Source organism: Trematomus bernacchii, unplaced genomic scaffold (genome assembly GCF_902827165.1).
Source record: "Trematomus bernacchii unplaced genomic scaffold, fTreBer1.1, whole genome shotgun sequence".
NCBI classification, from domain to species: Eukaryota; Metazoa; Chordata; class Actinopteri; order Perciformes; family Nototheniidae; genus Trematomus; species Trematomus bernacchii.
The window spans coordinates 514,433-567,589 of NW_022987733.1; the positions used below are offsets into that span (position 1 = coordinate 514,433).

Genomic DNA, 53,157 nt, shown 5'->3' on the forward strand with positions numbered 1-53,157 from the left:
AAAAATAAATATAGGCGGAGCTTAGGGTTCCAAGAGGATTATTTGTAGAGCAGGTCCACCCGGATATGTGTGCAAAATTTCAGGTCATTGGGAGTTACGGTGCGACTTTGTAAATGTATTCCGAAATGGGATTTTGATAGGTGGCGCTAGTGAGCAGGTTGGAATATTTAACCCATTGACTCCAGAATATTGTAGTTTTCACCAGTCCTGGCGTCCGTGCAAAATTATACAACTTTGTAAGCGTCCTAAAGGCCTCAAAAACACGAAACGCCAGCAGAAAAATAAGAATTCCTCCAATAACAGTAGGTTCCTCGCACGCTCCGTGCTCGGGCCCTAATAAGTTACATTCATTTGTTATTGGCTATGGTAGGTTATTGGTTATGTTCACTTATTTGATTATTAAAATGTAAACCGAACTTTTTCATATGGGTGTTTAGAGTTGTACCCCCTAGATCTAGTCTCTAGTAATGTGTGCTTAAAGTGCACCAGATTGAAGCATTTTACTTTACATTTTCAAACATTTCTTCCCGGGGGGGCATACCCCTGGACCCCCCTAGAGGATGTGACGTCCACACCCCAATTAAAACATGTTCATACAATACTGAATACATTTGAAGCCTTTTTGATGTATATTACCTATGTCAATAAGTTTCTGTTTTTGTAGTGTAGGCTATTGGTCTTTTGTAGAGATTTTTCATTTATTTTTTATATATTCTATTGTGTATTCCTTGGATACTTTTATCTTTTCTACTGAACGAGGGGGGGGGGGGGGCGCCAGCTAAAATCTCGCCCTGGGGCAGCAAATTGGTTAGAACCGGCCCTGATTGTGTAGGAAACGGGCTCCGTGTACAAGACGGGTCGGGGGTTTGGCAGGACCGCTGCAGACTCTCTGCACACACACACACACACACACACACACACACACACACACACACACACACACACACACACACACACACACACACACACACACACACACACACACACACACACACACACACACACACACACACACACACACACACACACACACACACACACACACACACACACACACACACACACACACACACAAAAAAGTCCGACATTATACAATCAAACAAATAAATAAACACAAGGATAATTGTGTCTTATTGTTGAGTAAATAACAGTGTGTGGTTTAGAAAAGAATACAAAATTAGAAGGAAAAAATGATGAAACAATACAGATTTCAGTATTCTGAGCCCCTACTTTCCCCCTAACTGACGGCAACAAAAGTCCTACATTATTCAATTAAAATAAAGAAGTAAACACAATAAGTGTGTCTTGATATTGAGTTAGAAAAAGGTTGATAAACGCTGTGAGAATGGATCTGCGGAGAGCATTTCGCCGCGATCCCAACTCGTCTATTACCAACGTTCAGGGAGCTCGATGCAAGTCAATGGGACTCCTTGATAGTTGAAACTCGACGCTAAAGGGCCCCCCCTTGCGTTGGAAAGTGACGATAGGGACCCTGACATAACGTCAACATAGGCCGAGTTGGGAGTGAGAATGTGTTGGTAGAGTCAATGCAAAGATCCAGATCCGTGCCTGGCAACACGAATAAAGTGAAGATGTGAAATTCATGTCATCTGCATATTCGTGCACCGTTAAAAATGTCAACTTGAAAGTAAAGTTTGTGTGAGGCTCTGTTACAAAAACCTGTCAGGGATGCAATCCTGCTACTGTCATTACTGATGATCTGACGAAATTCAGAATGGAAAACATCAGCACCCAGAGCCCTACAGTACCTCATATTAAATCAGTGTTATAAATGTATGTGTATAAACCATGAGACTCTCTACTAACAATATAGTCACTGATGATCTTATGACTTGAGGAAGTTATTTTGAGGGTTCGTGGAGCAGCTACAATGGTAGCCTAGCTTTAATCAAACCAATCTCCATTCAGAAAACACATTTTTTTAAATGTTGGCTTGTTGGAAACAGACCTGACAAAGCATTAACTCAGGCTTTTTACAAATCACTATCATTATGTTGTTATTTCGGCATAATTTCCATATGTGTCAAAGACACTTTACAAGAAGGAAGAGAAAATAACAACAACAAAAAGTGCAAAGCCAGGTTGAATATATGGGCAGCTGAGGTGTGTCTTAGTAGATACAGTGAACATGCTGTGTGCTCCTCTGGGTGATGAATCCAGACAGGATGCTTTTAGGTTTTATAATAATGAGAATTTTAACTATCTACCTTATCACGAAGATATCAGGTATATATTAGACAGAGATTTATGTTTAATATAATGTTTTTAAATATCACACAATAATTTGCCACCTTGGATTGTACCATTGGTGAAAATGATCCACCAGTATTGCAGTGTGCTATAAAGGATGTGTTCATCTCCACAGAGGGAAGAGGGAAAGTCCAGTTCCTGTGGAGGAGCAGCTGTCCAGCTGTGCTCTGTGTCAAGACGTCCTAAAGGATCCAGTCTCTACCAGCTGTGGACACTGGTTCTGCAGACAGTGCATCACCTCATACTGGGAGCAGCAAACTCCATCAGGAGACTCCTCATGTCCCCAGTGTGGAGAAAGATCCAGAACCAGAGGTGAGAGTCAGATCAGCACTGTACGAAGTAAGAGGCCGAACACATGCAGCGCCATTAGCGCCGTCTGGGATCTGGGTCTCTTCTCTTGTATCAACTTTCATTGCCGCACTATATCATCTGATGTTCTTCCAGGCAATGTTTTTGAAGTGTGTATTAAAAGAGACAGCAGTGTTTTCATTAATACATTTTACACGCACGTGGAGCAACTGGATTGAACCCACAAAGCAAATCACTGAGGATGGAAACTGTAACTATCAAAAGGCTTTATTGCGAAACGGGTTGGGTAAAGGAGTAGCGGCCGTTGCTGGGGAATGGGCAGGCGGGAAAACCAGGAAACAGAGCTGAGGGAATAAAGGGGGAGCCAGGACAAAAAACGCAGAAGAAAGACAGGGAGGTAGTACTGTGGATCCTCACAGTAGAAACACTGGACACATCTCAAGCCCGGGGAAGGTTAGGCCTGCAAATCAAATCAAATCAAATCAAATCAGGTTTTATTTATATAGCACATTTAAAAGCGATTTTTGGTCGAGCCAAAGTGCTGTACATGTAATAAAAACACATTACTACAATCACAATAAAAGACAATAAATTACAACAGATATATATAAAAAATAAAATAAAAAAAACACAAGGAAAAGTCAGGAGTCGTGCTCCGCTCTAACTAGAAAGCCAGAGAGAAGAAGTGTGTTTTTAGTGTAGTGCAAAGACATTTGACAGAAGATAGTAAAGATGTTTGATGGCTATCCTTCTTGTCTTCAGATCCAGGATTCTTGCTGGTGTATTTGCTTTCAATTAGGTATACTGTTGTGTATTTGTGTTTGTTTTATTGCTAGAATTAGATTCTCAGAAGCGTTTTCATTATTCTCACGTTTCCTTCTCTTTCAGCAGAACGTGGTCTGCAGGAGGTTTTAGATGAACATAGGCTCAGTCTGAGGAGGAGATGTGAACGTGTGACTGAAGGAACTGATGAAAGTGAAACCCTCCTCAACAGGATCTTCACTGAGCTCTACATCACACAAGGACAGAGTGAAGAGGTTAATACCCAACATGAGGTAAGGCAGCTTGAGACAGCTTCCAAGAAAAATACCCTCCATTACACTCCAATCAAGTGCCAGGACATCTTCAAAGCCTTACCTGACCAACAGACTCACATCAGAGCGGTCCTGACTAACGGAGTCGCTGGCAGTGGAAAAACCTTCTCAGTGCAGAAGTTCACTCTGGACTGGGCCGAGGGTTTGGAAAACCAAGATGTCAGTCTGGTGATCCCGCTCTCCTTCAGGGAGCTGAACCTGATCAAAGGTGAGCAGTACAGTCTTCTCAGGCTGCTCCATGTTTTCCATCCAACCTTACAGAAGGTCACAGCAGAGCAGCTGCTCTGCTGTGCAGCTGTCTGTAAAGTGCTGCTCATCTTTGACGGCCTGGATGAAAGCAGACTTTCTCTGGACTTCAGAAACAATGAGGTTGTGTCTGATGTCTCACAGCAGTCCTCAGTCAACGTGCTGCTGACAAACCTCATCAGGGGGAAGCTGCTTCCCTCGGCTCTCGTCTGGATAACTTCCCGACCTGCAGCGGCCAATCAGATCCCTCCTGAGTGTGTGGACAAGGTAACAGAAGTACGAGGCTTCACAGACGCCCAGAAGGAGGAGTACTTCAGGAGGAGATTCATCAGTGATGAAGACCTGTCCAGCAGAATCATCTCTCACATCAAGAGCTCCAGGAGCCTCCACATCATGTGTCTGATCCCAGTCTTCTGCTGGATCACTGCTGCAGTTCTGGACCGCATGTTGACTACAGACCAGAGAGGAGAGCTGCCCAAGACCCTCACTGACATGTACTCACACTTCCTGCTGGTCCAGACCAAGAGGAAGAAGCAGAAGTATGAAGAGGGACATGAGACGAGTCCACAGCAGCTGACGGAGGCTGACAAGGAGCTTCTTCTGAAGCTGGGGAGGCTGGCGTTTGAACATCTGGAGAAAGGAGACATCATGTTCTACCAAGAAGACCTGCAGCGCTGTGGTCTTGATGTCACAGAGGCCTTGGTGCACTCAGGAGTTTGCACAGAGATCTTCAGAAGAGAGAGTGTGATCTTCCAGAATATAGTGTACTGCTTTGTTCATCTGAGCGTCCAGGAGTTTCTGGCTGCAGTCTACATGTTCCACTGTTACACCAACAGGAACACAGAGGTAGTGAAGGACTTCCTGCAGAGTGACTATAACAACAGTGATAGCAGTGATCAGGATTACCCATCCCTGGATGTCTTCCTAAAGGGAGCCATGGAGAAATCCCTCAAAAGTAAAAATGGCCACTTGGACCTGTTTATCCGCTTTCTCCACGGCCTCTCTCTGGAGTCCAACCAGAGACTCTTAGGAGGCCTGCTGGGTCGCACAGACAACCGTCCAGAAATCATCCAGATAGCCATCAACAACCTGAAGGAGATGAGAAGTGATGAAGTCCCTCCTGACAGGAGCCTCAACATCTTCCACTGTCTGACAGAGATGAACGACCACTCAGTTCATCAGGAGATCACAGAGTTCCTGAAGTCAGAGAACAGATCAGAGAAGAGACTCTCTGTGACACGCTGCTCAGCTCACGCCTACATGCTGCAGATGTCAGAGGGACGACGGAGACTGACTCCAGCTGTGAACAGGGAGGCTGTGTGAGTCCAGATTAACTTTATAGATTAATGTAGATAAGGATTTTAGTTTTTCACATAAACACTATACAACTTTTTGCTGTTTCACATACTGTGAGAGCAAAATGTAATTAATACAGTTATTCTAATAATTTAAAAATGTTACTGTTTTTTCTTCTCTTCATTTTCCTTGTCAAAAGAAATGAAGGATGTTTTATCACGGCAACATGAGATCGCAACATGCAGAATAATTGCACATATTAAATGGAGTAAAGTTATTATGAAATGATTGCAGTTCTTTAACGTTAAATTAACAAAGAGTAATATCTGATTTAAGTTGACTCTAGTCTTCTCTAGTCTAGAAGGTAGCTAGCAAAGAGGTGACAGATATGGGATCAGATCACACTCAACCAAATATTAAATGGACTAACATCCAGTGGTAATCAGATCATGATATTCAAAATGTTTCTCCTCAAATGCATGAAGTAAATGTATTGTTTCCCCTTTTTTTATATTAACAAATTCTGTAATATGTGTTATAACAGAATTCCTGACTGTGGATTCTTAGACTGGGAAGTCGTGGCCTCAGCTCTGAAGTCCGACCCCTCCGATCTGAGAGAGCTGGAGCTGAAAGACGATCTGCAGGATTCAGTGGTGGAGCTGCTGAGTTCTGGACTAAAGAGTCCAAACTGCAGACTGGAGACCCTGAGGTCAGATCTCTGGCTGTAGTTCATGTGGTTTTGTACTGTATTTATAATTGATATATTAATAATTCCATAATTTGCCTGAGTACAAAGGTATTTTAATTAGTTTGCATTTATTTCTAAATTGCTGAATATTTTACAACAATAACAGAAAGCATAGAAAGTTAATGTGTGACGGGACAGTGTTTCAGCTTCCACAGACTCTCACTGTGCTCCATGAGTCAGTGAAGATGCTGTCAGTACTGATGAGCTGTGAAGGATATGAGTGAGGTTGTGCATTATCAATGAATTTATAGTTATCTACTATTACATTTATAAAAGTATCTAACATCATTATTGACATGGCATCTGGACCTTCTCCAGGTCTGAAAAGAAGATGAAACTTTCTCAAGCAGGAACATTGTTCTCTGAACTTACATTATGTGTTATTTATTCAGACTCTGGTGCTGCTGCTTTTTAAACTTTGTGATCTTGAGTTGAATCAGTTTCTGTGGGTTTTGATTTGTCTGGCAGCACATCATGAGTTAGTGTAGATGGAGCAGAGGTTCAGATGTGAAGTCACCACTTTTTATTGAAGGTGAAGCACATTGTCTTTAATATTAATGAGAGCTCTTTTGTATCTTACAGTTTTTAACTTGTTGACTTCTACATTCTCTACTTCTCCAGCTATAAACAGATTATTAAACCTTGAATATTTTAAGCTGAATATTATTGTTTCTAAACGTACATCATGTGTTCTTTATTCAGACTGAGTAACTGCAGGTTGTCAGAGATCAGCTGTTCTGCTCTGGCCTCAGCTCTGAAGTCCAACATCCATCTGAGAGATCTGAACCTGAGGAACAACTATCTGAAGGATTCAGGAGTGAAGCTGCTGAGAGATCTTCTGGAGAGTCCAGACTGCAGACTGGAGAAACTCGGGTCAGTTCTCCATCTTTTACTTCTGTGCTGAGATTAATATGTGAGAGTTGTGTTGACTCTGAGCTGCAGACATCACGCTGATATTATCCTGATCCACACTGAGTATCTTAATGCTAAAGTCTATTTTCTTCTTCTGTGGTTTAGTTATTTGACTGTGGCAGACTAATGTTGATCTTTACATTTAAATATGACAACAACATTCTACACTGCATAATTCACTGTGAACCTATAACACCTGAAATTCATCTTTCTTTATCATGATTTATTTTTAATAAATGATATAAAGAACAAATGAATACATATTGCTATTAAAACTGTGAAACCTTAAAATTATATTCAGTATTCGCCTTTTCCACATTTGTTATGAAGCAACTTGATGCTTAAACTCAGGGGTGCACATAACTGGTACGCATGCGCGGCAAATATCTGAATTGCGTTGCCATGGTTGCCCTTCTGTTTATTCTCCGCTGTGGCTCTTTTTCTCCCTCCCCGAGGCAAGCGTTTGCTCCTGCTGCTTTAATTCAATGCAATCCCTCCCCGTCGAGGCAAGCGCTGTAATTCTCTCCGGTTAGTCCACCAGCAGATGACAAACACCCACCTCTCCACCTCTTCTAAGGAACGAGGGGACCGTGCGGCAGAGTTTCAGTTTCAGTTACTTTCGCCGGTCAAGATATCCGTTAAAGTTTAAATCTTCCGGACAAAATTAGAAAAGTGCCGGTCAAAGGTCTTCTTTGTTATTTATTGAGCTTTAAAACAAATGAATGATGACTCTATATAATCATATAAGAATAAAACACGGAGGACGGAGATCTCTTTTTCTCCCCCTCTTCTGACAGCCCAGCAGCTGATCTCAAAGCACGCTCCCCTCTCCTGCAGGGGGGCGTGGTCAGCTGCAGCTCACAGAATCAGCCCCCTGCAAAAACAGGGCGGGAAAGAGCAAATAGAGCGAAATGAGGCATGGCTAAAATGCAGGATCTGTTTGGTATTTTGAAAAAAAAACTATATTTATATACTTTATATAGGTATGGCCCTACAATATATTGTTCAAATATAGCATGATAGATCCACTTTAAGGTTCTCTATTTCTCCAGTTTTTAACAAATGATTAAACCTTTTATAAGAGGAACATTGTTTTCTAAACTAACATCATGTGTTCTTTATTCAGACTGAGGGAGTGCAGGTTGTCAGAGATCAGCTGTTCTGCTCTGGCCTCAGCTCTGAAGTCCAACATCCATCTGAGAGATCTGGACCTTGGTCACAACGATCTGAAGGATTCAGGAGTGAAGCTGCTCTGTGGTCTTCTAGAGAGTCCAGACTGCAGACTGGAGACTCTCAGGTCAGTTCTCCATCTTTTACTTCTGTGCTGAGATTAATATGTGAGAGTTGTGTTGACTCTGAGCTGCAGACATCAGGCTGATATTATCCTGATCCTCACTGAGTATCTTAATGCTAAAGTCTATTTTCTTCTTCTCTGGTTTTGTTCATTGACTGTGGCAGAGCAATGTTAAGGAAAAATCAAACTGCGTAATTCACTCTGAACCTCTTAAAAACCTGAAATTCATATTTCTTTATCATGATTTATTTTTAATAAATGATATAAAGAACACATTAATGAAATTAATACATATATTTAACACTTCAAATTAGATTCAGTATTCGCCTTTCCAAACATTTGTATGAAGCAACTTGATGCTTAAACTGACTGAATAGTCTAAACATATTTTTGACTCCATTATACCTATGTTTTGTATCTTACAGTTTTAAACCTGTTAGGAATTTCCACTTTTTTTACTTTTACGTTCTCTATTGCTCCAGTTCTGAACAGATTATCAAACCTTTTATAACAGGAACATTGTTTTCTAAACTTACATCATGTGTTCTTTATTCAGTCTGAGGTACTGCAGTTTGTCAGAGATCAGCTGTGCTGCTCTGGTCTCAGCTCTGAAGTCCAACCTCTCCCATCTGAGAGATCTGGACCTGAATTACAACACTCTAAAGGATTCAGGAGTGAAGCTGCTGAGAGATCTTCTGGAGAGTCCAGACTGCAGACTGGAGACTCTCAGGTCAGTAAGGGTTCACTCAGTCTCTGCTGGCTGAGCAGTATTAAACACAGGGAGGTGGATGTGTTTCTCACAAAACAAAACAGTGATGTTACCCACTGCAGTTTCTTTCTTACTTGCATTCTTCCATAAACTATATAAGGCAAGCTCAACATGCAAAGCCAAACTTTAGTAAGTAATCAATCAATCAATCAATGTTTATTTATATAGCCCAATATCACACATGTTACATTTGTCTCAGTGGACTTCACAGTTTGTACAGAATATCAGTATGACAATACGACACCCTCTGTCCTTAGACCCTCACATCGTACAAGGAAACACTTCCAGAGAAAAACCCACAGTTTAAAGGGGAACATGGGAGAAACCTCAGGGAGAGCATCAGAGGAGGGATCCCTCTCCCAGGACGGACAGACGTGCAATAGATGCCGTGTGTAAATCAAAGAGATAATACATTTACAACATAGGTAGACCAAATGTTTGGAAATGCATGTGTCTATAATAAGAAGATTAATCCACAAGGATGTCAATAATCCTGTGGGAGCCATCAGGGAAGTAGTATGATGAGAGTCAGGCAGGACCGCAGAGATATGTTCAGCCACGACTCGAAGTCCAGGAATCAAATCCAGAACTCAGGATAGAGGATCCAGGACACAGGACCGCAGCAACAGGATCAGCCTCGACTCAGGATCCCGGCGTAGATATAGACACAAAAAAGAAATTTGGGGGAAGCTGGGTTATTCGGAACATGAGAGTACACAGGTACAGACAGACAGAAGGAAGAAGTAAGGTGTCCCCCGACAGTCCAAGCCTATAGCAGCTAAACTAACATGTCTACGTACATGCACTCCCTTAGGATAGGTTGAGGGATAAGGGGTAGCAAGTAAGAAGTAAGGAACAGAGGTGGAGAGGCACAACGTGTCTACGTACATGCACTCCCTTAGGATAGGTTGAGAAGAAGTAAGGAACAGAGGTGGAGAGGCACAACGTATCTACGTACATGCACTCCCTTAGGATAGGTTGAGGGAAAAGAGTAGTAGGTAAGAAGTAGGGAACAGAGGTGGAGAGGCACAACGTATCTACGTACATGCACTCCCTTAGGATAGGTTGAGGGAAAAGGGTAGCAAGTAAGAAGTAGGGAACAGAGGTGGAGAGGCACACGCAGGGAGAAAGGTCCCCACTGGAACCTTAATTGGAATTGGTGAGAGGTAAGGAGGTACGCTGTGAATACGGTCTAAACACTCCCTGGCCGGAATAGGCCTCTCTGCAACCTGTTACCCTCTGATAGAACCTCGAGAGGTCAGAGAGGGGAAAGGTTTTGGATAAAGAGAAAATAGAATAAATAGATTACAGAAGTAGAGAGTATGAGAAGTAGAGAGAGAATAGATTTAGAAGAATGAGAAGTAGTAATAACCTTAGTTTTAAATATAAGATCTAAGTTTTTAGGATTTAAGTGAAAGAGTAAGAACTAAAATGTATAGGTGAAGAGGCACAACGTGTCTACGTCAATGCACTCTTATTAGATTATTTTATTTGATCAACTATAAGCTTTATCAAAAAGGAAGGTCTTAAGCGTACTCTTAAAAATGGATAGGCTGTCCGCCCGAACACAAACTGGAAGCTGATTCCACAAAAGTGGAGCTTGATAAGAAAAGGCTCCCATTGTACTTTTAGAGACTCTAGGAACAACCAACAACCCTGCATTCTTGGAAGGCAATGCCCTAGTAGGACAGTAGGGTATAATGAGTTCTTTAAGGTAAGATGGTGCCTGCCCATTAAGGGCTTTGTAGGCGAGAAGAAGGATTTTAAATTCTCTCCTGTGTTCTATAGGGAGCCAGTGTAAGGCAGCCAGAACAGGAGTAATGTGGTCCCTTTTCCGAACTCTGGTTAGTACACGTGCTGCAGCATTTTGAATCAGCTGAAGCGACTTAACTGACTTCTTGGTACACCCTGATAATAAAGAGTTACAATAATCCAGCCTAGAAGTAACAAATGCATGGACTAGTTTCTCTGCATCGTTTTGAGGCAAGATATGCCATATATCAACTTTCTAACAGACATATGGGATTTTATGGAAAAGAATGGAAAAGGTAGTCTGTTTTTACATGTTAGGTTTTTCCTTTCTAGACTAATGCCTATATGCAGCTGAGAGCTGTGGGCAAACAGTCAGTGTTTGCAGAGAAGATATGATGTGATGTAAAGCATTAGATCAGTTGGCTCTTGTCAGGACTCTGAAGCTGACTAACTCAAAGAACAGATACTTATTTTAAACTTGATCCAAAACTGTTGGATTGTGTTCATCCATACAGGATCAATGGCGAGACGATCACAGCCAAGATGCTGAAGAAATGTGAGTATTGAAACCATATCAAGCTATTCATCAAGCTATTAAACTGATCTTTAAAGAAGCATGTCCTCATAGTAAAACAAAAACATTTTATTATTGTTATTGTGTGTGACAGGTTAAGCGGCACACATACTTTTATCCTGCATCATTAGTCATCTTATTCTTCATCTTCCCCCTAGAAATCTGGACCGCTTCTAGTCCTGGAGCGTTGCCTCGTCATGCCCAAAAAAAGTCCTCAAAATGTGCGGAATGATCGGGAATTGTGAACATTGGCAAATTGCGATAAACCAAACACTTTTTGAACATAAGTGTGTTGCATCGAGTGCTTTGATCTCAAAACAGAGTGGAGGACAGTTCGAAATGTGTATAACATTTTTTTTAGAACTACAATAATTCCCAAAACGAAGACTCCTACAGTAGGACATAATTGTTGGTGTAAAATTGAGGAATCTTTTGTCTAAACTTATGTTTTGGGGGCCTAGAAATCCATTGGACTTCTTCCAAATTGCAATAATATGATTACAATTTTTTTAATCCAATATTTTGGTACGCCAGTTCCTTATAATGGCATTAGCCCCTTATTACTCATCCCAGTCAAGCAATTTTGGTGGAGTTAGGGTATTTTAAGGAATTTTCGGCCATTTTGGACGCCATCTGGAAAATTACACATTTCTGATCGTCAGATTTTGGTTGACTTTTAGTATGTTATTAGCGACTCCTAATACTGCACGAAACTGTAACGAAATCTTTTGTTGCAATTGTTTTGGGGTAATGTGTTTTCTTTCATATTTGCAGCTGCAAATATGGTTTGACCCCCAACAAATTGCAACAAAAGGTTTCTCAATGGATTATTGTAGTATCAGGTGAATTTAACATACTAAAAGTCTCCCAAAATCTGACCACTACAAAGGTCTAATTTTTGAGATGGCGTCCAAGATGGCCGAACATTCCTTAAAATACCCTAACTCCTAGACAAGTAATTTTTTATTCTAAACTTGTGTTTTGGGGGTATTTCTTTGGGGTAATGTGTTTTTTTTTCCGTATATGCAGCCGCCTATTAACTATTTGTCGTAAAATCTTACGAGAGATATCGTTTCACTCAAATGGACACTCCAGTGCAAGGGCCGGTTTAACACTGCTCACAGCTTTATATTTTCATTTAATAACACACGATCTTAACCAATTCCATACTTTCTGTTTAAAAAATGTATTCATAGATAGTAACAGTATCACTATCGGTATCTGCTTATCTATTGTATCAGACGCAATGTTTGCTTCCGTGCCAATCACTCACTCAAAATGACCTCGGAGTGGGATATTCTAATTATTCCTGCTCTCTCACCTTCTCCTCTCAGGTGTGGAACAGGATGTGGAGACAGACTGAGAGGTGAGAGGAGCAGTTGTACAATGTTGAGGATAATCTGCAAGCTCAGGTTTTATTTGTTGTCAGTTTATTTATTACATGGTGTGTTTGAGACGTAAAGAGGAGCGTTGAGGCATTTCTGAAAATGATCAAGATGGCTGCAGCTGATTAGGAACTTTCTGTTAAAGCAGCTATCAATATGAAATGAACTGACAGTATATCTTTCATTAAAAAAAACAATCAATTGTACTTCAAGCTTTTCTTAAGATGAAAGATTTGTTACCATAATTACTATATAACAAAAGTATTTTCCCTGTTTATCTTTCAGGTCCAAGACGGTTAACTGTTGACCCGTGTTCATCTCAACAAGTGTCCATCTCAACAAGTGTCCATCTCAACAAGTGTCCATCTCAACAAGTGTCCATCTCAACAAGTGTGAAGGTTTTTGGTAGAGCGTTACTTTATGACAGGGAAGTTATTTAATACTTAAGTTTCATATAAGCATGCTTATGAATCTGTCATCCCACCCAGAACATACAATATGCAATGCAGCCAACCAATACTGTAATGTAAAGTGTCTTTGAGCACTCGGAAAAGCGCTATATAAAATAAATGCAGGATTACCTTAATACTGGGATGAGCGGAAGCATGCATGCATCCAAATCCATTTTTCCCTCGTTTGTCACGCTTTGTTTCTGTTCACCCGGTTTGCAACTTTTTCTCATGAGAATCCATTTTTTCTCTACAAACAGTTGCTAACTAGCATGAAATGGAGAAGCTATTCGATCGTAGCCAAGCTAGCGAAAGTAAAAAGTGCCAGGTTGGTCGTAGTATCCTCCAATTTAAATGCTCCAATTTAGCGATTTTAAATACATTTTAAAGTAGATGTCCGTATTCATGAGCATGCACATGATTACATATTTTTAATGACCTTAAGTTTATTTTTTCTATACTATCCCACCATGTATCTACCCGTCCAAGAGCACATTCGCCATGTAGTGCTGGATAGACCACCAGAACTGGCAACTCGGCAGTGAGTCAGTGTCGGAGGGGGAAGTTTAAATATCTTGTTTCTTGTATATTTTTGCATCTTTTATCAACTATTATTGTATATTATTTGTATTATTTGTAGGCTAATAGAGCGAACACGTTCTGTGTTTTAATGGGTTATATGTAAAAGCCCTGCTTGTTTTGAATGTTTTTATGTTTATGCACATAATCATATCTATCACCCCTTTATTTAGCCTACTGCCACGCGAGCCACCACCGGTTCGCTCATCTCAGAGCCAATGGGATCTCTCCATAGGATTTTGGAAAATAGCTGGAAATAAGGTCTGTGGTTGAGACACATTGAAGAGACGGATCACGTTTTGTTCTACGACATTAAATCCATCAGCAGTGACCCCACTGGTGATTTCTGAAGAGTTTACGTGTCTGAAAAACGATGGTTGTTACCAAGTGGCTGAATAGGACTACAGAAGTTGTCGAGGACGTTGTACGTCATTACACCGAACACGTAAACACTCCTCTAAGTTTGTTTGCCGTGTTCTGCTTGAAAGCAAGTACCTGCCTCCTGCAAACTGTTCAAACAAACGCTTCAACTTGTACCATTTTCAATCTGTATTTTTGAATATGGATCTTAAGTTGGCGTGACGTCGAAGTCGTGCTGCTGTACACGGCTGTAGTTCGTTTATAGCATAACGTTAATATTTTGCTTCTGGCGATTAGATTTATGATTCGAAAATTATAAAAGTAGGGTAGACATGTGGAGATTATCCGGCTGAACAAAACGTGCATTTATCAAACAGGTTCGTTTTCCACAGACTTTATTTCCAGCTATTTTCCAAAATCCTATGGAGAGATCCCATTGCTTTTTTGCTGCACCCACTCTATGAGGAACCCTGATTTACAGGATAAAACGTCCAGTTTTAAAAATGTTGAGCACCAAACATTTCTCAGTAATAGTCAACAGAGTGAGAATATATGATGTCCTGAGTGCAAAGTTGATATTTGTCCTTAAGGGTTGAAAATGGAAATGTATATCCTTTCAATGGGTATAATGAATAGCCCATGTTTAAATGTATGTTATATACAGTATACATACATATATATATATATATATATATATATATATATATAAAGCCTATATATGATTGAATATGTATGATATTGTCCAGTATCGAAGTGAGATTTTTCATAAGAAGGTGGTTGAAATAGCAAAGGTCAGAGAGGTCAGTAAACGCGTTCGGCTTCATCGTCAGGAGAGTGTGTGTGTGTGTGTGTGTGTGTGTGTGTGAGCTGCAGTGTTTTAATGCAGCCGCTGGTTGCAGGAAGTGTATCTGTAGCAGAGAGGAGGTCAAGAGGTGAGTTTGACCCGTGATGTTGGATGAAAGGTCAACACACTGCGTGGCAGACTGCCAGACGTTGTTCACGTTTCTGGACCAAAGTGTTGAACTGACTAAACAGATGAACCACTTCTGCCATAAAAGGCGACTTAATCAACAAAAAATAATGTAAAATGTTTAAATTGCTTTGAATTAATATAAACATCCAGTGTCATCCTCTTATTTGTATTTTGGCTATTTCCCCTGACATTTGGAACAAATTGTTTATTTTATTATAATGTATTATACTTTCCTACTGCATATTTATACTTTACATTATTTGAAATGAGTCTTGCTACTGTAGAGTACATACGTTCATACACCAATTTAGGGTCTGTAATCATTTGAGACAAACCTAATATTGTTCATAATACAACCTTTAATATGCATATTTTTTTTATTTTTGAACCGTGTGGACCAGATATCTGATTTTTATTCAAAAGCTTTCAAAATGTGTATGCCATCACTTATCAGAGGGGGAACATGTATGTTTCATATTTGTTTTTCTGTTATGTTGTTTATTTCTGGAATATGTGATGCACTATGAGACTGAAACTGTACCTTTTCTTGAAATGATAAAGTGCAGCATGCTTTATTTATGATTAAAGGGGACCTATCAGCGTCTAACAAGTGACATGTAATGTATTAAAATAAAGCTTCGTGTGGGGTGAGTACCAAACGATGTCTCCTGGTACTCATCTGAGTAACTAATTAAAAAGTTATGTGCACCCCTGGTTATAATTGAATAGTCAGCAAATATTTTTGACTATTCAATTATACATATACCTATGTTTTTGTATCTTACAGTTTTAAACCTGTTTAGAATTTCCACTTTTTTAACATTAAAGGGGACCTATCATGCAAAATGCACTTTTGTACGTCTTTTATACATGAATATGTGTCCCCGGTGTTCCAGGGAACTCACCAAGTGTCAGAAAACACAACCCTCTCTATTTTCCTCCATACCCAAATCTCTAAAAAAGGGGCTGCAACGGATCTGATAAAAACTGATCCAGATTTGAACACTGTCCTGACGTCAGGACGGTGGCGCTACGGCTATTGGGCCAACTCCACCAATCAGGAGGAGACAGCCACGGCCATTGCCGTTCAAAAGCGCTGGAGACGCTGTAGTACATATGCCAGGCCAGTAGATGGTCCTGTTCTCACTGAATCTGCCCTTGCAGAGCAGAGCTAAAAAAAAGTGCAAATATAGCGAAATGAGGCATGGCTAAAATGCATGATCTGTTTGGTATTTTGAAAACAGAAACGTATAAATATACCTTATATAGGTATGGCCCTACAATATATCATTTAAATATACCATGATAGGTCCACTTTAAATCAAAGTACTGTTGTGTGCACTAATCTGTTATTACAGAGGTCTCAGTGTATTATAAATATGTTATCTATCTGCTGAATGGATTAGCAACGTACTGTCAGATTACAACAAATAAATGAAGCTCACTTAAAATAATGTTAAGCTGTAGATTGCTATCTAGCTTTGTAAAACGTGCAATGCTTGTATTTTTCAGTCTCTTTGTATCAGCATAAGGAATCCAAACAATGCATTCAACTTCAAAATGAAACCTTTATTCATAGAAAACATCAGTTTACAGTTTGATCTTTAGAAAGGTGCTGAAGAGAACAACAACAAAAACAAAAGTAAAGTTTGTAACGAGTATAAAGGAACCGACTCCCATCGCCCAGCAATGTTTCGTCTCTGTTTAGTTCTCACATGAACTGTAATTAAAATGTAAGGACTAAGACTGTCAAATACTACCAGACTTCTGTATTGGAAGTGCCTGGTGTGTTTGAAGATTTCATTTGGCAGAAATCCAACATGTGTTAGGGTTCCTAACACGATGCCCTGAGGTACTAAATCTGATTGGAGGTCTGCTGGTTTGAAGATAAAACTAAAGGGGGTTCAAAGTGCTTCAAATGAGATAACCAAATCTCCTCAATAAATGATTTTAAGGACATTTGGATCCAAGACTTCACACAACATTTAGCCCTTTTTATCACTGGAAGTGAACATTTTGTATGAATCGAAAGTGTGTTTAAAAACCCACATAAACATGGACATCTTCTGTTATTCGTTTGTAGTGGTTGTGGACATGTTGGGCTAATCTCCTGCTTACATTTTCAAGTGTGTTTGTGTGTGTAGTGGTCTCCGATTCGTCCTCTTCACATGACGGGGTAGCTGGCAAGGTTGGCGATGCCACAGAGGTTATCGCGGTTTCGTGCCATCAAGATGTAGCCCTGCTTTCCCCAGGTATCGCTCCAGCTGTCAGGATAAAAAAGAAAAGATGACGTTTAGAAGTGGAAGGAAAGACATATGAGAGTCGTAAACATCGCCAGTAGTCATTTCAGATCATCAGTTTGTCACCAACTCGGACGGACGACAGGAGGCGTCAAATCAGCGCTAAGGAAAAATGGTTTCATTTTGGCGCCTTTATGAGCCACCTGATGCCGTTGTGTCCCACCTGTTCTTCACGATCCAGAATTTCCTCCCCTTGCTGTTCACTCCGAAGCCCACTGCCAGCACGGCGTGATTGACGTCGTCTTTGTTACAGTTGCGGTCGTAGTAAATTCCTGGGAACATGTCGGAGAGGAAGAGTAAAGAGGGATGAGAGGTGAGCTGGAAGGGCATCGGTGAAAATACATACATACATTAATCTCAAGTCGTAATGTTTAAAATGTCATGAAAGGGAATATTTAATGCTGCTTAAGATCTGCATTTTTTTTCTGCAAAAGCCATTTAATGTAGGTTTACTGCATACTAAGAAGTTAGTTATCTCGTAAATACAAATCTTTATTGGCAGTATCCACAATTTCCACTCTGGTTTAATATTTGTTGAGACATGACCATCATCGTCCATCAGAAATACGTCCATCAATCAACACAACAACGGTCATGTTAGTTTCTTCTCTTCGTTGCATCATTTTGAAACCTGTCAGGGAGTGATGGAGGAAGAAGGAGCAGCTACAGCGATCTGTTAGAGGAAGAGCTGCAGGCGACCAGCTGCACACCTCCTCCATCCATCATCCATAACACCATTTTCCAAAACACACTTATTTAAAACAGGGTAAAGCATTGTGATTCTTACACCATAACCTCTATGTGTAAAACACCATAACCTCTATGTGTATAAAACACCATAACCTCTATGTGTATAAAACACCATAACCTCTATGTGTATAAAACACCATAATAACCTCTATGTGTAAAACACCATAACCTCTATGTGTATACAACACCATAATAACCTCTATGTGTATAAAACACCATAACCTCTATGTGTATAAAACACCATAACCTCTATGTGTATAAAACACCATAACCTCTATGTGTATAAAACACCATAACCTCTATGTGTATAAAACACCATAACCTCTATGTGTAAAACACCATAACCTCTATGTGTATACAACACCATAATAACCTCTATGTGTATAAAACACCATAACCCAGGGGTGTCCAAACTTTTTTCACCGAGGGCCACATACATAAAAACATATGAAGAGCTGGGCCCCTCACTCGAGGTGAGGTATATCGCCTCATAAGTTAAGTTATAAGTTAGCAAAATTAATCAAATGTAGGTAAATTATGCTTAATACTTGAATAAACTTTAAGAAAACAAACAGCCTACATCCCAGCAATCCAGAGGGTTTCATTTATCTTGTTAGCAGCTCATTCCTTAAAACAGAAGCCTCAGATTGATTATCATAAGAAGAAATATGAAGGGTTTATTTCAAGCGCGTTATGAAAATAAGTTATTGGACGTTTTTCTTATCAACTTAGATTTTATAGAAACATTTTTCAACTTTAATTGACTGAATTTGTTTGAAAAGTGGGCTTCTTAACACATGAATACTACTGAGTAATATCTGTTTTCATCTATATTTAAGAAGTACAACACAAGACCAGCACAAGTTTCATCTGTGGGCCGTTCTCCATTATACTTTTTTAATTTGCTGAGGGCCGATTCAAAATGGCCCCCGGGCCGTAGTTTGGACGCCCCTGCCATAACCTCTATGTGTATAAAACACCATAACCTCTATGTGTATAAAACAAAACAATGGTTGGATAATTGAACGTCTGTTGACAGAAAGCAGCTGTCAGAGCCGCTTACTGACCTCTCTGGTAGAACTGGAAGGTTCCGAGTCCGGCGTCGATGCCCACAGAGATGGGTCCGGCTTTAAAGAGAGCCACAGCCAGCGCCCGCTCATCGCCCACAGGAACCTCCTTATAACCTTTAATCTGAGCGGCCATACCGGAGGAATTGTAACGGCAAGGCTGGTCCTAAAGGCAAGAAAAGGAGGAGGAAAGACCCAGAAAATATTATATTTAGATATCTGTGTTCTCTTTGGAAAAACAGCAGTCAAATATAAATGTATTTTGGACTTTTGCATGGTCAAAACAAGACATGTGATGGTAAAACATTTGGGAATTCTCCTCTGTTTTGTTGTGGAGAAGCAAGTAATTATTTTTTGGCAGCGTGTGCATCGTACCTTGTGACTTTACTGTCACATGACGTGCCAGATCACAGGTGCAGTGTTCAGTAGCCAAACAATGAGGAACCAGTTGTCTTCAACAAGCCGCTGAACTTCCTTATAAAAACAATAAATGACTTAAGAGGAAACTTTGTTTGCTCAGTGAGACACAGGGAGAGTTTGTTCTAATTTCTGCTACACCACATCCCTTCAGTCAAATGTTTGTGGTGCATAGAGGTCAAAATGAAAAAGGGAATGATGTTTTTTTTGTATTGTTCCTTGATTGCTAAACGTGACAGCCAGCAGAGGAACTGTTGACCAGTTTGGTTTCAGTTTGTCTGGAGGATTTCCAAAAGTTGAAGTTGAAACTTCAACCTTTGAGAAAATTAAACTGGATTATCCCAAACTGTTTATTTGAAAGCAGACAAATTATAAAGTACATCCGATTCATATACATTTTGTTAAGCTGACTTGTTTAGCTAATTAATTTGCCTTCTACCAATTGAATTAATTCACTTAAGTTGGTCCAGCTATTTTCATTTCCATTTTTCTCTGTAGGATAAAAAAATAAATGCCATTCTCATGTGTGTACATTAAATACAAAGGTGTATAAAAACATGTATATATCTATATATACACGATCAGCAGACACCTCTCTTATTATTATTATTATTTTCTTACCTCTCCGACGTACGGGTAGGCCTCCTCGGAGTCGATGCCTCCGTTATCCTCCACGTACGTGAAGGCGTTGGTCATGTATCCTCCTCCACAGCCGGAGTTCTCTTTGACGCAGTCCACCAGGTTTTGGGGACTCAGGTCCATCAGCTTCCCTGTGGTTTTGGCCAGCTGACCCTCGAGGGCCCCGGCCGAGCTGAAGGCCCAGCAGGATCCACAGGAACCCTGTCCGGAGAGAAGGGGGGGTTTTTAGTTTTAATCGATAATTACAATATATACAAAGCCCTCTATTAGAGGTCCCCTATTATGCAAAATCCACTTGTTCATGTCTTTTCTAATGAACACAGCATTTTAAAACGGTATTAATATCTCATCAGCCTGAGGGGAAATCAGACTTAAATGACATGAAAATCAAACGCTTGTTTTCTGCAGTCCGTCCACTGGGAGGCAGACTGTGACAACTTGAATTCAAACAGTGTTTCTGTTCTGACAGCTAGAGTGATACATAACATTGTGTTTAATTGACTCAGCCATTAATAACGCTATGGAGCTGCTGTCTCACTCTTTATCTCATGAAGTAGACACTCTTAAAATCACTATCTGACTATAAACTCTTGCCTGCATCAAGGCTTCCAGTTTAAAAACACCTCTGCGTTTTCTCCTCAAGGAAAACAAAAGCTCTAATTAAAAACCTTGTGAATGTGTTTCCACATCATTTTACTGGAGGATGTTCTGAAAAGCTGCTTTGTGAAATGTGCTTGGAACAAACAGAACATCCAAACACAATGCAGTCATCTCGAGAGGAAGTGAGGAGGAAGCAGCAGAGGTGTTAGTATGCACAGAGTGAAGCCAGTGTGCTGAATTATTCATGAAGGAGAGAAGAAGACGAGCAGCTCAATAAATCCTGTTTATAGCTGCAGTGTCACCTCCATCCACCAGAGGGCGACGACATCATAGACATTGTATTTACACAGGTTATAATAATAATAATAATACTAATAATAATAGTAATAATAATAATAATAATAATAATAATAATGATAATAATTTAAAAAAAGTCACGTTTCATTGATTTTGGCTATGAAATCATCTGAAAATAGTGTTTTTCAAATGTTTTTTTTTTATCTTATGTGTGTATTTTTATAATTTAGATAAGCTATTATTTATTGTTCCCAATTTGGGACTTCTATTTTGTCCAATCAGCATGTAGTAAGTCATTGCACATAAATTAAAGATAATAAAATAGGCAACAAACAACAGTAAATGTATACATCTCAACAGTGTATCTAATAACTACTATATTCATATTATTATTGTTATTATCGTATTTATATTATAATAATTAATTTGTATTTTTATTTGTATTTATTATTAATGATATGGAACTGCTACCTCCGCGACCCGACCACGGATAAGCGGGAGAAGATGGATGGATTAATTATATTTTTTTAATTTCTCATCTTTTTTCTTTATGATAATAATAATAATACATTTCCAGACGTAGCCTATTGGTCCTTATTTGAATGAACTAAATGTGCAAAAGAATGCATGTATTTGCATAACTATGAACTTAAAACACTAAAACTACACCTCAAAGTCAATAAATCCAAATCAAAACAACTTTATGTGGGTAAGAACAAAATGAAAAATAAAATGAAATATTAACCCGGTGCTTCAGTTCACGGCTTCGTTAGATCACATCACTCCGCTGCTAATCTGCCGCTAGCCGAAAGAGCAGATGTACGCCATATTGTCAATCCATCCACTTCCTGTTCGGCTCACCCCTTGTTTACATAAATAATATCCGGCTGTCCCATCCACTCATAATGACTAATTACATGTAATAAGCCATTCTTGTGTTTGTGTGTCCATTAGCAGTAAGAACAGGCTGCAGGTCATGTGATCGCACACTAACCGCGATTGTTTGCTTTGATTTCTTTTCACCAGGTTATTTTCGGAGAGTCTTTATTGAGGAACACTTTTTTTCACCACATACTAAACATCTCATTGTTTTTGAGGTCACATGAGAGCCTCTGGAGAGTGCCTCTGCTCCAGATGTTGGAGGATGTTTTTGTATTCATATTAGAGCTAAATCAAATGGGGTTTCACTGAACTCATCTTATTACATTTGTAAAGGTTTTTGTAAGCCAGAAGAATAAACACTCTGAAGATGAAGGCAGAACATGTGGCGCTCCAATGTCTCAATTCAACATATTTATAGATTCTTAACAATTTTGCATAATTGTTTTAATATGTTCTCCAATTGATATGCAGATGTGTCATATATTGAGGTACATACTTGCTTAAAATGCACACTGTATTACTTCTATAATATATTACTAGCTGCCTTTGTTATTTTTGCTCCTGCCTGCAACATGCAGCCACATTTCCCCTCAGAAATAAAGGAAGCATTTTGCCTTAAAGCAGCCTGAGGAAATCCGTCTTGGTTTCCCACAAGCCCACAAAAAAACAACATCACACAACTTCTATCTGTAGATTCCTATATTGCTATTAATTAAAGGTAGGGTAGGTCATTTTGAAGAAACCAACTCGAGTGCGCTAGAATTTGAAAATACACAGCCGGAAAAAATCTGCCACTTCCTTACAGAGCCCCTCCTCCAACACACACGAACGCGCACATGACCAATGAGGGCACGAGATAAGTTTGTGCACAGATGGAAGGCTGACAGGCAGGTAGGCCATCCAGTTATTTTAGCCGGGCCGGCTCAGATGATTGGTCGTACTTTTTACAGTACCACGGCTTCCACAGATGACATTTTTTTATGGATTTTTTGTCAAAGCACTTAAGATATTCATTGCTATCGGGATGTTAAGAGCATTCCAGGGAATATAACAAAAAGTGTATCTCGAGCCGGTTTCTCAAACTTACCTACCCCACCTTTAATTACTGAAACAGTAATAAAACAGCTACAAAGTGCAATGACTTCCTCCACGGTTGGAAACGGCTGTTCCTGTTTTGATTCTCACGAACTATGACACTTAAATTAAGAGTTGAATCTGCTGTCATGTCCCGGTTTGTTTTGGTTTCTGTGCTTACTGAGGTGTAACATTTTGATAATAGGATATCAGCTCTGGATCCTGTTGAAAGTTTTTATTTCTCCAGCTCTGCCCTTAGTTATGTTCTGATGATTCGTTATGTACATCGCCATTGTTCCTGTTTCTCAATAAACCAGGTGTGGTGGGTTTCTCCCACTTCTTTGGAAACGTATTAACTTCACCTTCACTTTTACAATGTGTTTAGGATTCAACAGAGCAACAGTCAACATTTGCAGCGTCATCGTAATCAAACTGCATCCATTGGTGAAGACACGTATTTATTGACTGTCTAAAAGCTACTTGAGGGAATGACACAGATGTGCATTTACCGAATCAACACGTTTTTCTTCCTCTTTGAGCTCTAAAAGACCCAAAAGTATGGTTTATTAGAAAGGATTTCAAATGAGTTTTTACTGTTCAAACGAAGGATTTAAAGATCCTAAAAGACAAAAAACTACAATGTTCCTTGTGGGTTTTTCCCCAGAGAGCTGCCCAAATAACTTATAAGCTTTAATGAACTGGATATTTGATAAGATGAGTTGTTATTGAAACAGTGTGTGTAGTTGTAACTTCTGACCTGGTTCTTTACTGGAGTCACCATGCCCTTCTTGCGGTAGTCCAGAGATTTGGGGAGTTTTGGCAGCTTCTCGTCGAAAGCCATGGTGAAGCTGCGCTGGCCGTTGGTTGGCGGCAGCAGCAGGCCGGTCATCTTCTCGTTCACTTCCTCTGACGTCTGCATGCACAGAGACACACAGTTTAGACTTTACATGAGGTTTCAGGGAAAAGTATTTCACACTGTCATTCAGGAAAAAGTGCAACAGCAGGTAGATGTTCATATTGAAACACTTAACAGGAAACAAAGAGTGCAAACTAGGAGTTACAGGTTGCACAACTCTTACAGTAAATGCTATGAAACTTCCCTTAGTTCCAGAAATAATCACGTGAGAAATAAATATTGTTGGACAGGAACAAGTTAGGAGAAGCAAAGACAATTTACTTTTAGGCTTTAGACAAGTGAAAGAAAAATGAATACATCAGGGAGAGGATTTGATTCGGCAGGGTGACGGAGGATGAAGTGTTTTTGCTCTTTCCGGAGGTCCACATTTGACACCAGAGGGGCAAAAAGTGCAATGAACAAAGCTACAAAAAAAGTTAAAGAAGAAGCAGATGGAGGCTAAGAAGAGGAAAAGAGGACAAAGAAAAGTGACAAAGAAACTACTGGATGTCTTTAAGCAACAAGTAATTACTCTTTATGCTACTGTATAATACCACTACATTTTAGAGGCACTTATCGTACTTTATTACAAAGGAGACTGGAGGGAACTTTGTGATTTTAGCCTTTGCAGAACATTTACATGCAGAGAAACCTATATAACACACTACAGGAAAGGTAACACCCAAAAAGCATAATATGGCCTCCTTAAGAAACATTTTCAGTTCATGACTTTTAGTTGTAATGGAGTACACATGTCAACATGACACCAGAGGGGCGTAACTGTGCACGAAGCTGCACGGTTTTACAAAACAACGAAGTCAAAGAAGAAGCAGGGAAGGAAGGTGGGAAGAGCGACTCTGAAAGTGATCAGAATGCTCTCATTGCAGCTCAGTCTGCAGGCGGAGAGATCATTAACAGAAGGAGTGAAAGCCATCTGGTAATGTCTTTCTTTTCACTTCCAGTCAGAATGAAAATGCCTTTATTTCCCGGCCACCTGTTTCTGCACCAACGTGAATGGGCCATTGATCCAGAATCTGGATGTGTAGTACATGTTCCTGTCTCTAATAAAAGAGCTCAAGCGCTGTCGGGTTTCATTCTGCTTTTCCCCGCTGATTTATTGCTTGTTATAGCCGGCATCTTGATGCAAAAACAGCCATCAGTCATGACCCGCGCTGACACACACGTCACTGAAGACAGCTGATTTAAGGACAGCAAATCTCATTTTGTTTCAGCTCGACGCTCTGCAGCATGCATCAGTGACGACAGCCGATAAAACCAAGGTGAGGGAAATATGGAGCTCTGACACTGGGCTGCTTTCCGATGACTTTCACTACAAACAGGATTCTCACTATTGAATGCACTCGGCAGTGAGATCAATTTTCACTTTACTACAGTTGCTAATGGCAGCTATAACTCAGACTGTGGGTCAACGCTGATTGATTTCTACAGCAGCAATGATTGGAGCATTGACAGGACATTAATTGCCAACTATTTTTTTAGAATGAAGTCATTTCTTCATTGAGTTCTTCTTCCAGCAAAACATGTGCTAGTTACAGACTTTAAAAAGGGAGAATTTGATGTTGTTTTTTTTGTCGTACTTGATAGAAATCTCTTTAGGTAGCGGTGAAACAAATACAGAAATAGACATGTGTGAGTGTCACTATGGGCTTAGCAAACTTAAACATTCACTGTAAATGAACTAATCAATTGGTAATAAGAACAATTGTTTCATGAAGCCTTATTGTTTTTTCCCATCCGATAAGATCAGACCCTGAGGCATTTAAATGGCATACATGCGGCACAGTTGGTATTTCATTACTTCATTAACCTGAAATAACTGCCTGTTGTTGAAATCACAGCAGCTGAGCAGAGCCAGTGATATCATGGTGATGTTAAACATAATAAATGAATGACTTGAATGTGTCAATAAGTCAGAAATATGCTAGGGTTAGGGTTAGGGTAACTGAAACGTGATGAAAACTAGTTTGATAGAATTTGCAGTCATTTTATTCTTGTGCGCCATTCACTTTGTCAAATAATATATATATATACAGTCTATGGTCAAACCCCGACAGAGAAGTGGCTATTAAATGTAGACACGGATTAAAACGCCACAATGGCTTTGAAGAAAAAGATTATTCATATACCCCTTTTAGAAGTGAAGAGATATAGTCATTCATTCTGAGCATGTCATTTCCGAGGCCTGAAAAATCGGCTCAGGGCTGATGAGACTCACCATGTCTCCCAGGTGGTTCATCCCCAGCTCGAAGGAGTGCATTCCCAGCGCTGCCTCCTGGTTATGGGCTTCGATCATCAGCATGTTCTTCTCCCAGATGGCCCGGCGGATCCCCTCCTCGCCCTGAGACAAACAACAGCATGTGTCATTTAGCGTAAAAAAACGGACAAAAACACAAACGAATTGGTGTAAAAACGACTATGAGGATCAGCTGTTCTCCAATTTCAGACAATTCAAGTTTTAATTTCTCACCTACATTTGAAGAGAGCTTTAAAACTTTTAAATGCACATTAATACAGGGGTATCTTCTCTTGAAAGTAGCTCAAAGATAAATCCGGCATATTTAGACTTGGCACATTTCATGTTTTAAGTGTTCATTAATGTGCAATGTCCCTGCCAAATAAACAAATACAATAAAAAACAAGTGGTGGAAAGTAACTAAGTCCATTAACTCAAATAGATAATAATATTTGAAGTATCAATTTACTTGAGTTTTTTCTCTCTGTGCTACTTTATACTTCCACCCTATTATATTTCAAAGGGAAATATTGTGCTTTTTATTTATTATTTATTTTACTATATTTATTTTACTGCTTTAGTTTCTTTAAAAATGTAGATTTTAAATGTTCAAATGTATAAAAAACGTTTAAAATATGATGTATTGAAATAGATTCAATTAATGAACATTATATTTAATTACCTCAAACAATAAGTGGGTTGACAGATATTTATTTAGCATAAATCTACAGATTTTTTGTGTACATTTGATCCAGTTTCTCAATTTATTTAATAGTTGTTTACGTACTTTTACCCCAAATACTTTAAATACATTTTCCTGATGACACTTAAACACTTACTTAAGTACCATTCTCAGTGCATCACTTTTAATGTATGGAGTATTTTAACAGTGTATTAGTACTGTTAACTTAAGGATTTAAATACTTCTTCCACCACTGATTATGACCTGAAATGTGAAATCCAGGAAGTCACTGGTCATTATTTCTACCTGATGGTCTTCATAATGAGGTCAGATTCTTGAGTCACCTTCCCCATTCCTATACGCTGCTCCCCTCCCTTTCTTCCTGCGCTAACTCCTGACAGCTCAAAGAATTTAATCACGGTAAATAGGGCATATCTACAATTTAATTAGCAGTGAGAGGAGGCTTGTCTGTGTTACAGCCCCATTTCATTAATTAGCCCAATTAAAGCAGTGCACACTCACAGTGCAATCTTCCATGTGACAGTAAATGGAGCAACATATCTGTCCAGTTGAGTGGTCATTTGTGTTAAAATATTGCTTTAGCCTTTACTTTTTATAAATATGTACATCTCACCAGCTCTCTAAGTGTCCATTATGTGCTGTAAAAGAAAGGCATTTGCATTTCGTCCATCACAAAAAGGGAATAAGATGCAGCTAAGTGCTATGTTGGTTAACTAAAAACACATCCATGCACTACTTCGTATTCATGGTCATAACAACCATTAGCATAACTGTGATCATTAATTCTATCTTGATATCTGTTGCGGTAATGGAAAATGCAAATGTTGCCGGGACACTTTGATTCTCTAACAGCTCGAGGAGGGCTAGAGGAAATGTTGGAGAAACACTGGGTGTAATCGCCACAAAGAGAGGGTCTCTTCAGCTGACTACACAAGAATGTAAATAAAACATCATATAATGAACACACACACCAACAAATGAATGCATGAACACACAGATACAGATAAACAACAGAAAACACACTTAGCTACTGTGCATGGACCTAAGCACACACTTGCATCTTTACGCACACACACACACGCACTCACTCACTCACGCACGCACGCACGCACGCACGCACGCACGCACGCACGCACGCACGCACGCACGCACGCACGCTCTGCAGCTGTGTGATGACCTCTAGCCAGAGGTGAAGAGCAGAGGGAAAGCAGATGCTCATTGAGCGCTCAGGAAGTACATCTGGAGTCTGCTCTGGTTTAACACCGACTAACCTACATGCTCTTACTTCCTTACGGCCACAAGCTAGAATTAAATAATAATTAAAAAATCGATGGCATGGAATTTTTGCAAAGAGAAAACTGAGAGACAAGCGTAACTTCAAAAGCCACAGGTGTGCAGGGGGAAATATAATTAAGTACAATGTTGATGTACTTGTACTTTCATTTCATGCTACTTTATATACTTCTACTCCACTAAACTCTTCTTTAGTTACTTCACAGATGATTTGATAAAACTCAATTTAAATCAACATATTAATAAACATTGACATATAGAGTTAATCCAGTAATGTGATATATTCTGAATCTTGAAATCGGTCATTGTACACAGTGAGTACTTTTGGTACTTTAAGTACATTTGATGCCTATACTTTTGTACTTATACTGAAGTTAGATTATACATGCAAGGACTCACTAACAGAGCTTTACAATTTAGTATTGCAAAATTCACTGCAAGTAGAATATCTAAGTAAGTCATCAGCGTGGCAGGTGAGACAAGTTTCCACAGTTTTGATTGTGTTTTTTTATCCCAGTTTCCACTGTTTTGTGACACTAGCTGACTTCTATATGCAAAGTGATGCAGTATCAAATGTTAACCCTTACTGTACCTTAACCCTAACCCTAACCCTAATAACAAACGTAATCACTAGGAAAGGATGAGAGTTTGTTGTTTTTTAGTCCATTTGATCTTAGTTAATTATCAAGGCTTAACCAGGTAAATACAGGCCTGGTTAAACCTCTTTTTAAGAAGCAAAGGTTTAGTTCTCATATGTGTAAAAGCTACACTGAGTTGTTGTCAATGAAAATCTCAAGTCCTTCTCCAGCATTGTAACACACACTGTGGCGGACTGGCCGGTACTGAAGTGGTCCGACCGGACGCTGTGGGCCGGTTCACTAGCACTAGTGGTATTTACTTGCGGTACCGAGGTGGGCCGGCGGTACCGAAGTGGGACGGACGAGAGTCCCGGGCTGATTTTTAGTCCCAGTCCGCCCCTGAACATACACTACACTTAAGCTCTGAAGAAAAATACATAAATAGTGCAAGTGACAACTAAAAGGCAGGAATAAGTACACATGCATGTACACAATAGTATAAGATGAACATAAATTAAAGTAGGACGTCTTAAATCAAACTACGAACCACGAGAAGTTGTGAGAAGTGAGACTACACACTTTTAAAATATCTTTTTCTTAATTACTGGCTTTGTATGAGGAAGATAAAGCGACTGTAAATGATCATTTACTTTTGCTTCTCTGTTTTATAACTCAATCTTTCTGGCCAGAACGAGGAAGTAGAGCAACCAGCAAACTCACATTTCTGGTTTTATCTTCAGCAGAACTCAGCCTGTTGTGTTTCAGGTCATCAGAGTTATTGTTAGGTAACACTCTGACATTTAAAGAGACACATCTGTCAGCATGTAGTCTTGTTTTGACGGAGAGGATGTTTCTCTTGTATTCTCAGAAGTTATTGATGAAGGAATCTTTTCTTAATCACCATACTCGTCATTTTATTTTAATCATATCTAATCATATTGGTGGGGATTTTTAAAAAGCCAATAGTTCTAGCAGAGCATAACACATCAAATAACCATTAACATAATAATAACAGGTTAAGTAACATCTGTTGTACAGTATTGATCAACTCTCATGTGACAGATTAGCACAACTCTATACAACAATATTTATATCAAACTGCGACGTATGAAACTATTTGATGGTTACTTTTAGAGACAAAACCATTAGGATAAGAGAACGAGAAAGCAGCTGACACTTACACAATAAACATTCTGATAAACATGAAATGAATTTCCAAGAATCTAAACTGTGTTGTACTTTTGGTCTAGAAAATATGATAATGCAATGCAAGCGTGACATCCTTTTTACTGTAACGCTAGTCTGATGTCCCCCCTGTCCGTCCATGACTCAGCATTTCTTTATCAAACAAAAACAGCTTGATGCAATCGCTGGGGAATTTGCAGCTCTGAAGTTCTGAGTCAGATTTGTTTCTCAGCATTTTAACTTTCATGCCAAGCTTTAAGGACAATCTAGTTTGGGCTGTTAATAAATGGCGAAGCTTCACCACGAAATAACGCAGAGTCACTGAAGTATGCTGCGTATAAATAAACACATGTCTCCGACCCAACCCTTTTCTCTGCCAAGCATGAAGTTGTGCAACATGTTTTCTCCAGTGGAGGCAAACCAAAGTCATAAGAGACTGTCCTCACCAGAAGAAATTATTGTGTGTTTTCTTGCATTTTCTTTAGGCAGTCTTACACCGTACACAGTACCAACGAAGGACACTCACCAGGCCGTTGTATTCCCTCCTGTGTGTGCTCCTCCAGTCTTCCCATTGGCTGTCCAGAGCGGCTTCATCCAGGTGGCTCAGAGCGGAGGCCGCCAGCAGCAATACACACACACACTGCAACATCCTGCAACAACAACACACACACAACCTCATGTTTTAAGAGACATCACATCTGGACTTGAATAAACACATGAGACCTGTGTTAGACACTTTGTTTGTGAGAGTCGAAGCCGCGACAAGATCAAAAATGTACTTTGTGTGTGTTTTTGGGCTCATTCCTAGTAATAAGAGTAGTTCATCAAATTACAAGGAATCGGTTAATTCATGATAATCAATTTAACTCTTAATGAAAAAAGTGATTTAAGGGAATGAAATGCAATGAAAACAAATCTAAATGAGAATTAGAATCATATCTGTGATGCAAGATTGGAAAAATGGGTGAGGTATACAACACAAAACATGACAATGAATGTACTTATGATAAGTAGACTTTATAACTATATACTATAAGTTGATGTTTTTGTTCTTCTGATTTTGTTACTGTTTTATAGTCTTAACTGTATTTTATTTTGACGTGTATGCCCTGTGACAATATCATTTCTTGAGAATAAAAAAACTGCACGGGTTTCTGTACTGATGTCAATGTCACATGATGGGTTTTGTCTAATGTACTATCTAGGACTAGAAACCTGTTCCTTTTTATTTTCTAGGAAACCCTCCAGCAGCTGACATCAGAGATAAAACCTGCTTCCTGTCCAGAGGTAGAAAAACAGAAATCTGCTGATGTGAGAGCTTTTTCTAGTCTTGGAATAACCGCTGAATATTTGTGCTTTGTAGGCAAATTGTGTTGAAAAATAGTTTGGGACATGAGGACTCGTTCAACATAAGTTTTAGGAAATGTAAAAGGTGTGTTTGTATGAGTTCCTTAGTTACGGACGGTCTGGAAAACATGCATAGCATCAAAGGCTATTATTACAGTAAGTCGAAAATATTGTCATTTACACAATTAATGGTCACCCATATGCATCATTAAAATATGACTTTTGTGTGATTGAATAATCGGTAGCCTAGGGTTTCCTTTTGTCTTTTTGAGCTTACTTTGTTAGACAACGACAATTGTTTCTTCTATATTGACATTGTCTGCTGTCTAATTGTCAAATCAGCAATTTAAAAAAGTGGTGGGGGGATGTCCCCAGTGTAAATTACATCATATGTTTAAAGACATGGTGTACCAGGAGCTGCATACCAATGAGTACCAGCCACTACGTAAAGAACACAACTAAACAGGTTAAGTTCTTCTTGTTCAAAAAGTTTGCTTCCTCTCTCTTTAAGGATTGAGGATTTTCTCAATGCATTTTAAATCACCGCAGTCTGAATTTCCGTCGCCACCTTTTCTTCCCATCTGTGATTTATTAGTGTCTCTTTTGTTCTTGTTTTATCACCTCCTGCTTCTAATCTGTATTTGTGTTCACCGTTTCCATCGACCTGTCGAGGTTAACCAAACTAAAGGCAGAAAGTAAACATTATTTCTTTAGCGCTCAGGCTGCTGTGCGCTGTCTGCTTCCTACACACATTGATTATGTCTGCAGTCTGGCTTCCCCCCTGTGTGGTCTGATGGAAATGCCAGGATTTAAATAGTAAGGTTTCATGATCTATGCAAATCATTTACAGTTAATCTTAAAGCAAACATGCACTCTGTTGATGTACTGTATTAGTCATTAGAGTTATCTTAACGGTGGTGCCTTTAAGTTTCACAAATGAATTCATATACTTCACACAAAGAATCGCTTGTTTTAAATGGTGACATAACAGCTCGCAGTTAAGGCTGCAGCTCTGATTCACAAAATGTGTTTTTTAAGGAGCAACTGGGTCAAAAATCATTCTCTAATCCTAATCCTATTAACACTAATAACTTTCTTATAGCTGGCAAACATACTTATGAATTTATCTGAGCAGAAAGGAAGGGATCTAAGAGTCTTTAGTGGGAAATTAGTTCCTGTGATAAAGATTATTCTCTAATTCAGTTCAGCTCAGTTACACAAAAGTTAGTTTTAGTTTAGCACAAAACAATCCCTTTTAGATTATTTTGTACAGACTCTAAGACTAGCCCTGCACAAGAGAAGGATAACAGGAAACTGAAAGCATTACTTAAGAAACAAAGAACTTTACCTTAAGTCCAAAAGTCAGAGAGTTTGTCGAAGTTCAGTGAGTGTGAGCCCGTCTTCTTCTACTGTCAAAGTGTCAGTGTGTGAGTTTATAACGGCTGGATTTTGAGGAAGTTCAACGGGAGCTCCATGTCTGGGGAGGAGTTTCTTTTTTCTTTTCCAGGAAGGGAGACTACATCTGGTTTCATTCAAATAGCCAAACTATCCCTAAAACAGATGATGTCAGGTGTCGAGTTACACACTCGTGCCTGAACAACTTCACAGAGGCGCACAGCTGCATTCTGGGACACTGCTTTAAAAATGAAGAATGCTCTTGGATTTTTTATAAAGATTAACTTTTATTCTTTTCCTTACCTCAAACATAATGTTTATTATTTACCTAAGAGGCAGTCATTTACTAAAATATCAAACATCTGAGGTGCTTAGTTCTTGGCTTTGATGGAGAAGAATCATTATGATATAAAAGCAAGGAATTGTAACTTTTAGTAATAATTCAATCTGCTTTAAGTTGATCTGAAATCCCTTTAGAGAACATATTTCTGTGGTTGATATACAGGAATGGATGAACGTTGCGAGCCCTTTTATCAAGCGAGCATTTTTCACATACCTAATGTTGAAGTAAAAACGTGTAAAGGCTTGTTTTTTTGGGAGCTGCACATAATGTTCAACAAGAGGAAATAGAAAAAGATATTGAAGGCACTTGAGAGGTGCAATGTTGTGGAAAGGCTTGCAGTTTATGTGTCATATTTAAAAGGTCCCAAAGCCATGTCAATTATAATTCTGCAGGGTTTAAATAGTTGATTTCCAACTCTTTCTCCTTACCTGGCTACATGTTTGGGTAAGATAGCAGCATGAAATGGCACAGACAACAACAATAACCACAAGAAAACATACAATGAATTAGTTTATTTGTCAATATATTCGAAAGAAATGTGCACAATACCAACTGATACATTTATAATTCTTATTATAAGAGCTCTTACATCAAGCAGAGAGCAATGTATTAAGTCTTTTTGAAGGCCATTTGCAGTGAGGGGAACACAGCTTACAATATTGACTTTCTTTTAACAACCTGACAAATCAGCAGACGTAACTCATTTTATATTTTTCAAATCCTGAGACACAAACATGGACATAGCAATAACATATAGGAGATGACATTCCCATCTCAGACAACAACAAAACAAAAACTGAAGAAATAAAGATACAGTCAGTAGGATCACTTCAACATTTCACAAACAAAAATAGGTTGACAACCTAATACCACCAAAAACACAACATGGCAAGCATATTTATTGTTCCTTTAATCTCACTCTTCGTTAGAGCTAATTATATTTCATGGCGTGTTGAGCCACCCTTGGATTTTTTGTGGCAATCGATTTTTCCAAAATAAATTGTATTTTTAATCTACTCTTCAAGCACCGTAAAATAAGATTACTCCTTGATTGACTTTTAAAAATATGTATTTTAGCCAGAAGAATAATTAATTAACTGTGTGCGGTCTTCATCTAAAAGCCCAAATAAAAATATTAAAGGGTGTAAATGTAAATTCAATATTTGCCGCCAAATAATTTGCAAAACATTATGATTTGTGTGGAAACATTTTCATTATTAGGATTTTTTTTTATTTGAACCTCTTTTCCTTTCTCTTTCTTGATCCTCCTTAGCAACGGTCATTACAGTCCTTAGCAACGGTCTGTTCTACTGGATTAACAACGTGTCACATGTCCTGAATTGATCAGAACTTTATTTAGCCTCCGTAATGTTTATGGTTGAATGTGGGCTGCGAAAACATTTTTTATTCTTAAGTGGGCCCTCAGTTGAAAAAGGTTTGGAACCGCTGAGGGTTTAAAGGACATCTAAAAACAAAGAACTATGTGATAGTTTTTGCATATTGAGATATTTGAGCAAACACAAGGACATTTTAATACAATGTGGACTAGAGAAGTTGGAGTGGAAAAGCTGGAAAAGGAACATCAGTGTCAGACCTCGATGAGTCAGACCTCGATGTGTCAGACGCTGATCGTAAAAAAACTGCAAAAATCGGCTTAAAGCAGTAAGGTAGTCTTCAAGTACACAGGAGAAGCATACATCAAGATCTAGGGGATTATGCAAACATGAATTCATTTTTGAGAATATGTCTACGAAGTCTTGTTTTAGGTAGTCTTCTCTAACACATGCACATTTACACTGATTGTGTTTCTGATTGAAAGCAATGGGAGGCTGACATTCAAACATGTTGCAGAGAAGAGTTTATCATTAATAGTGCATGACATATCAGACCGGATCACAAGCCCTAACTTATTCAAAATGCTCTTCCCCCGACAGAGCCAAAATAGACCGTTAAAATATTGATTCATTCAGCTGTGTCGTCTAGTTTTTGGAAATGTACTTCCTCATGGTGTTAGTCAACAGTCGTGTGTCTGTGTGTATATATGAACATGTCGTGTGACTCCTATAGTCATACAGCAGTCTAGCAGATGTGGTCACCATCTAAATATAAGAACATCCCGTGTACCTCATATGTCCAATGAGACATGGCTGTGTTGCAAGGGGTTATGTAATAATGTCTGAATAAGCAAAATCAGCAGTTTGTATGGAAAAGGTTAAGTTGTACTAAAGAGCGTTGTAGTACTGATTATATTTTTACAAGAGCCACTACAACACTGCGCATAATCTAATCACAATGGGCCCTACAGTAGATGCTTGTATGTGAAGTGCTGAGCATAGACTGTATATTTAAAAATGGATGTAGTCCTAGTGAAGTCAACCATTGGTTTGTGAACTGCGGTTTTGAAGTTTAGTAGATTACAATCGAACGCTTAACACATTTCTTTGCCGACCAACATATATAGTAAAGTCAAAGTCAAAGTCAACTTTAATGTCAATTTTTCTGTGTGTTTGTACAGACAGAGAGATCGAAACAACTCATATACTGAAAACACTGTAAAAGAATAAAGCTGTAAAACAAAAACACGGTAAACAACCGGAAAAGACAACACAATGATAGCGACCTGTCACTCGGTATTCTTACCCAAAAGCATACCTTCATTATCGTTTATTTGACTGTAAACGGGACCATCATTTCATGCTGTATTCAAAAGTATTTGAGACGAGTGATTGAATCCTTAAATGTGTCAGGAAAATGCTTTCTTAAGGTAATAAATCAAGTGGAAAGTATGGGTCATCTTCTCATAGACTTCTATTCAACCGGACTTTCATTTGAACCCATTGGAGGCGCCCCCTGCTGGCCATTAGAAATAATGCGAGTTTAAGCCAATCCTTGACCAGTGTTGATGTTTGCCGCTCCACCACCATTTACCATATGGTTGTCATAATCATTGTTTGATACTATTGTAATCTTTTAGTCTATATTACATCTATCGTCCCCTTCAATGTGTAAAACATCTCGTTGGAAATGTAGGTGTGATGATACAATTTCAAAGAACTTTACTGACAGTAAAAGTTAGTCAGTTGCCGAAACAACATGAGTTAAAGAGAATATTATATAAAAGCTTCTGTCCATCTTTTAGGTCAACAGCTTCGGTGCCCTTTATAATCAATTCATATTGTATTGAAAGAGAGTCAAAACTAGCAATTGAGACAATAAACAGGTCATAAAAATGTTTACAGACGTTATTAATCAAGTAAGAATATGTTCATCTTCTCATAGACATCTTTCAAATCACACTTATTTATGCAACTATATGCATTTGCCATTTATGTATTATACTGTAAGCTTAAGATTCCATTTTCAGATGAAGCCAATAATACATGAGCTTTGTTGCCTTTTTGGGGTGTTGTTTGAACCTTTTAGTGTATTTTTTAAACCATTATCGACTGAAATATGTAATATAACAAATTGCTGTAAGTGTAAATTGTGATGCTACGGCTACACATACAGTACAAGAGAGACAGTGCCTCCAACAAAATGAGTTGATGAGAATTTCATATAAAAGCATCTATCTTTTAAAGGTGGGGTATGTAAGTTTGAGAAACCGGCTCGAGATACACTTGTTGTTATATTCCATGGAATGCTCTTAACATCCTGATAGCAATGAAAATCTGAAGTGCTTTGACAAAAAATCCATAAAAAATGTCATCTGTGGAAGCCGTAATACTGTAAAAAGCACGACCAATCATTTTAGCCGCCCGGCTAAAATAACTGGATGGCCTACCTGCCTGTCAGCCTTCCATCTGTGCACAAACTTATCTCGTGCCCTCATTGGTCATGTGCGCGTTCGTGTGTGTTGGAGGAGGGGCTCTATAAGGAAGTGGCAGATTTTCTCCGGTTGTGTATTTTCAAATTCTAGCGATCTCGAGCCGGTTTCTCAAACTTACCTACCCTACCTTTAAGTCTTAATGATCTTTTTTACTCTAAATTACACCGTCATTTACACAAGGACCATTGTACTGTATTGAGGGAGAATCAAAACAAAGCAATTGAGACCCTTTCAATAAATCAAGTGAGAATTTGGTTATTTCCTCATAGACTTCCATACATTTGGATTGACTTTTGTAATCAGTAGGGTTGCCACCTGCTGGCCATCAGAGATAATGCAGGTCTATGTAATGGAATCTTCATTGACATCTTTTTGTTTAAACTAATCTACTTGAAACGTATAATATAACACTTTGTTGTAAGTGTATGATGTGATGATACCAGCTGCAAAGAACTTTAAGAGCCAGTCAGTGCCTCCATGAGCTGATGAGAATTTCATATAAAAACATCTATCTTTCTCTGAGTCAGCAGCTTCAGCGCCACTCAAGGTCACGAGCAATCTGTGCTGCTGTGTTAAGATATCTTTGTGTGTTAAGACATCTGTCGTGTTAAGATATCTTGTTTGTTAAGATCTCTTTGTGTGTTAAGACATCTGTCATGTTAAGATCTCTGTCGTGTTAAGATATCTTTGTGTGTTAAGACATCTGTCGTGTTAAGATATCTTGTTTGTTAAGATCTCTTTGTGTGTTAAGACATCTGTCATGTTAAGATCTCTGTCGTGTTAAGATATCTTTGTGTGTTAAGACATCTGTCGTGTTAAGATATCTTGTTTGTTAAGATCTCTTTGTGTGTTAAGACATCTGTCATGTTAAGATCTCTGTCGTGTTAAGATATCTTTGTGTGTTAAGACATCTGTCGTGTTAAGATATCTTGTTTGTTAAGATCTCTTTGTGTGTTAAGACATCTTTCGTGTTAAGATCTCTGTCGTGTTAAGATCTCTGTCGTGTTAAGATCTCTGTCGTGTTAAGATCTCTCTCGTGTTAAGATCTCTTGTGTGTTAAGATCTCTTGTGTGTTAAGATCTCTGTCATGTTAAGATCTCTGTCATGTTAAGATGTCTGTCGTGTTAAGATCTCTGTCGTGTTAAGATCTCTGTCGTGTTAAGATCTCTGTCGTGTTAAGATCTCTGTCGTGTTAAGATCTCTGTCGTGTTAAGATGTCTGTCATGTTAAGATCTCTGTCGTGTTAAGATCTCTGTCTTGTTAAGATCTCTGTCTCTTTAAGATCTCTGTCGTGTTAAGATCTCTGTCTTGTTAAGATCTCTGTCATGTTAAGATCTCTATCGTGTTAAGATCTCTGTCGTGTTAAGATCTCTGTCTTGTTAAGATCTCTGTCTCTTTAAGATCTCTGTCGTGTTAAGATCTCTTGTGTGCTAAGATCTCTCTCATGTTAAGATCTCTGTAGTGTTCAGATCTCTGTCGTGTTAAGATCTCTGTAGTGTTCAGATCTCTGTCGTGTTAAGATCTCTGTCTCTTTAAGATCTCTGTCGTGTTAAGATCTCTTGTGTGCTAAGATCTCTGTAGTGTTCAGACATCTGTCGTGTTAAGATATCTGTCATGTTAACATCTCTGTCGTGTTAAGATCTCTGTAGTGTTCAGACATCTGTCGTGTTAAGATATCTGTCATGTTAAGATCTCTTGTGTGTTAAGATCTCTTGTGTGTTAAGTGCAGTGCAGTAGCGTCTGCAGGCTCTTCCTCTCATTACTGACAGCTCACTATCGATCTGATTGAATGGGGGTTCTTCTTCTTTCTTTGTGGAGCAGCAGAGTGCATTTTAAGCTCTACCTCCAGGTTCCCCTATGGCCACTTTAGATAATGAGACTCACAGACGATAGAGTCTTGATTGATCTATCACCCAGGACCCAACCCCCCCCCCTCAGCACCAACGAACCGACAGGAGGTCATGACCTGTGTGTAAATGTGTGTGTGTGTGTAGGGCGGTTTGAAAGGAGAAATGGCTGCAAGCGGTGATAGATTTATAATCCAATATACCTTACTAAGGTGGTTACCAAGCGGTCGATGGCTCTATTTTTATCTGCAGTGTTAGAAAGTCTATTAATATTATTCTATAAAGCTTACGTTGAGAATGCATTTATATAATCCAAATGTGCACCGCGGCAGACATTATCCTAATGTTGTGATTGATTTTCTACTCTGACTCTTTATTGTGTTCACTGGAAGGTAATCTGAGGCCCAGTTTCACAGCGAGTTCTTCCACCCTTCTCACAGCTGTTTCCCGTTTTGGCAAAACCAACCACAAACTGCTCAGCTCCCAAGATGCTTTGCTCCCGTCATATGATCGACACGCTGACTCAGCCCATCACAGGATGTCCTTTTTTTGCTATTAAAAACTGTAATGGCAAGAAGCAATCTTACATCACTGCAGAGAAACGACATCCCATGTTCTATATGCAGCATCCCCGATCCATACGCGTCCCTGTAGGACAGATTACGTAACCCTAATGCCGTTCCCCGTTGAATTAAACAGTGTTAGAGCACTGGAAAACATGGTTGAGATTCTTCTGCCCTTGCCAATCTACTGAGAGGCTTTAAATCCTGATCTGAACTGTGCGCACTTTTCACTGACCAGTTCAGAGATTAGAGCAGCAGACACCAAAGAGGTTTTAAAGGCTTGTTTTCATTCCAACCGATCAGACTGTGTTGTCTTTTTTTCCCCAATCCACGCTCAGATTGTTCCGTCGAGGGAGAAATACAAAGTGTATTTGTAAAGTTGTTGTTTTTAGCCACATCTGTGAATCTCATTTGATCTGATGTGTCCACTTTTTGAATGTGAAAACGATTCTGTTCATCTGCTGCTGTTTATATTACTTTGATATTTTAGAAATAAAGACAGATAAGGCCCGGATACATGGTAACAGACTTGTTTCTAACCTCTTAAGCACGGCGGTCCCCCCATTGGACCCCTCCCACCGTTTTTTTTTCGAGACAATGTCTCAGGGCTTCTTAACATTTATTAAACTATTAATGTGTAGCACCAGATTAACGGGAAGAATCTCAGCTAACTGAAGATATGAATCATTTTTACCAAAACAAAACACAAGTCTCATAAGAAGCGTCTAAATGACCCCTGAGCGAAACAATTCTAACGCACTGCGGCACACAATTCAAGATAAAAATACCCTTATTACTTATCGTAGCTGCACATACAATATAGCCGATTAAAGCTGAGACTCCACTGATTATTTAGGTATAGTATCATCACTGAGCGATCCGAACTTGCGACAGGGGAAGCAAACACAGACATCACAACACGTACCTTTACGGAGCTTTTACGGCAGATCGTCTCACCGTAGCTGTCAATTAGGTCAAAAGACGTGTTCAATGGCATTAAAACGAAAAACAAAAATGCTACAACTGTTGATCCATAGGTTGATAATGTACCTGTGCCTTTTAAGAAATTATTTATAATCCATAATTCCATTTTTTATGTAAAAATCGGAGCGGAAAAGTTAGCTGCTAATGGTAGCCACCAGAGTGTATGCAGCTTCCGGTTTTGGTAACGCGTCACTCTCACTCCTTATTTGTTAACGTGTTGGTGTGTATATCACTTTCCCTCGATTCCATTGGCTCTAGCGGTTATAAAGAGATTTCATTCATCAAAATCGAGCAAGGGGGGCCAGAGATAGGTCAAATCCACCCAAATGACCCCAGAAGTGGTGGTTTTTGGCTAAATCTCTCTAAAAAGGTCAAATTTCACTTGTTTTGCATCAATCTTGATACAGGGTACTTATTATATGTTGTACTTTGGATTCCTAAAGCTTTTAGTCTACTAACCCATCATCCAAGGGTAGTTTTCACTATCTGTAAAAAAGAATTTTTGGACGGACACTATAATTTACAGTTTTTGTAAAATCTGAATTTTCTTTAAAATAAAAAACATCTATATTGATTCTGACTTTTCTAAATCCAACTCACAGGTTTATCATTACTTTGAGAATAAAGATTATTAATTTAACCCTTTTAGAAGGGAAGATATGGTCATTTGTTCTGGGAATGTCATTTTCGAGCCTGAGACCTGAAAAACAGGCTCAGGGCTTAAGAGGCTAAGTGTTACTTGTCTGTGATTTCACATTCATACTAATTTGTCTTTTCCTTGTTGCCAACTTTGCATATGTATCTGCCAGTTCATTTCCCTCCACCAGAAAGGTACTCCTTCTCCTCCTGCCTTCCTTTATACGGTGATTAGCTGAGATCAGGGACACCTGGAAAGAGGCGGAGCAGGAGCAGCACCTTTTCAGTAACGGAAAGCACGTAACACAAGCTGTTTATATTGGGTATCTGATATTGGCTACATTTCAAAAGATATATGAAAAAAACATGATGGAAGAGGATGATGCTTTAGAGGAGGTGAAGATGCATCAGGTCATAGAAAATCAAATAAATGTTTTATCTCAGACACACTTTAACAGCAGAACGTAACCACAATAACCACAATAACAAACATCGGATTACTTCTGAAAAGGACTGTTTGTTCTGTCCTGTGATCAGTTCAGAAAAGAGCAGAAGAACATCAGAAAAGCCTTTCATCCAAAACAGATTAAATGAACTTTTCACCTTTGATTACAAACTGAGACTGTGTACAAAAAAAAGATCCTTTATCCATCTATTGGATGAAAATGAGTTAGTAGGGAAAACAATGCATTAGGAGACTTATTCCAGAAAGCCAAGGAAAACTGTGGCCTGATATTTGATTATTCAGACAGACTGAGGTCAGCACTGCCATCAGGTGAAACACAGTCCAACAATATACATGTATGTGTTTATATAATCGAGGTTAAGAGGGTTAAAATAACTTTACCAGAATAAAATGAGGTTGAACTAATGAGATTGTGTTCAGTAGGCTCATTAGAGGCAGCTGCACCAGCCTGGAGGATGTCCACGAGAAGTAATTGTTGGACAAAAAATAGAACAAACAACAAGGACAAACAACAGATACACAAATATTCCTGAATATATTAGTTGGGATTTCATTTTTGACGCTTATTTGGATAATATTCAGGGTTTATTTGAAGTTCAAAGTCAACTTTATCTTTCAGTTTGTGTGTACAGAGAGATCGAAATACCGTTTCCCACAGAATACAAAAATACAAATATATATAAAAATATGTGTAAAAATATGTATATCCTATATATACACAATCAACAGACACATTTATACATATGCACACATTAAGACATACATAAATGCTATTTGAAAAGTTATTTGAAAAGGCACTATTATGCTTTTTTGGCTTTCCCCTTACCTGTAGTGTGTTATAGGTTTGTGTGCAAAAATGCTGCTTTATTCTGTAACATAATGACATCACTATGGAGCTAAGAGGCGGGACATCTTTAAGCGGTTGACCAATCACATCAGAGCCTGAAACATATCATAATGGAGTTGATCTTGATTGCACAATGTAATGACTTATAATGGGCACATGGTGTCGGCTACTGTATAGATCTGTTGACTGCTAGTTCCCTGACAAGCATTGGGAATTCATAACAATATAATATAATTGAATATCTCCCCTAGTTTTTTTCCCATAGGAGAAGCTGGACAAGCTAAAATCGTTGCTATAAGTGGTGACAGAGCAAAACAGAAACAATCCGGTTGTGTTTACGACAGCAGTGCCGACTTGGAAACACTAGGGAGGAATTACTGTGAGTTTTAATACAGTACGGGGTCACTTACAGTGCCACGATCATGGAGAATACCCGCCCTACTCTGCAGCTCTCCGGAGGTTTTTATCCTCTTTAAGCTTATGGTTTGATACGTTTGCGTTATGGTTCAGTTTCACATGCCGTCAGCAAACCCATATCCTGCTGCAGCAGTATAAAAACAATCAGATGAACCCACTGAGCACCACCTGTGTCCATCTAGACGGAGAAAATACTTCTGAAAGTAGATGGGGGAGGGGAGAAATTGTGAAATCAATTGTAATATTTTGCCTATCTATTTTTTGTTGGGTTGTTATTTCTAGAAAAAGATACTCCAACAATCACTGCTGGCCATTTGGCGATAACATATGTTAAAGGTCCCATGTCATGCTTTTCTGGTTATTACCCGTCCCCTTGTGTGTTATGTAGCTTTTTCTGCATGTAAACGGTCTGCAGAGTCACAAACCCTCAAAGTACAGCCTGTAGGGAGTAAAACTCTAACACAGAAGAGACCTGTCTATGCTGCCCCAGAACGCCTCGTTGGACATTTCTCTTTTTCCATTGTTTACTTCTTGAGTATAGTGACGTAATCTTACCCAGGTCCAAATGGACCAATCCGTGGAGCTCTTCACACACACACACACACCCACTCACTCAAGCCTTATCTTTTCTCAGCCGCGATACTCCACTCACGTGTGTGTGCTCAGGCTGAGTTCAGGCTGAGTTTCGCCATGTCTCGCTGTCTCGCAGACCCCACGCAGCAACCAGGAAATGACACCAGTAATCCAGCTCACACTGTCGGCTCCTGGAGTCTCAAAGGGCGGAGCAGCGAGCCCCGCAACGTCCCGCCAACACGGCACCCAGACCCTACGCAGCATTCTCATCTGTTTGTCATTACTGGTGTCATTTTCTGGTTGCTAACAAATGCCATTGTAACACATAATCACACATCAGAGCACAGTGGGCTCACAGGGAGGGGGGGGCAGGAGCTCCAACAAGGCGTTTAGGACAGAGAGTGAATACACATACTATACAGAGATGCTGTATGAGAAAACCAATGTGAGTTTGGAACATTGAACAATGTAAATCTATTCTAGTAGACCTCAACAATGGAATTATGATCAGTAGAAATGGCCATGTCATGGGACCTTTAAAGAAAATCCTGCTCCCAGAGGATGTACTGTATACCATTTGGATGTTACCTTTTTTTTACAAAATCCAGTAACCACAGCTATCAGCGGGCCCCTGCAAGGCAACAAAACAACCTGGTTTGGATAAATAAAAGATCATGGATTCTCTTAAAAATAATTATGTTTGTAAATCTTGATTTAGGCAACAAACCTGCTTGATTAAGTCAAAGAAAAGACTGTTATTTGGGTTATAACAACTGAGGGTGGCTTTATTTGGAAGTTATACAACAAATAAGTCATGTTTGACTTCTGGTTTCGCAGCGGACTATAAATCTACCCTGACTTCCTCCAAAAGTTAACATTGACGTTCTTTACATACTGTAGTGCCACCTTTCCTGGATCACCATAACATTGGTAACGCAATGTTATGCCAATGAGAAGCAATGCAAATAATAGTGCATCAGTATTTCATTACTCTTCCTTTCAAATAACATTAGCTATCCATGTTTCCAAACCATTGAAATGCTACTACATTGTCTTCAATGGCCAGGATGAGAACAAAGCATGTAAGTCAACAACCTGAATATATCTACATTGAGCACAGTACTAGTAAGGAGGATACAAAGAGCAGCATGTGAGTGTTTTATGGTGTGCACATTGATTATAAAAGTGTGTTCCTCCTTATGATCCACACCTCAGGTCAATATATCCAGGCTGTGCATCCAGTTTGGTTTGGTCTTGATCTACGACGCCATTAATCCACGTCTCCTTCCTTTCTGGGTTTGCTTTGGGCCAAAATGAAAAACATTCACACAGTGATTCCTCTTCTTAGAAAGGGTGCTGGGGGGGCATTGTTCAAAACTTTAAAATTGAATAAATGGTCACTTGGTGAACTATTGGTCTTCATTATAATAATATATCAAAAACAATAATCTTTATTTTTAGAGCACTTTTAAAAATATACGATACAAAGCACTGTTAAATGAGTCAGGCGATTATCACGTTCAACAAAAACAGATATTTAGTTTGGCAAACCCATGTGTAGAAAAATGAAGAATACGACAATAAAACCCTTTTTAAGTAAAATAATCTTTCATGTCAGGTCTGAGTATGAAAATGTAATTTAATACAGACAGTCAGTTTATAGTTGCTAGACACATAATTTGTAGGCCTTTTGGGATTTCTAACCAAGTCTGTCTTCGATACTTTTACACCCCCAATCTGTCAGTGTGAGCTGTGTTTTGATAAAGAGCATGCTGGTGAAACTGTGCCTTAAAAAGAGCCAATTCTCTGTGCAATAATCGCTTCTGGACTTTGGCAAGTTTTTCCAATTTCATGATAGTTCATTTGTTATTGCACTCAAATTCTTGAATCTAACTCTGGCCTGGTTGGCCTGGGGAGGCTCCAGTGTTCTTATTTTTTTGAATGCTTGAATGGGATAAAAAAACAAACCCATTTGTATCAGGAGTTCTGTCTTTTCCACCTCTTTATAGTGAAATTCAATTCAGACCATGTGCATTGAATGGAAGCAAACACAAGAAAAATGAACGTTTGATTATGCTTTATGGTTATGTAATTAAGTCCATCTGTAGATAAGTAAATATCTGTGATATTAGCATCAAAATTACAATCACCAGCCAAAAAAAACCCCCAGCTGTGATGCATATAGGCAGCCAATTACTGCAAAGATTAAACAGTAAACACTTAAAAATGAAGCGTTACTATGGACATGTAATCCACATCTGACGTCTGTAAATGATATGTCCGTTGAGGAAGGATATGGTATATGATAATATGTGTGTGTGTGTGTGTGTGTGTGTGTATGTGTGTGTGTGTGTGTGTGTGTGTGTGTGTGTGTGTGTGTGTGTGTGTGTGTGTGTGTGTGTGTGTGTGTGTGTGTGGTGTGTGTGTGTGTGTGTGTGTGTGTGTGTGTGTGTGTGTGTGTGTGTGTGTGTGTGTGTGTGTGTGGGTGTGTAAAGATGCAAGTGTGTGCTTAGGTTCATGCACAGTAGCTAAGTGTGTTTTCTGTTGTTTAGTCATTCACGATTCCCGGGATATAATCTCTTTACGCGGTCTGCTCTCATATGTACATCTGTGCCTTCAGTCGATGCTATGGGATTAGTCGTTGACGTGATATTTTAAAGTGCCTCCACTTTTTGCCCTTAAATTAATATTTTTAGATATCAGAAATTGCTGACGCTCGAAATGTAAATGAGCTCAGGGCTTGTGCTGTAGCTCAAATGACACTCTCTTTATAGCGGTGCCAACATTTTAACCCTAAAGAAAAACGCTCTGCATCAGCTGGACTCTCATTAGAGGAGGCAACAGCTGAGACTGCACCATGGGTTTAAGAGCTAAAAGGTTTCGTTTGTTCATGTATGCTTTTGTCTGAGGGGTAGCATTAGAGTGACCTTTGAAACCAGTTTAAAGTCCATCACAGCTTCCATTCATAAAGACAGAGATTTACATCCGTGGATTTACGGAGGTTTAATTGTCAGGAGCTTCAAGGCTTTGGACGATAGCCATGTTGGAAAATATTTCAAAGAAAAACAATGGGAGGGGGGATTACAAAAAATGAACCGCCATCCTTTATGGTGTGTTTCTGCTCACAGTGTGTTGCTTGTTGCAGGTCTTGCATGCAGATTAGGGCTGTGCGATTATGGCAAAAATCATAATCACGATTATTTTGGTCAATAATTGATATCACGATTATTAAATACGATTATTCATTGACTTTGAAAACATCCATTTATTGAACTTTTAAATACAAATAATAGTTTGAACAGTATCTTTTTAACTGTTGATTTCCCTGAACGTATAATTCAACTGAAAAACCAATACAAAAATAAATAAATTATACATTTATATCTACATTTAAATAAATAATATCAAAAATAATAAATACCAATAAACAAGATCAACAAATATTTTGGAGCGCACTTCAACAAGCTACTAAACATATATAAATATGATAAATACAAATAAATTAGATCAAATATGTTGCAGTGCACTGTCACAACCTAGCAAAGCAAAATAATCGTTTTTTTCGATTATGTTGTTTTCGTAATTGTGGCAGGCCAAAATCGTAATTGCGATTAAAATACGATTAATTGCACAGCCCTAATGCAGATTATTGGAAGTATACGATAATGTAATGGTAAGGAACAAGTAGCACATTGTTTTACCTACTTTAATTCCCAAGAATAGCCCGTATTCGTCAAAAAAGTGCCCCATTATGCAATCTCTCCATTATACATTTCTTCTGCATCACCATCTGTTTGAGGGAAGTGGCTGGCTGTCGTTTGTTTTCTCTCCAACTCATTACAAAAAACATTAGGCCGGATGCTTAAAAAGGAATAATCCCTGCATAATATTCTAGTTATGAGAACAGGCCCACTCTGTGGATGGCAGCAGGATGACCAGATGTCTCTGGCAGCCATTACAAAAGGAAGAGGACTTGAGAAGCCCCCCTTTTCTCCCCCCACATTTAAGCACTTTCTTTTGGCTCACTGTGCAGAGGTGTATGCTGGGCAGAAGCTAGTTTTGCTTTAATGATTCAGACATTCAATTAACTTAAATCAGCCAGTGACACTTGTACTTTAATAGACAAAGTGGGGCAGCCTACCTTAGTGGGTTTCAGTGTTTCAGAGAGTCATAAAACGTATGTTCACATGCAACTTAACTGCGTATTGTAAAATACTTTTCGAAGCATTTTGTCCGGTATGTCGGTTGTTTTTGTCGTATTACAGAAACGAGAATGCAGATCATTTTATTAAAGTTTTTTATTTTGTAGATTTTCTATTGTGGCATGAAACTTATGTAACAACTAAGAGTTTTATTTTCTATTTTTGACATTACAATGGTCGCATTTTAAACCACAATCCTTAAATCGAATGCAAAGAAAGGGTTCCCTCCAGCAAAACATATTGAAACACAACGATGGAAGCTGCTAAACGACATAAATGTTCTTTTGAAATGTCAATAATATTCGTGTTGTTATTAGCTACACTAATAATTATTATTTTGGCCACAGGAGGAAACGGAACAATCTGAAATATGAAGTATAGTTAATGTGATGAAGAAACACTTATATTGGCTGATGGCAACAACTTTTTTACTATGCTTGATAATCATTGGCTTATACACAGAGATGGGGTCGTTACTAAAAAAAAAGTAATATATTACATATTACATATTACTTTAAAAAAAAGTAATATATTACACTACTTCGCTACTCTCTACATAAAGTAACTCGTTACTTTACTCGTTACTTTACTCGTTACTTTACTCGTTACTTTACTCGCAGGGCCGGCCCGCCCCTCCCTGCAGGCAGATCACGCAGACTGCTAAAGTTTCAAATGTTCTCTTTAGTTCAGTTTCCATTGTCGCATAAGACTGATCCAGATAGCTCTGACTATGGCTGTCCTCTGTCTCCTGCTATCTGTATTTTGCGCAGTATATCTCTGAACGATGCGATGGTGATTCCACTGTGCAAATGGGCAACATTACCTCTACTATGAAGGATGCTACAAGCCTGTCCATCTCTGCTTTGGTTACCGGTAATCTTTGCTGCTTCGGAGTCGGCGCGGCGCACTCACAACATCCTCACTCTGGGTTCGGGGGTCCTTAGCTATTAGCTTCACCTTAGCATGTGTTCTTTGCAGGTGTTTGTTGAGGTTTGACGTGGTGTTTACAGCAGTGGATAACAGCTTCTGGCCTGGACAGAGTTTGCACCTCACCGTCACATTCCTGTCCTATTCTTCGGACGAACTCAAAATAATGGGCATACCTCCACCCCTCGAAAGTTATCGCTGACTCAGCCATGTTTATGCAGCATTGCACGTGGAGATGTGGACACGCAAGTCGCGCAGATTATGTACATATAAACCTGCGGCGGAAACCCCTCTTGTCTGTCAGTGTGATTATGACTGATTTTATAAAAGTAACGAAGTAACGCGTGTCGGGGCAATGTTAGTAACTGTAGTGTGATTACTGAATTATAAAAGTAACGCATTACACTACTCTGTTACCGACAAAAGTAATATTAGTAACGCGTTACTTTGTAACGCGTTACACCCAACTCTGCTTATACACAAGAGAAGGCTTGAAAATTCATTTGACCGCATTTTATGAAAACCAAATATGATCATTTCACAAGCTAAAGATTGGTGTTGTGTGTGTGAACCCCCTCTGTGTTTCTTTCTTACTCTGTGCCATCAAATCAAGCAGAACACAAATTGAAAGTTTGATGTTTCAAGACACAAAAACTCACCAACAGAAGTGAAAACAGAAGAGGGCACTCGGGGGTAACCAACCTGCAAATGATTCTCCTCACACACATATGGACACGACGGAACGTCAGCTGTTGATTTTTGTTGAGCAAAGCGGCCACATGCTGTTGAGAATCTGCTCACGTTTCTGCCTAATCATGCAGAAAATGCTCTCTGTAAATTACACTAATTTAAAGGATTGTACATGGAAGCGAATTAGGTTCACATTGTAATGCCAAGGAACTGATACCATTTCACAAGTGACATTTAGAATATGATTCCCTTTAGAGCAGGGGTGTCCAACTCAAGGCCCGTAGGCCAAATCCGGCCCGCGACCTGATTTTATGCGGCCCGCAAGAACTTGCAAAGGATATAATATACAATACAATTCGTGTAATTGTTGAATATTTGCTTTCAATTATTTGCCCTAGACTTCTACTTTCAGACGTAGATATTTATGAAGTTATTACCAGAACTGATGATAATCCATTGCAGAGCCAATAATGTAATATAATACATTATTTAATATATATTATATGTATATTTATATAGAGAAGGCAAGAGTGTGCAAAGCTGTCATCACGGCAAAAGGGGACTCATTTGAAGAATCTAAATTATAAATCATATTCTGGATTGTTTATCACTTTTTTGTTTACTAGATAATTCCCTATGTGTTCTTTTATAGTTTTGATGTCTTCAGTATTAATCTACAATGTAGAAAATTATTAAAATAAATAAAAACCTTTGAATGAGAAGGTGTGTCCAAACTTTTGACTGGTACTGTATATTTATATAGTTACAACCGGCCCTTTGAGTGTAACCATAACGCTGATGTGGCCCGCGATGAAATTGAGTTTGACTAACCTGCTTTAGAGGGAGGTGTATATAAAGTAAACAGCTAGCCATAACTTGTGTTGTTTTTGTCAGTTCTGCTGTTAGTTTTAGGATTTTGACAGGACGCCCCTCCCAGGGGACAAAGGTCAGGCTTCATGAATCCTTTCTCCTAATTAGCTCCAGTTTTTCCATTCTTTTATTTAGCAGTGCCGACCCCTCCCAAACGAACCAAATCTAATTAAACCCCTCCGGAATTGATCGAGTGTACTCCCAAAAAACTGACTGGTGCAGTTTCATATGTAGATTGTCAGTTTTCCTTCAGGCAACACTGTCCTGTATATGTTCAGCTCCTGATGAGATGTCTGCACCCTGTTCTCTCCAGGGTCTGAACAACGTTAAAATTCAGCCTCGTTGCTCGAATGTGGATGCTCCCTGAAAAACATTCCAACAAGCCCTAATTTGCTGTGTGCTGACTGTTGTAAAACTCAATAACCTTTTGCACTTTCCTGTGCATCCACCCCCAGCCTCCATCCTCTCGTCCCTTCCTTCCTGGCAGATGCTCCATGTTCTGCTTCAGGGAAGAGAGGAAGTGCAAGGCTACCCAGCTCTAATCAGAGAACCACAGGCGAATGAAGATTAATTAAAATGGAAAGTGAGGTTGAGCCCCAATCCAGCGTCGCCTACTGGGAGCCAAGACGCAGAACTCAAAGCATTCTGAAAATCTGCTTACGGTCTGAGAAAACAATCTCAGCGTAGTGAGGTAAATCCCTGATTGCATAAACCTTTTCTATTGCTACTGAGTGGATACTTTATCAAAGTGTTCTCTACAGTCGTTTAAAATGTAAGAATCGGTTGCAAAAGTAACTTTAACATCTAGATTTTGTTTTGACAGGTGATTGGTTTGGAGCTCAATGTTTTAACTGATACAAAGACCAACATCCCAACTTTTGGCCCAAAAGACTACATTATTTATAATAACAGGTGTTTAATGGAAGAACAATATATTGTTATCATTCTTAGTGCCATATAACTGTGTCCTAAAATGTAAAGTATGTCCAGAAGGTGGTGCTTTAGGACAGGTCGTAGAGAGTCCAAAATGGATGCAGCAACTTGCCAACATTGTCAAGCAAACTCTGAGAGCAATGACTTCTTTAAAAGTGTCTGGTGTCAAAGAAGGACACCAATTCCAGCTTCTTTAAGAAATCACCATATTCTGTTGCGATGTGTTCACTTTCCCAAACAAATGTCGTGTACTTATACTTACAAAACTGGTTCCCTTGTGGAGGTTTCTGAAAACAAATCTTTACCAAGCACACCAGAAGAACTCTTGGCGGTTGATAAAAGCATGGAAAGCTGCATGTGAAATTGCTTTGTTTATACTTTAACAACGTCTGCCATAGCATAGATCAAGGGTTGCTGTTTTCTCCTTTTTGCTTTGTAGTTCTTCTTGTCTTTGAAAATAATTGGCTATGTGGAAGTGTTTTGCTCAGAGGTTACCAGAGCACTAACATCAAGTTATTCTCACCTTTGCTGCTACAGTTAGAGGACAGTAATTTCCTCACATAAATAAAACAAGGTATATTGTCAGTAGGTTTTGTGAGCCAACAGACTGACATTGTTCTTGTAAGTCTTCGAAATTCCCACCGTGGTTTGGAACAATTTCTCCTGATAAAACAACTTTAAGAATTGCTTAAGTGGATTTAGTTTAAAGGTTACCTATTATGTAAAATCCACTTGTTCATGTATTTCTACATCAACATGTGTCCGCTCTTCTTCATGTCTCTTCTACATCAACATGTGTCCCCTCTTGTTCATGTCTCTTCTACATCAACATGTGTCCCCTCTTCTTCATGTCTCTTCTACATCAACATGTGTCCCCTCTTCTTCATGTCTCTTCTACATCAACATGTGTCCGCTCTTCTTCATGTCTCTTCTACATCAACATGTGTCCCCTCTTCTTCATGTCTCTTCTACATCAACATGTGTCCCCTCTTCTTCATGTCTTTTCTACATCAACATGTGTCCCCTCTTCTTCATGTCTCTTCTACATCAACATGTGTCCCCTCTTCTTCATGTCTCTTCTACATCAACATGTGTCCCCTCTTCTTCATGTCTCTTCTACATCAACATGTGTCCCCTCTTCTTTATGTCTCTTCTACATCAACATGTGTCCCCTCTTCTTCATGTCTCTTCTACATCAACATGTGTCCCCTCTTCTTCATGTCTCTTCTACATCAACATGTGTCCCCTCTTCTTCATGTCTCTTCTACATCAACATGTGTCCCCTCTTCTTCATGTCTCTTCTACATCAACATGTGTCCCCTCTTCTTCATGTCTCTTCTACATCAACATGTGTCCCCTCTTCTTCATGTCTCTTCTTCATCAACATGTGTCCCCTCTTCTTCATGTCTCTTCTACATCAACATGTGTCCCCTCTTCTTCATGTCTCTTCTACATCAACATGTGTCCCCTCTTCTTCATGTCTCTTCTACATCAACACGTGTCCCCTCTTCTTCATGTCTCTTCTACATCAACATGTGTCCGCTCTTCTTCATGTCTCTTCTACATCAACATGTGTCCCCTCTTCTTCATGTCTCTTCTACATCAACATGTGTCCCCTCTTCTTCATGTCTTTTCTACATCAACATGTGTCCCCTCTTCTTCATGTCTCTTCTACATCAACATGTGTCCCCTCTGTGGAAAGAGATTCTGAAAGTTTCAGGAAAAAAGATTCTCTCTCTTTTTGTCCTGATCCATTTATATAAAAACCTGTCTGAAAATGAGCTGATCAGATTTTGGCCACATTATGATGTCATCACGATTTTTTGGCATTAGCCAATCAGCAACCAAGGTAACCCCCCCCCCCCCCCCCCCTTATCACCTAAATCTCCTCCTAGAGCACCATTGTGTTCTTTTTAACCAAATCTCTCTCAGAGGGGCGTGGGGAGGGGCTCCTTATTTTCATCTAAAGTAACAGACAGAGAATCAGCACTTTGGAAACAGGGCTGAAACAGAGGGGATTATGGGATGCGGCAATGATCTGTTTGGTGTTTCAGCCAATCAGATACAGGCTCTGGATATATCTGAGACCTGTAATATATTGATGAAAAACAGTATAATAGGGGACCTTTAAAGCTGTCTTTCTTCACAGACAGTCTTGGTTTTAGATTCTGCCCTCACTTTCCCTCTCTGTTTTCCTTCCTTAAGGTGAACTCGTCTGTTCCTGCCTGACAGGCACACGCTTAAATCCAGAGGGAAGGTCTCTTTGGATGGGTGACTTTGCATTTCAGGGCTGAGATGCATTCACTGTGAAAGTGTCTCTGCATCCGTTTGCAACAGTTGAAT

The 53,157-nt window shown here is 39.2% G+C and overlaps 2 protein-coding genes across 2 annotated transcripts; one reads left to right on the top strand and one right to left on the bottom strand.

The window, feature by feature from the left end:
• The first annotated feature begins 2,149 nt into the window (after positions 1–2,149).
• Positions 2,150–14,073, top strand: LOC117494844 (NLR family CARD domain-containing protein 3-like). Its single transcript, XM_034145834.1, has 9 exons — positions 2,150–2,247; positions 2,387–2,465; positions 3,423–5,239; positions 5,761–5,925; positions 8,003–8,173; positions 8,727–8,900; positions 11,207–11,247; positions 12,600–12,631; positions 12,936–14,073. Exons 1-8 carry the CDS (start codon positions 2,150–2,152, stop codon positions 12,626–12,628), a joined length of 2,574 nt encoding a protein of 857 aa, XP_034001725.1. The 3' UTR covers positions 12,629–12,631; positions 12,936–14,073.
• Positions 14,074–16,559: 2,486 nt separating this feature from the next.
• ctsk (cathepsin K) lies at positions 16,560–32,777 on the bottom strand. Its single transcript, XM_034145844.1, has 8 exons — positions 32,641–32,777; positions 30,472–30,595; positions 26,169–26,291; positions 23,795–23,950; positions 20,167–20,385; positions 19,129–19,294; positions 17,475–17,583; positions 16,560–17,275 (listed from the first exon to the last, which is right to left on the bottom strand). Exons 2-8 carry the CDS (start codon positions 30,592–30,594, stop codon positions 17,176–17,178), a joined length of 996 nt encoding a protein of 331 aa, XP_034001735.1. The 5' UTR covers position 30,595; positions 32,641–32,777; the 3' UTR covers positions 16,560–17,175.
• Between the last annotated feature and the right edge of the window lie 20,380 nt (positions 32,778–53,157).

Bases quoted from the DNA above. Each gene is read 5' to 3' on its own strand.
- LOC117494844 (XM_034145834.1), top strand. From the start codon at position 2,150: ATGCTGTGTGCTCCTCTGGGTGATGAATCCAGACAGGATGCTTTTAGG. The intron at 2,466-3,422 runs GTCTCTACCAGC...TGCTAGAATTAG, and splicing joins AAGACGTCCTAAAGGATCCA to ATTCTCAGAAGCGTTTTCAT. The intron at 8,901-11,206 runs GTCAGTAAGGGT...TCATCCATACAG, and splicing joins TGCAGACTGGAGACTCTCAG to GATCAATGGCGAGACGATCA.
- ctsk (XM_034145844.1), bottom strand. From the start codon at position 30,594: ATGTTGCAGTGTGTGTGTGTATTGCTGCTGGCGGCCTCCGCTCTGAGC. The intron at 19,295-20,166 runs GTAAGAAAATAA...TCTTGCCTTTAG, and splicing joins CCTACCCGTACGTCGGAGAG to GACCAGCCTTGCCGTTACAA. The intron at 17,584-19,128 runs GTCAGTAAGCGG...ACATGTTCCCAG, and splicing joins CTTCCAGTTCTACCAGAGAG to GAATTTACTACGACCGCAAC.